This window comes from Sardina pilchardus, chromosome 9 (genome assembly GCF_963854185.1).
Source record: "Sardina pilchardus chromosome 9, fSarPil1.1, whole genome shotgun sequence".
NCBI lineage: Eukaryota > Metazoa > Chordata > Actinopteri > Clupeiformes > Clupeidae > Sardina > Sardina pilchardus.
In genome coordinates, this window is record NC_085002.1 from 17,069,631 (window position 1) to 17,130,578 (window position 60,948).

General features: G+C 40.0%; 5 protein-coding genes and 1 pseudogene across 9 annotated transcripts; all 6 read left to right on the top strand.

Annotated features, from left to right (window-relative positions):
- Positions 1 to 9,024: 9,024 nt before the first annotated feature.
- On the top strand, positions 9,025 to 11,094 carry LOC134092898 (red-sensitive opsin-1). Its single transcript, XM_062546055.1, has 6 exons — positions 9,025 to 9,127; positions 9,604 to 9,900; positions 10,085 to 10,253; positions 10,368 to 10,533; positions 10,646 to 10,885; positions 10,996 to 11,094. The coding sequence occupies exons 1-6, from the start codon at positions 9,025 to 9,027 to the stop codon at positions 11,092 to 11,094; spliced, it is 1,074 nt and encodes a 357-aa protein (XP_062402039.1).
- A 1,390-nt stretch (positions 11,095 to 12,484) lies between these two features.
- LOC134092899 (red-sensitive opsin-1-like) lies at positions 12,485 to 14,511 on the top strand. The gene is made up of 6 exons (XM_062546056.1): positions 12,485 to 12,587; positions 13,129 to 13,425; positions 13,506 to 13,674; positions 13,789 to 13,954; positions 14,063 to 14,302; positions 14,413 to 14,511. The coding sequence occupies exons 1-6, from the start codon at positions 12,485 to 12,487 to the stop codon at positions 14,509 to 14,511; spliced, it is 1,074 nt and encodes a 357-aa protein (XP_062402040.1).
- Positions 14,512 to 27,306: 12,795 nt separating this feature from the next.
- Positions 27,307 to 28,454, top strand: LOC134092176 (red-sensitive opsin-like; annotated as a pseudogene).
- A 3,931-nt stretch (positions 28,455 to 32,385) lies between these two features.
- On the top strand, positions 32,386 to 34,055 carry LOC134092901 (red-sensitive opsin-1-like). The gene is made up of 6 exons (XM_062546058.1): positions 32,386 to 32,488; positions 32,627 to 32,923; positions 33,079 to 33,247; positions 33,354 to 33,519; positions 33,625 to 33,864; positions 33,957 to 34,055. The coding sequence occupies exons 1-6, from the start codon at positions 32,386 to 32,388 to the stop codon at positions 34,053 to 34,055; spliced, it is 1,074 nt and encodes a 357-aa protein (XP_062402042.1).
- A 3,328-nt stretch (positions 34,056 to 37,383) lies between these two features.
- On the top strand, positions 37,384 to 45,800 carry gnl3l (G protein nucleolar 3 like). Its single transcript, XM_062546057.1, has 15 exons — positions 37,384 to 37,436; positions 37,524 to 37,564; positions 37,819 to 37,932; positions 38,635 to 38,751; positions 39,669 to 39,752; positions 40,518 to 40,653; positions 41,047 to 41,150; positions 41,617 to 41,761; positions 41,916 to 42,003; positions 42,086 to 42,263; positions 42,417 to 42,559; positions 44,041 to 44,177; positions 44,765 to 44,922; positions 45,278 to 45,452; positions 45,602 to 45,800. Exons 1-15 carry the CDS (start codon positions 37,424 to 37,426, stop codon positions 45,664 to 45,666), a joined length of 1,698 nt encoding a protein of 565 aa, XP_062402041.1. The 5' UTR covers positions 37,384 to 37,423; the 3' UTR covers positions 45,667 to 45,800.
- A 572-nt stretch (positions 45,801 to 46,372) lies between these two features.
- tfe3b (transcription factor binding to IGHM enhancer 3b) lies at positions 46,373 to 60,720 on the top strand. Of its 5 annotated transcripts, none has more exons than XM_062546059.1 (11): positions 46,373 to 46,504; positions 47,638 to 47,701; positions 47,831 to 47,887; positions 48,571 to 48,820; positions 51,350 to 51,574; positions 53,443 to 53,538; positions 54,552 to 54,663; positions 55,381 to 55,437; positions 57,466 to 57,541; positions 57,786 to 57,933; positions 58,892 to 60,720. In XM_062546059.1, the coding sequence occupies exons 4-11, from the start codon at positions 48,629 to 48,631 to the stop codon at positions 59,342 to 59,344; spliced, it is 1,359 nt and encodes a 452-aa protein (XP_062402043.1). In that variant the 5' UTR covers positions 46,373 to 46,504; positions 47,638 to 47,701; positions 47,831 to 47,887; positions 48,571 to 48,628; the 3' UTR covers positions 59,345 to 60,720. The 5 variants fall into 5 exon arrangements, with proteins under 5 accessions (XP_062402043.1, XP_062402045.1, XP_062402046.1 ...); XM_062546062.1 differs by lacking the exon at positions 46,373 to 46,504 and adding an exon at positions 46,599 to 46,702; XM_062546061.1 differs by lacking the exon at positions 47,831 to 47,887.
- Positions 60,721 to 60,948: the final 228 nt, after the last annotated feature.

The window sequence follows — 60,948 nt, forward strand, 5'->3', positions numbered from 1 at the left end:
CTGTGAGAGGCACCTATATCAGCCACTGAGTGGTGCCGGCAAGAGTCTTAAATGCAATGTCATGTAAATAACATATTAGTGATGCGCGGGTCGTTTTGTAACCCGTGGACCCCGCAGGTCGGGTTGGGGCAGGTAAAGAAATGATAACTTTATTTGCGGGGCGGGTAAAAATCCATGTATGTTGCTTCAATTCTCTATAGCCTAAAGGAACCGTATGTAGGATTTTGGCCAAAACGAGTAGGCTGCAACAATCACTTTCAAAATACTGTAGCGCGGTGTAGCCTATCACCTCCCCCTCCCATCTGAATCTTACTGGTAGGCTACTTGCACAAACATGCGTAACTTTGTTCGACTGTCATGAATAGGCTATTGAAATGTCCATTTAGCTTACATTAGCCTACAAGTAAGTTAGCCAAACTGATTAATCTTTCCCTGTCCAGGAGCAAATTAACAACACTGACGTCTGTCTTCAAATTCTTCTCCGTTTTCAGCCGTCTATCTATAGCAAATCCTATATACAAATCCTTGTTTTATTTCGGACGTATTTAGTAGGCCTATAATGTTTAGCCTAGATTACAAGCGCTGCTTTGTAGGTTTTTGCTTTGTGTTTCTAAATGTTTAAAATGTGTATAATCTTGTTATTAATGACCTGTGTCATAAATCACGCAGGACACATGCTGCTACTCAGGTAGTTTACTGAAACCGAAACTGAAGTGCATCACATACATGTCAGGGGTCAACCAATCAGGAATCAACATCATTAATTCAGATACTATTATCACAACCTGATTTATCGTTCATATTCATATCATAGCCTATGTTGTTGCCAGTTTACAGGGCGACGTTTCCAAGCACTTTCAGGCTGAAATAAAGACTGTTTTCATTTAAATTACAATGCCCTGTATGTCTATGTAATGGTCACGGGTGCGGGGCGGGCGGGTTGTCAAAATACCCGACCCGCGCATCACTAATAGATTTTTATGGACGTCAATGGTAAAAATGAATGAGAAACGTACATCCGGAACATAAGCTCTCGTGGAGGAGGGGCGGGACTGTCAAGCTCTATTAGGGGATATTTCAGAACTATCAACGTGGACAGCTCCCCTTCAAGGGACTCTGCACCGATTAGTATTAAGCTTTGTATATTTAGAAAACCAGTCATGTTTTTGAATGGTCGTGCATCATTCCCTCAGTTTGCCTTGAGATGGGAGAAATACGGATTTCAATGTTGGACTTCCAGCTTTCAATGATATAAAAATCATCATTTTACATCATTGAAAGCAGGAAGTCCTATTCATGGGTTTCATTGAAATCCGTATTTCTCCCATCTCAAGGCAAACTGAGGGAATAATGCATGACCATTCAAAAACATGACTGGTTTTCTAAAGATACAAAGCTTAATGCTAATCGCTGAGGTGTCCCTTTAAGAGCGTCTTATGAGCATGTTTGGGAAACAGTTGGCAATACCAGACAAACACTCATGATATATAATTAGAAAAACTTTGGCTTTGCAGCACCAGTGAACTTGGCTTGTAATTTCAGTACAGTGAAGCATTGCAAGGCATTTGGGATATTGTTCTGCTGGTGACGTAAAGCCATTTATGTAATGCTCTGATCCTTCCCTTTGTAGATCAATGGAACTTCGGTTTGTGGGGATGTGCTTGTGGTTGATCCTTGAAACACAATGCATATATGAAATTGGCAATAAGACAATCCAGTACAATATCTGAAGTAATTTGAGATTTCACTCTCTATCAGTAATTCTAGGGTCAGTCGGCTTGGTTTTGGAATTTGATTTATTTTTTTAATAAACTAATTTCTGCATCCCTCTGAACTAGCATGGCTCGTAATGTCATCAGCTCATCATTGTCCCTGGTTGGTAACTCTGGTGGGTGCTCATCTAAATGCTGTCTTTCTGCATGTCATTCTTCCTCTTCCTCTGGATGCCCTGCAGACAAGGAATGAATTTATTCTTGAAGTCAGCCACAGACCGCCGCCATATTGAAATCAAAGCGTCTCCGCCATAAGACCCACGAGTCTTCAGGTACCTTGTACGGGCATCTCGTATAATCCAACCCAGCCAAATTCAATTTGTGTATATATCTGGCCTTAGCCTCTCCAGATAATGACTCAAAGTATAAAAACGACATGTTAATTAAAAGTTTGACTAATACATTTTGATGGGTGAAAAATTAATGGGTTCCTATGGCGGAGACGCTTTGTTTCCCCCCATTTCAATATGGTGGCGGTAATCATATCTTAATATGGTAGTCAACATAGCATAGTATTGTTGTTGGTGTATTTAATTAACTTTGAGAGACACTATTTTCCATCCATTATAATAATTTTAACTTTATTGTTTACAGGATTGAAGCTGTCACAACAGATTCAGAAAGTCACAGAAAAAGGTTTACATTATCTATTAAAGGTAGGGTAGAAGATCCTGGAAAACCATTCCAGCAAAGCTGCATTTTGAAAATATACAGGTCAAAAGTCCCAACCCCTTTCTTCAGACTTCCCCCGAAGTCATGCCTCCAGAGAACATATCTTAATATGATTACCTGGAAGGGGCTAGAAAACCTCGAGTTGAGACACAGGCACAGGCTGCCTCTGAAAAATGGCACAAGGAACGAGAGGGGAGATGAGAAAGGTTTCAGAGAAGTACATCCTAAGGTCTATACTACCCCAAACCCTTCACCTCAACAGCCACAGGTTATGGACCTGCCCATGAGCCCAAAGCTAAGCAACTCAATTGACATTCATTTCCATCGCTTCGTGTGCATGATGTTGGCCTGCTCCTGCAGCCAGAATTGCCATTTCTTAATGCAACACCAGATGGCATCGTATGCATCAAAGACCACACAGGGTTGCTGGAGAAGTGCCCCTTTGGTGCAAGAAACATGACAGTAACAGAGGCAGCCTTGAGCATCAAGAACTTTTATGTGGTCAAAGATGAAGAAGACATCAAAGTGTCCAAACACCACAACTGCGTCTATCAAATTCAAGGGCAATTGCTTTTAAGCGGAAGTGCAATCAAAGCATGCACGTCGCACATCCAATAAAAAAGTTGGAGCAGGACTAAAAGGCAAAGTAATAAGTAAAAAGAAAAGTCCGCTACAACCGAAATTTTGCTCTCAATTATTTATTTCATAACCATGACATTTCGGGCCTGTAAGCCTTTCCTCTGATGTCAATTGTTTGTAAGTGGACTTCAATTTTTGTGATTTAGTTAGTTAAAGGTGGGGTAGGAGATGTTTGGAGCTCTCTTGAGAATTTATTAACAGATTGCTTGAAATACTCTTCACACCCCCATTGCAACCAATTAATTAAACGTTTTGACACAAAAATGAAGTTTTAGTGGCCTCTAGAACGAACAATCCAGGAAAAACACTATCCAATCATACTGAACGGACTGTTAACGATGATTGGATTCTGATGCATCTATCAAACTGCAATCTCCTCCCCCCCGCTCGCGAGCAAGCATTGCACGTTCCTTTACTCTGGAGGCGTGACTTCGTGGGAAGTCTGAAGAAAGGGGTTGGGTCTTTTGACCTGTATATTTTCAAAATGCTGCTTTGCTGGAATCGTTTTCCAGGATTTTCTACCCTACCTTTAATAGATAATGTAAACCTTATTCTGTGACTTTCTGAATCTGTTGTGACAGCTTCAATCCTGTAAACAATAAAGTTAAAATTATTATAATGGATGTAAAATAGTGTCTCTCAAAGTTAATTAAATACACCAACAACAATGCTATGCTATGTTGATTACCTCGTTCTCAGGGATGGACGGCCTGGTTTTATAGACCTCTGAGGTTCGCCTCTTTGAGATCCGGTATTTGGAGATTTATCCAATGGGAAAATAACATGGGGATTTTGAATGATTACACCTGTGACAAAAAAGACACCTGTTAAAGAAAGAGTTTTAGGTGTGATAATTCCAAATCCCCATGTTATTTTCCAATAGTGAAAATCTCAAGATAAGCTACTGGATCTCCTTATATGCGCAAAGATGGTAGCTTTTTTGTAGGCGAACTTCAGAGGTCTATAGTAGCATGGTCCGGGGTATGCCCCCTTGTGCGACAGAGGAAATGACATCATACCTTTGTGAGACTGGTCAGGAACGGTGGCTGTGAAAAGGCCTTTTGCGTTTCCTTACTGTGTCGTGAACCTGTTTAGTACTCCCCTCCTGGACAAATGCCATCTTGCCTTACTCCATTTTCAGGACATCAACACAGTCGGCTACAGTGTATAAATGTGAATAATTCAATTTGCTTTATTTATTCATACCTCTATATTGTGTAATCATTTCCTTATTCATTATAATGCAGTATGTAACCTAGCTTCACTTCTTAATCTTCCTCCTTGTAATATTATGATCATATTACAGTGTAGGCCTATAATAAACAACATTGTCACCACAAATCTGCATTTGGGGTTGGGCACCGAAACCGGTTTCTAATATGGTACTGGCGGCGAAACAAACAGTAGTAACGACATCGAATAACAACGTGGATTTCGGTACTTCTTTTTGAAACTTAGATCACTGCTCGTCATGCGCCATCTCTAACCACATCCAGATGCATACTGTAGATGTAAGCTTAAAGCAGAGGAGTGCACCACTAATGGACACTGTTTGACAGCTCACTTGAGCCCTTGCAAAGTAGCTTAGCCTGCTTTAAAGCAAGACTCTAGCACACACAAGCGAAAGGCTATGAACATCAACAGTATATACTTCACTCAATAACCTTGCTAATGTGCTAACTGGCATCTATTTGCGTTATCAGCAAAGTCCAATGTAATGTGAAAACTTTGTTTCATGGTGTGATCCGAACAACGACATGACATTACATTACTTCCCTGTGCATGAGGCCCATACAGCATCACAATGAATATGCGGATCGTGCTAAAAGTTTCTTTGCAAAAATATAAATACAGTATGTAGGTTACAAACATACCTCTGCATTGATATCCCTGAGCTGTAAAAGAGACGACAGAACCATCTCCGTGCTGCTATTAGATGCTCTGCCCCTGGCATGGGGTAACCATAGCTATAGTTGCTGTTAAAATGCTTAGCACTAGTGCTGGGAATCAAAACACTTCAACACCGGCACAGCATGAAGCATTTTGGAACACACAGAATGAACTTGAAAGCAGATTCCTTCGACGGTTACTTGCAAATCCATGACCTGGTAAGCCATTTTAGCATGGCAAGTTGCCCACACACTGGATAAACGTGACAGCAGAGCTTGCATTTTGAGTGCATTCATAGCAAGCTGTTTTAAAATTACATTTATTATACATACTGTACTGTAGAATTAATGAGATATTGATAGTAAGTTGAATGTAACAGTTACATTTCATGTTTAAATTTGTCTTAGTAGCCTATCAATAATAATAAAAACAGCATTTCATACTTTATTAATCATTTTATTGTAGGCTAAAAACAAATGGGCGTAACTGTTCAAGCAGCATTTTGCACCAACACCGTTTTAAAAGTATTGATATAGAGCAGGCCTAGGCCTATCAGATAAAAACCAAACGTAACCCTATTTGGGTCTGATTATTCAGAGAGCATAACATGAGGGAGGGTTTTTAAAATATATATATTTTTAAGAAAACATAAACAGTCTCTTATGAATTAAAATGGTTGTATGCTGCTGTGTATGAATTGTATAGCTTGTTAATATATCCAACATTCTGAATCAGATGAATAAAGTACAGTAGATATAGTATGTGAAAACATGAGCCTTTATTTTTACTAGTAATAACGGGAAGCAGTTTTTAAAACAAAAGTGTGAACAACCCTTGAATTTTACATCAATCATTTTACATCAATATAATGTACTCATAACAACACTGTAACAAATTACAGCAACAGGAACATATATGCCCTATAAATAGGGTGCATATAATATTAAAAATTCTTATGGAGATTATTTTAGATCAGATGGTTGCATCTTCAAAGTCACTTCAACAATGGACAGCACCTGGAAATCTGGATTATGTGAGACAAGAGTTATTGATTAAAAAATTACAAATTACAATCTGTACTTCATGTGCAGGTCATGTAATGCAGAATCTGCAGAAGGTCTGGCAACAACTGAGTGCAAAATCCTCTTCCTCTGCCTCAAACGACAGATTAGATCCAGATTAGATGCTTACAGTGAGTTTAAATCACAAAAACATATTGGTTAGAGATATACAGCATTGGGGGGAACTTCTTTTAAGCAGATGAAAATAAATATCTACTCTCTTGACAACTGTCAAGGACTTCTGTAGTGGGAATTACATGTTTGCAAAACTGTGATATGTTTATTGCACAAGTTCAATCACCATTCTAAAACCATGTACTGGCACATTCTTTAAAGTTGTATCTCAAGACTGACAATAAAAAGACACATTATAGCCTAACTTTGGAAGCAGGAATATGGGATTAAGCGTATTAACTGGGTAATATCCACATAATGTTAAGCATTACAATGTCAAGTATTTGCCAGAATATATGATACTAAATAAACTTTAATCATTTTAAGAATATAAAGATTTGGCTTCAGGGACAAAGTTGCAGCCATTTTATTACCAGTATTGATCAATGATGATTCTACCCCATTGTAACACATTGTTTGCGGTTACTCAAATAATTTTGTAACACATAGCTTAGTTACAGCAGTGCAATGTAATAACACAAAAAAATTCAAAATGATAGAAGGTTTGACATTACAATATAGCTTGACATGGTTGACAAGGACAAGGACATTGATGTTTCTCTAATAGCACATACTGTACATTTAAATTCCAAAGCATTACTTACCAATCCATTGCAGCATATTTCTGAATCAGTGCACTTATTTTCCAGTACCTAAAACAAATATGAGCTGCATGAATTAAATATGTTGTATCTCATATCTTCTATCACTGGATTTGTTACTTAAACTCTAAGGGATTAAAACCATAAAATTGTGTTAAGAAAACAAGGTACTGTTCAAAAGCTGTCCTTGTTTTCTTCACACAAATAGCACGGTCTGAATTCCATATGCATAGAGCCTTTTGAATGCATCAATTTATTGTATTTTATTTTTCTTTGTCAGAACATACCATTGTGTCCGGAGCCCCGTGCAGGGCAGTCTAAATAGCTGCAAGTCGGGTGCAAATCCGAGTTCTGCTAGTAGTGAACTTTTGCCAATCATGAATAGTTCAGAACTAGCGGAATTCCAGACATACTCCCGCAGAAAGGTCGGATGAGAGGATGAGTTGGGACCATCCTTTTACATCAACATGGGGGAGGCTTGATTCATAGACACATGCAGAAATGTAATATTTTCTATGGTTATGATTATGGTATTCAGCAGACACTTTTGTCCAAATCGATTAATGTCAGTACACATGTGTTTGATACTTTTTACATGAGTTTTTAATGCTAAATTAATGAAGGACAGAAAGTCAGCCACCCATTAATCTTCACACAGAATAAGTGATGTCTACCACCCTTTACACAGAATAAGTTTTAACTCCTAACAAAATGTTATAGAGTCAATGGTGCAACAAGGCATACAGCACAACATTTGAGTAGCTAAAGGTCTTGGAGACTGCCGGTCTTAAACGTGTAATACTAAGGTCATCACACAACACCCCAACAATAATACTACATATTCCATAGTTTGTCAAACAAAACTCAATAATGATAAAATAGTATACAGACTGTTCTCAGTGATGACCAGAATTCCATCTTCAAAATGCCGTGGAGCCATCGTCTCTTGGCGGTTGTGTCCTTTCGCACTGCATAGAAGAAATGGAGGGAAGGATAAGATGTAGAAAAAAAACACTGGAAGACTATTGTTGACCTCATCGGGGTTTTTGGATAAACCCTGCTTTCCCTAAAATGAGCAGTCCACCGGATTAAATTGAGGCCAACTGCATCTATGTCGATTCCAATTAGACTCTCGTGGGTTAAGCATTTCGGAACCTCAGTTGTCCAAATAAGCTGCTTTTAAGTTGTCTTACAATTAACTTTAAGCTTTAAACTTTAACTTCAAACAATTAGCTCTCAGTATGTGTGCTAAATATCAGAAGAATGCAACCAAGATCATGGCATTACAAAAGTAGGCCAAAGGCACTGTTTTATACAGTATATAGACTACATACAATGTTCAGGCACTGCTTTTAATAATACATAGCAAAACTTTCGTTGAGAACATGTAACCTGTTGAGCACATTGTCTGAAGACATCCTGCAAACTTGATGTGTTCAGCAGGTGTAGAGGTGAACTTCTACATGACTGTATTAATAATCAACAATTGTTTCCTCTCCTAGACAATCATCCTTATGCTACACTATTTTCCATTGATGTTCAACGAGTATAAATGAATCACACTTTCAAAAGCAGTAATTTCAATAGCCTTTTGAGGCCTCAGACACCTGCAAAGCCTACCAAGACCAGTTATCTAAATAACTGTGACAGTGTAAAATGTTAAAATGGTTCTGTGTGTTGAGTGTTCTAATCTTGTCATGTTTTCATATTGGATAGGCGACAGCAGATTGAGAAACTAAATATAAGGCCTGTAATACACACATGGCCAACAAAAGGGGTCCAAATTTCATGTGTTCAACATTTTGACTAGACTGCACATTGTAAGATTCAGTGACCACGTAAATAGATGTTTGTGTTCCTGAAGAGATGGTGGAAACTTACTCTAGCACACCAGGTCAAGAGTTAAATGAACTGTAGAGGCTACCATAGGTTAGCTCTGAAAATCCCCTACGACCTAGTGAATCCAATTTTTGTGCCCATGTCGGATGCAATGGGGATGCCTTAAGTAGCCTGAGACACTAAAAGGTTTAAACAGGTTTTAAACAGGTTAAAGAAATGTATTAATTGGCACTGCCTGCTAAACCAATTTACGGGTATAAGGGTCTGCAGGTATATAAAAGCAGCAACACATCAGACATCTGTAGGCCACTTCAGCAACACAGTCTACAGAGTGAGAGTTGCTGGACTAATAGAAAAACATTAATTGAAAATAGCATGGCAGAGCAGTGGAGCGATGGAGTCTATGCTGCGAGGAGAAGGGGAGATGAGTCCACAAGGGAAGCAATGTTCACCTACACAAATTCAAACAATACTAAAGGTAAGTGCCACACTGTTTAAACCCTAAGGGATGTCTTTATGGATAGGCCTTTTGGAACTTATTTACAGGAGAATACTGTAACACTTTGTGTCTGACAGTGAAAAATAAGGCAATAATGAAGAGTTCTGTGTGTTGATGAATTCAGAAGATTTTGACTTCTATTAACAAGCAAATGTGTCTGCCAGTGCGTTGAGTAAATTTGTCTTGTTAAAGACTTCTTAAGTCAAAGTCCTCTTAAATGTCAAGTCAAAATAATTTTTCGAGAGAACACTAAGTCTCCTCATTCTTAAAATAATACTTACTATACTTACTTCTTACTATAAGATGATCAACACTTGGTTAGATATTATTTTTTGCAGTGTAGAACATAGTGTTAAGTTAGGTTGTCTCTGACAGTGGGGAAAAAGGCAACAATGGGAAATTCTCTGTTGTAATGTACAAGAGTTCAATGTGTTTACTATCTTCCGTTTCCACAGATCCATTTGAGGGACCTAACTACCACATTGCCCCACGATGGGTCTACAACGTTTCTACATGTTGGATGATCTTTGTGGTCATTGCCTCTGTTTTCACCAACGGCCTGGTGCTGGTGGCTACAGCAAAGTTCAAGAAGCTCCGTCACCCTCTCAACTGGATTTTGGTCAATCTGGCTATTGCCGATCTTGGGGAGACAGTCTTAGCCAGCTCCATTAGTGTGATTAACCAGATATTCGGTTACTTCATCCTGGGACACCCCATGTGTGTTTTCGAGGGCTACACTGTGTCTGTCTGTGGTAAGGGGCAATGTTTGTCATTTGGACTATATCTAGTACACAACAGCAAACCTGGTCATTGCTACTCACTATTATAATGTGTGACATGTTCAGTATACAAGCTGATAAATACAGTTCCACACAGTTTTTTCAGGACGCTTTCTGTGTTGTAGACAGTCTAAATAATTATAGATTCATCCAACAGGTATTGCTGCTCTGTGGTCCCTGACTGTTATCTCTTGGGAGAGATGGGTGGTTGTGTGCAAACCCTTTGGAAATGTCAAGTTTGATGCCAAATGGGCCACTGGTGGAATTGTTTTCTCATGGGTGTGGGCAGCAGTCTGGTGCGCACCTCCCATCTTTGGGTGGAGCAGGTAGGTTTGCATTTCTGTTACTTTAAATGGGATCTTTCTTTGAGCATCATCACCATCCTGAATATTTATTGTAACAGTTATACTCATGTAACCTCGACTTTGCCTCTTTGTTAGGTATTGGCCTCATGGCCTGAAGACCTCCTGTGGACCTGATGTGTTCAGTGGAAGCGAAGACCCTGGAGTCCAGTCCTACATGATTGTCCTGATGCTCACCTGCTGTATTCTTCCCCTGCTCGTCATCATCCTCTGCTACATTGCTGTCTGGCTCGCCATCCGCGCTGTACGTTCTAATGTTGTCTGTCTGAATCTAATAGTTTTTTTCTTTCCTTTTTTTTTTTACCGAACAGTGACAGGCAGAAAATCTTTAAATGGGATCTTATCTTGTCTTACAGGTAGCTGCACAGCAGAAGGATTCTGAGTCAACACAGAAGGCCGAGAAGGAAGTGTCCAGGATGGTGGTTGTCATGATCCTTGCCTTCTGCCTCTGCTGGGGACCATACACAGTCTTTGCCTGCTTCGCTGCAGCTAACCCAGGATACGCATTCCATCCCTTAGCGGCAGCCATGCCTGCCTACATGGCCAAGAGCGCCACCATCTACAACCCCATTATCTATGTCTTCATGAACCGACAGGTGAGCTGTGTTCAACCACAATAAGCTAATTCTGTATATTTCATTGTTTTACTTTGTCTTACCCAAATCCATAATCTAAACTAAACAAATGTCCAACCTCTACCTTTCAGTTCCGTGTATGCATCATGCAGCTCTTTGGCAAGGCGGTTGATGATGGATCTGAAGTCTCCACATCCAAAACAGAAGTCTCTTCTGTGGCACCTGCATAAATTCCATAAACACATGCCATCACTTGGAAGAATTAATGAGAACTTTGAAAAGATAATCAAATGGAACTTTTTGTACAGCATATTGTATATCTATCATATTTTTGTTTATTTTAATGAAATGCTTTCTATTGAAAAGAATGGATAATGTTCAGCACTGATGTCTCAAAACTACAGTCAATTCAATGGAACAGTTTTTTGAGACATTATCTGCATGGCCTATGAAGGCCAGCAGTAAAAATTAAGCATGCAGAACAAGTGTGTGTTACTGTCATCAAATATCTACAGAAAAAGTACATAACAAATGATAACTCTATAATGAACAAACAAGTAACAGGAATTCCTGCTCCTTCACAGAGATGCGGGCCAAGGCGGCCTCCCAGCCCTAAAAACAAAATGTTTGTCTAACATTCACAAAACATCTTACAGCCTACGTACAACCACTGTGTTCTGAAAGGTTTTGTGAGTTGCTGAGCACTTGTAACTTCTAGTGGAATGATCATTAATCGTTTGTAAATAGCTATCTTGCAAGAAATGAAAATGAACAAAAAAAAATTTACCTAGATGAGAATGTCAGTGAATGATTCTGTACTTTTCTTTTGATGGAAGTAAAGTCATGCAGCAAACTAAAACAACCTTGTCTTTATTGTTTTCTGTCATCAAATATTTTTAAACAGGAAATCCTCAATGCCCTATCAGAATCAAATCTTACCATTGCTTTAGATTGTACATAACTGATTGTAAATACAGTAGGTCTCTATTTGTCAAAAGTGTCTTACAGCAATGGAATGACATCTATTAACATTTAAGCATTGTTAGATTTAACCTACGCTATACTGTATACTGTTCCATTTCAATATTTTTATCGCCGCCCACATAATTTAACTTTTGTGAACTTAAAGTCAAGAGGCCAGTAGAGTCCTCCAACTGTTCAGGCTAATATTTCAAACTAACAAAGTCTACGTAGACTTTTTTTTTTTCGCTGCAAAATTAAGTTTGAGGACATGACAGCAAAAGTAGCACAAGCAGCAGGTTACTGAAAATCCTCCCTCAGGCGAAATGAGGTAGATCGGATGCCATGGAATCCGAGCGATGTTACTCAAGATTATCTGGATGCAAAGGACAAGCTTTTGGGAAAGCCTCCGAGACTTAGAGATTAGATGGATCTGACAGGCCATGTTGCACTAGTGACCTAAAAGCTACTTAATGATAGTTACGTCATGCAAAAATATAAAAGAAGCATGTTGCACATCAGACATCTGCAGGCGACTCCAGCCACAGTCTACAGAGAGCAGTTGACAGTAGAGGTCTGCTGCAACCATTACAAGCTAAACAAATAAATTGAAGTCACCGGAGACACGCACGGAATAACAACCCATCTCAACCAGACGACATGGCAGCTCAGTGGGGCGAAGCCGTCTATGCTGCTAGACGAAAGGGAGATGACACTACAAGGGAAGCAATGTTCACCTACACAAATTCAAATAACACTAAAGGTATGTGCCACACAATATATACCTTAAGGGATGTCTTTAGATAGGCCTTTGCAATGTCTGTGCACTGCAAAAACTGATTATCTAACACAATTTAACCAAATGTTATTAATCTTATATGAAGATTTTTAAAAAATCTAGTCTGTATTATTTTCAGTAGGCTATAAAGAGACTTATAGCACTCTCTCGTGAAATCATTTGACTTAAATTAAGAAGATGTTGACTTCTATTAACAAGCAAATGTGTCTGCCAGTGCGTTGAGTAAATGTGTCTTGTTAAAGACTTCTTAAGTCAAAGTCCTCTTAAATGAAGTCAACATTATTTTTCAAGAGAACACTATAAGTCTCCTCATACTTAAAATAATACTTACTATACTTACTTCTTACTATAAGATGATCAACACTTGGTTAGATATTATTTTTTGCAGTGTAGAACATAGTGTTAAGTTACGTTGTCTCTGACAGTGGGAAAAAAGGCAACAATGGGAAATTCTCTGTTGTAATGTACAAGAGTTCAATGTGTTTACTATCTTCTGTTTCCACAGATCCATTTGAGGGACCTAACTACCACATTGCCCCACGATGGGTCTACAACGTTTCTACATGTTGGATGATCTTTGTGGTCTTTGCCTCTGTTTTCACCAACGGCCTGGTGCTGGTGGCTACAGCAAAGTTCAAGAAGCTCCGTCACCCTCTCAACTGGATTTTGGTCAATCTGGCTATTGCCGATCTTGGGGAGACAGTCTTAGCCAGCTCCATTAGTGTGATTAACCAGATATTCGGTTACTTCATCCTGGGACACCCCATGTGTGTTTTCGAGGGCTACACTGTGTCTGTCTGTGGTAAGGGGCAATGTTTGTCATTTGGACTATATGCTTTCCGTGTTGTAGACAGTCTAAATAATTATAGATTCATCCAACAGGTATTGCTGCTCTGTGGTCCCTGACTGTTATCTCTTGGGAGAGATGGGTGGTTGTGTGCAAACCCTTTGGAAATGTCAAGTTTGATGCCAAATGGGCCACTGGTGGAATTGTTTTCTCATGGGTGTGGGCAGCAGTCTGGTGCGCACCTCCCATCTTTGGGTGGAGCAGGTAGGTTTGCATTTCTGTTACTTTAAATGGGATCTTTCTTTGAGCATCATCACCATCCTGAATATTTATTGTAACAGTTATACTCATGTAACCTCGACTTTGCCTCTTTGTTAGGTATTGGCCTCATGGCCTGAAGACCTCCTGTGGACCTGATGTGTTCAGTGGAAGCGAAGACCCTGGAGTCCAGTCCTACATGATTGTCCTGATGGTCACCTGCTGTATTCTTCCCCTGCTCGTCATCATCCTCTGCTACATTGCTGTCTGGCTCGCCATCCGCGCTGTACGTTCTAATGTTGTCTGTCTGAATCTAATAGTTTTTTTCTTTCCTTTTTTTTAACAGTAACAGGCAGAATAAAATCTTTAAATGGGATCTTATCTTGTCTTACAGGTAGCTGCACAGCAGAAGGATTCTGAGTCAACACAGAAGGCCGAGAAGGAAGTGTCAAGGATGGTGGTTGTCATGATCCTTGCCTTCTGCCTCTGCTGGGGACCATACACAGTCTTTGCCTGCTTCGCTGCAGCTAACCCAGGATACGCATTCCATCCCTTAGCGGCAGCCATGCCTGCTTACATGGCCAAGAGCGCCACCATCTACAACCCTGTTATCTATGTCTTCATGAACCGACAGGTGAGCTGTGTTCAACCACAATAAGCTAATTCTGTATATTTCATTGTTTTACTTTGTCTTACCCAAATCCATAATCTAAACTAAACAAATGTCCAACCTCTACCTTTCAGTTCCGTGTATGCATCATGCAGCTCTTTGGCAAGGCGGCTGATGATGGATCTGAAGTCTCCACATCCAAAACAGAAGTCTCTTCTGTGGCACCTGCATAATTTCCCCCAACACACGCCATTGCTTGGAACTTGGAAAAGAGAATCTTATGGGACTTTTTGTACAGTGTGTATATCTAACATATTTTTGTTTAATTCAGTGAAGAGAAGAAGAGAAATTTCAAGAAGAACAGATAATATTCAGTATGTGTCAATGCCACCCTTTCAAAACGGAATACCCTTTTTGAGATGTCAGTCGTCCGCATGGCCTATCAAGGCCAATAGGGAAAATAAGCACACTGGATGTAAGTGTTTATCACCATTCTGCAAGTGTATACAGAGAATGTACACGGAACACTAAAAAGCTTACTTATAACCTTTGTGACAAGTTCTGTGAGTTGCTCTGAACTCATAACTTGTAAGGGAATGATTATACACCATTTTTAAATAGCCATCTTGCAAGAAAAAAAAATGCACAAAAAAAATAGACGTGAATTTCCACAGTTTTTTTTTTCTTTTGATGAAAATAAAACTATGCAGCAAATGAAAAACAATCACTTGTCTTGTTTTCTGTGAGTGATCTCTGAAAAGTACTCAATCAACACTCAATCACACAAAGCAGCCAGACAGGGTAGATAGGGCTATCATGGCCATCAGAAATGCATGGTCAGTGTCCAGTCCAGATTCGGGGTGGTTTGTTATCAAATGTCAGGCACATTGTTCGAAAGGGTTGTTCTTCTGTTTCTTAATCAGTCGTGGGTATGTTTTGGTCATAATATCCTTTCAACCAATAAGAGTGACATTTGTCATTCCCTTTAACAGCAAGCAGTGCAACCTCAAACAGCGCATCAGTGTTTTGCCTTGTCAGTGGCACATTTAAAGGAATCTGCTTGCATGCGAGACCGTGTAGAACACAGCGATTCCACTAAACCTTGCTTTACTGAAAACCGTTTGTGACTACATGCATTCTGCACTCCACTATTATTTGAACTCAAAGTGAAACTAATCATCACCATGTTCTCATAGGCAAAACAATTCTACAGTTATCTACTTTCACTCTTGATTGACAAGGGGTTACAATAGAAAACGTAGCCAGAAAAAAATACATTTTACCCAAATAATGCTAAATTGGCCTATGGATATTTATCCAGCAGAGAAGTTGTTTGGGACTGCTTGCTAAGGGCTGCTTACATCTCGTGACAGTGTGTCTTCAGCTGTGCTTTACATGTGTCTTTCGCTATAGACCGGGTTGTTGGTCAGGGTGTAATATGCCACACCCCTGGGCTCAAGGTTTAATAAAAGTGGAGTGCATGGCACAAAATCCGCCACTGACTGGGTGTAATAAAAGAATAAGCTTTGTGTAGCACTTTGCACCACGTTTCTGATCCCCAAAATAGAGCTCATAATCTAAAGACTACCTGAATGCTTTCATAGTGGTTTGTGTGACGCATGTGCCATTGGTCATCCGTTCCACTGGTTGGCGCTGTGTAGACACTATTGAAGTGATTATGTAGGTCCCTAAAACAATAGAACTTTCTTTGTTTTTCCATGTGCATCCCTATAGCATAACTGTGCATGCACTACTCTTGTGGGGAGCTGTCCATATGAACAGTTCTGAAGTGTCACGTCACAGTTGCGATTTGAACTTTGGACCTGCATGTAATGTTAATAGAATTGAATACGAAAAAAACAAACAAAAAACACCTGCAATGTTCCAGGAATGCAAAAACCAGAGACACAGTTATCCATATTGTAACTTGTAAAGTCAGTTTAGCATCAATATGAGTTTGAAATTGTTATTTTAAGGTTAAAGCACTACAATGTGTTGCTTTAAATGAGATGCAACAGACACTTTTGCACTCCTTCTGCGATGCACGTCAGAATATGCAATGGCATTTATGCTTAGGTCACACTACAAGCATTCCAAAAATACAGTATATGATTTAGGTTATTCACATGCATGTGTCCTTTTAAACCCTAAAAACTACCACCACCAAGTATCCATCACTATGAATGGTGATCTCATCCTACTGTATGGTATATGGTTTTCTCAGGTGCACAAAGAACAGTTATTATCCCAACGTGTTTTAAGAGGGATATTCATCATCCTTTCTAAACTGAGACCCAGAGTGCTGTCGGAGCCACACACAGGACACCCTGGTGTTGACAAAAATGAGAGCTGTTACATGTGGTGACCATGAATTGATACCCATATCGAGCAAGCATCAACCACATGTCACTCCTGTCAACTCAAAAGAAAGCAGTTTGCCCATCACCACTCCATCTTTGGGTATGACCAGAAGCACCATGGCAAAGGGTCCATGTTGATTTAGTTGGTCCTTTCCAAGGCCATATGTTCATCTTTGTGGACACCCATTCCAAAATGGCCTGAAGTGCACTTCATGACTATACAGGTGCTGAGAGGGCTATTTAGTCTCTCTTAAGTCTCAGTGAGTGATCATGGCCCCAGTTCACATCAACTGCATTTGAGACATTCATGAAGAGCAACCGAGCAAGCACATACGCTCTGCCCCATTGCATCCAGCCACTAATGGCCTTGCAGAACGTTTTGTCCAAACTTTGCTGTTGTAGATGACCTCATAATGTCTACCAGGTGGAAGGAGTTTAATTAAACGGTTGATGGCATAGGTGTGTGAAATCTGGTTGTCAGACTCTCTGCTTGCAATATCTATTTCTTGTCTTTTGTCTCCCTCTACTGGAGCTGTAATGTACATCCGCTGTTCACCTGAGTCTCCACTCCATTAGAAAGCTAGACACCACATTGGGCTCCAGAGTGTACATAAACAATGCCGCCATCATGGTGGGGGCAACAATCACTGGAGGCCAACAAAGAAACAGGTGTCTCTGACAGATGTCAAGTGTTGCTCATAGACAGTAAGGTGTTTTCCCTCGGTTATATGGGGGCTGCTTTCACATACTGTATGCCACCTAAAGGAACTCAACGGACAATGTGGTATCTAGCTTTCTAATATATGCTCCATCCTTCCTCGCCTCTGTCTGCTCTAAAAGTGCCTTCAGGACAAGTTAGATATTCTGAAATCCCTACCTCCAACTGAGGAAAAATTACTTGAACGGATTTAATGCTCTACTTGCGCGGAACTCTTGTCCCGTGAGGTACCCGACTTCTTGTCACAATCATACTTTCAAATCACGATGGCCTCACTTGCAACAACACAACAAAAAGCCAACCTAACTCTCATTACAAATAGGCAAAGTAAGTTGTCACTAAACTAGAAACATTTCCCTGAGACATTATTTTCCTTGCTCTCCCATAGTAAGCAATTCTAACAACGTATTTATCCTCGAAATGTTATGCTCATTATGCTCAAAACTCAAAAAAACAGTCATGTTACTGGGGGGATCCATAGTTGTTTTCCGAGCTTATCTCATGAACACTTTTTTTGGAGGTCAAGATTTGGGCCCTCTGAGCTTACAGTCACCATGAAGGCGGCATTAGTCTCGGTGTCCCCACAAGGTCAAAACCCTGAACCTCAAAGACTTAACTGACACCCACTGATGATAATTGATTTAATTTGTTAGTTTGGCTTTAAATCACGCCTGTCCATCTGCCAAGGACATCCTGTTGTCAAGTGGCTGTCTCTAAGGGCCATTGTTTCCTGGCTGCTGTGCTGTGAGTTGCCTGTCTTTGCCTTCTGCATTGTATTAAACTCAGATTTTTTAAATGAAGATTTTTTATTCTGATTAAGCCTCTCTGAGGACCTTGTGCCTTTGTCTGGATTTTGTGCTGCTTTTTTGCCTATGTGTTTCAGCCAAAGGAATGGCCTTTGTCATTGTTGAACTATTTCCGCCAGACGTATTTTTTTGTGCTACCATTCTGCCTGCTGCTATTAGTAAGGATTTGCCTTTTGTGTTTTCCTCTGTCTTACCTGGACTAGTTGGTCAAGAATGTGTGTGTGTGTGTGTGTGTCTCAGAACTACTACTCTAGCAGTGCTAGATTATTAGAACATCAATTTGGGGTATGAATGATAATCATACAAATAGCAGTTGCAGTTTTGAGTGAAATATGTATAACTGAATAGCATACAGCATAGCCTTTGGGGTGTAACTTTGTCAAAGTAAACAGCTTTTTGAGCCATTAACTAGGCTAAAAAACTGCTTTTACCTGAACAGCTATTTTACAAGTGATAAGATCTGCTCAGAGCGCAGCAGAAGTGCCGTTCAAGAGTCTATGTGCCATCAAAAATGATTACCTCCGCCAAGAAGGTTATGTTTTCATCAGGGTTTGTTTGGTGTTTGTTTGTTTGTTTGTTTGTTTGTCTGTCTGTTTGTCTGTTCGCAAGATAACTCAAAAAGTTATGGATGGTCATTCAGGGAAGGTCTGAAATGACCCAAGGAATATTACATTTTGGGAGTGATCCGTATCACTGTCTGGATCAAGGAGGCAGTTATCTTTTCTCTGTTTCTCTCTATAAGCATTGTAATGTGTCCATATGGGCCAGATTTTATTTTGGGGTCAAAATGAGCCGTGCAAAGCACTTAATTAACAAAGTTAAGTACCACTGGTCTCAAATTGTTTAGATGAATGCTCCATTGTTTGATTACCATTTTGGCCCATTTAAGATTTGACCCGAGGGGTGAGTTTAAATGCCTCTCTGAAACCTGTGAAAATTAGAAAATTATTAATTTGGATTATAGTCCAAATTATAGTGGGACCCCAAGGTAAACTACCTGTGAGGACACAACTGATGATGGAATAATCAATGATCAGTGTTAATAATATGTGAGTTTGCGACTCCCTAATGGCCAAAGAGGGACAACCTTAGGGGTGACTGCACTGGCCACCTCTTTAGGTGGGACATGGAGAAGGAGAATATGATGCTATGTATGGCTTCATAGCATTAAAGCAACACTAAAGAGTTTTTCGTACCTTAACATAATGTTTCCAAAATCATTTCAGTGGTTCATCAACTCGTAACACGGTGAACGGCACTTCTGCATTGACTTCACAGCCCTCTATCGGCTATAACCACACTATGTAACTTTACCAGATCTGGTAGCGTACCTGTGGTTCGATGAAATGAGACCTAAGAGACCAGAAATTTGACTTGCTTCGATGTCACAATACATCATACTGTCATAAAATCATGCAACACGTTTTACCTTGTCTGTGGACATCGTTATTTGGTCAATAAACAAATAGCGTGTGTGCAACAGAGGAAAAGGGCTTCAGTGTTGCTTTAAAGAGGAAACTGTACGAATCCAGATAATGGTTTCCTAAATGTTGATTTTATGTTGATCTTATGTGATATTAAGATTTTGTGTCACTGAGACAGACTTCAAATCTGGCTTACGGGAATTTCACTCAGCCTCTCCTGTCTGTAGTTTCCTTGTCAGGGGTGGCTGGTCGACGCTGGGCGACATAGTCCTCTGCCTTTTATAGTCATCAACATTGTATGTATGCATTATGCAAGGCCAGGATCTTTCACAGTCAAGACAGCCCATTACAAATAAAGAACATTCCTCGCCACACAGGGGTGCCAGGGGAAACTAATTGACATACAGTAAAATCACTCCAAAAAGAAAAACTGGGTTATCAATTCTAAAATCTCTGAGCTCTCTGAGGTATTCAAGATCAAATTCTTAATTGATGAAGTCATGTAGTTTCTCGTAATATTCACCATTGCTTCACCATTCTGTCCGCAAGACAGATTAAACCTATGACAAAGGCGTAATTTAATTATGGCCAATTAGGGCCAACGGAATATTCCACTTAAGGATTTGTTGACACAAAAAGGATTAACCTTAGTTTACAGGACAAACGTTGTTGTACCTGGGCTCTGTGTTGCCCTTGTTCTGCTGTTCAAGGTGTGAGATGGGGTAACCTCAGTCGAACAATTAACCTTTCTAAGTGGTTAAGTGGTGTCTGTTAAGCTTTCTTCAAATGTCTGACGTACGTGTAATGTTAATGCGTTTAAAAGGCCATGGAAAAACCATCAACAACCCTGGCAATGAAAACGGTACTTGGGAGAACACAACGAGATTAGGGTGTGACCTAGAGATACATTAGTGGGACAATTAACTGTTATTGGGGTGTTAAGCTTTTGTCAACTGACAGACTTACGTACAACATTAATGCGTTTAAGAGGCGTTAACATCCACCAACATCCCTCACAATGAGAGTTGGGAGTTTGGAGAACACAGGACAACCATAGACAAGTAAGGCTGAGTAAATTTGTTGTAGTTTGGACTTGAAGGCATCTTTAGTGAACAGAAAGATCAACTTAATATATTAGAACTTAACATTTTGGTAGAGACATCTGAAACAATCAGTGGGTGACTCATAGTGACTCTCTTTCGATACTTTGTGAAGGCACATCCTCAACATGGCAGAAGAGTGCTTTTTTCTCAGCAAGAGGACGAAGTGGCAAGTGGAGTCTGTCTCTGAACACACCATCAGCATCAACACTAGAGGTTTGGGACTATTTCATTAACATTAGCTATTTAACCATCCTTGTGTTCGTTTACTAGTTTTTGTGTTCCCTGTCAAAAATGACCGCTGCATTATAACTTGTTATAAATCCATAAAGCTCAATTCACACCAAAGATTCTCGATGTGAAGAGACCAAGCCGCCACAGAGCATTCAACATGTTTAGTCGCAGTTGCAAGGTTTTAGAATGTTGCGGCTCGTCTCGTTGCGAATCTTAGGTCTGAACCCTACTTAACACATATTTTGTCATCTAATATTGTGATAGACCTTGTACCATCCTTGTGTTCATTTACTAGTTTTTGTGTTCTCTGTCAAAAATGACCGCTGCATTATAACTTGTTATAAATCCATAGTAAAGCTCAATTCACACCAAAGATTCTCGATGTGAAGAGACCAAGCCGCCACAGAGCATTCAACATGTTTAGTCGCAGTTGCAAGGTTTTAGAATGTTGCAGCTCGTCTCGTTGCGAATCTTTGGTCTGAACCCTACTTAACACATATTTTGTCATTTAATATTGTGATAGACCTTGTACCATTCTTGTGTTCATTTACTAGTTTTTGTGTTCCCTGTCAAAAATGACCGCTGCATTACAACTTGTTATACATCCATAGTAAAGCTCAATTCACACCAAAGATTCTCAATGTGAAGAGATCAAGCCGCCGCATACATTCAACATGTTTAGTCGCAGTTGCAAGGTTTTAGAATGTTGCGGCTCGTGTCGTTGTGAACCTTTGGTCTGAACCCTACTTAACACATATTTTGTCATCTATTGTGATAGACCTTTGTATCAACCTAAGTTCTAGGCCTACTGGATATTACTAGTTTTGAAGTTCCATTCGCTATGTATTTACCCGAGCAGTCATACAGGGGGAGATACTATTGGAGAAAGGTTCCATGGGGCTGGTAAAGGAGCAAACAAAGAGGGGGAGGTTGTGTCTGTGTGTATGAATTTACTAGCACCTGAAGTCCATCTGATCATTAAAGGGATATTACACCATTTGGGGAATTACACTAATTTCCCTCCTCCCTTTCAGTTAGACAGTGTTAAGCTTTCTCCAGTTCAGGCAAAGAGCGTTGAATCGGATTAGCCCATTAGCATGACAAATTGGTTAATGACTGGATTATTATGGCACAATGAGATTATAGTTCCATGTCAAATCAGGCGTACTAATCCAGTCACTAACCAATTTGTCTGCTGGAGCTCAACCTTTTTTGCTGAAAGTTAGCCCACAAGGACTATTTTCAGGTGCTGCTTGACATCATTTTACTGCTGCACCCATGGTGTTCCTTGATTATTACGCTGGAATGAGAGTTCCATCTCAAATCAGCCTAGAAAATCGCCACGTTTCTTTTTCTGTTGGTCTTACTACACTTTCTAACTCGAGAGGAGACAAGTTTTAAATAGAAAAATGACTGGAAATCGTAGTCACTTTTCAACTTGAGGCTAGTCGGAGAGATGCTAATGGGCTAATCCGATTCAATGAGCTATGCTGGAGCTAAAAAATGGTATCGCCAGACTCAGGGAACGGCTGGATGAACTGGAGAAAGGTAAACATATTTTTTTTAACTCAAGGGGAGGTGGAAAATGAGTGTAATTCCCCAAATGGTGGAATGTCCCTTTAAAGATCCTTTATTAGGCTACAGGTAAATGCCTAGACTCAATTCTATAGGCTATACTGACCATTTCCCCACCCATTAATTTCTAATGGCTGGTCAGTTTTGACTGGGAATACACATGGGTGTTCTAAAGTTAAACAAAACATCCACATTTTTATGAAAATTATAAAAAATGAGTTTAGTGTGTTCAAATGTCCTTTGTTAAGTCAAAGAGCGTCATGATAGTCAGAGTAAATTAACAATATTTTAGAGAGAAAAAAAATTGTGAATTGGTCAAACACAAGGGTTAAGTTGTTACTATTCAACTATTTTGTCAGCAACTTTACTACTTACAACTTTACTACTTATATACTATACTTATATACTATCCAATCTTTTCTGATCTAATTGTCTAATATCATTCTAGTTATAATTTATAGATATAATTTCTCAGCAAATACAGAGTATTTTTGTAATCTCATTGTTAATCTATTTAGCCAACTAGGCTATATTTACTGTAGGCCTATCTGCATAATAAATGACATTTAAACATTCAAATTCAAATAGATTAGCCTACTTACCAGTCCAGTGCTCGATAGTTCGGAATCAGTGCATTTTCCACCTGAAACAAACATTAATTGCATGAAAGGCATTAAAACCATAAACATAAATTGTAGGTATAGGCAAAACCTGTTCTTCTTGTCTTCAGATACATTGCATCTGAATTCCTTAACGCAACGCTGACGCATAACATTTTGAACGCATCAATTGAATGTACTTTTACCATTTTTCTGTGTCTCAACATAACCTGCGGTGCCTTGTGGAGGGCAATTTGAGGTTTCCAAAATCATTCATTTCATCAACCCGTAACAGGGTGATCGGCACTTCGGCACTTCTCGCCGCCCTCTAGTGGCTATATCGCACTAGGCCTGCTGTAAGCGGATAGTTTGATGGATTGACACATATGAAAGTACAAATGTGTCTTGCTTCGATGAAGTAGGCCTAATACATCATAGGCTAGAAGTCAAAAAAAGAGAGAGATTTTTTTTTCTCAGACCAAGGCACTCCTTTGTTATTTTTTTTTAATTATTATTATTAAACTAAGGACATGTCCCATGTACTGATTTAAAATTGGCCTTCTTCAAGGCACATCATAGGCTACTTTCATTAAATCGTGCAACATAGGCTACTACCTTGTCTGTGGTCATTGTTATTTGCAGGATAAACAAATAGTGTACGCGTGCAACAGAGGAAATACGTTGGTATTTCAGTAGGGTATATTTGATACAACCAAATATCAACACTAACCTGCTATTTTCAGAGGGCATAAACAAGATCTCAGCACTTCAAAAAAACAGTGTTACTACCTTCGTGATGACTATCATTAATTCACATCACAGGCTATGAGGTAGCCAAGGCTGCAGACAAATAGTTCTACACTAACTGCAAACGTCTGCAAATACTGATGTTCCTAAATAATGCTAATAATTTCTCACCGGACAGTGCGAGACTTTACGCTGCTAGTCTAAATCAGGGCTGCTAGTCAATAACGTTCATGTTCACAGTGTAGCCTAATACGAAATTCATTCGAATTAATGCGAATTATTTTATGTTGACTTCTGCTGACAATATTTCCTTATCCACGGATGTGTAAGGAGATAGCTATTGCTTTCGTGAACCATATAAGCGCCTATCATAAAAAGCCAAGACAACCAGAACTTCATCTGATATGAAATAATGTCCCACGTATTATTAGTATTATTTCTTTCAGCACAAATGTTAATACTTTGGCCTGTAGAGCACTGCCTGATGAGCCCAAACACATGCAAAACATATGGATACGGTTCTTAAGTTATTTCAATACAAAACTCAGTCGGTATAGGCCTACTTATTTCACATAGGTTGGTCTAATTATCACACTTGTCAAATGTCACCCTTAACCTACATATCGCTGTTTGCCGACTTTGATTCTCCAGATTGATGTGATTAATGTATCCATAACGAAATAGATAGATAGATAGATACTTTATTGATCCCCAAGAGAGAAAAAAAAAACATCAGTAGGCTATACTGTAAGTTATAATATTCATGAATCGTTTTGCATTGACCTTCTATGAGATATTATCAGTGGCGCTCGCTCACACGCACATTTCAACACTTGGTATATTAGCAGCCGCCTGCGTAAAGCTGTGCGCCGCACGGTTTATTAATCAGAATATTTTCGTGCGTGTACACAGATTGTAAGGTTTGGGCGCACGGAATATTTTTGGATGGAATCTACGCTGAGTTTCATAAATGAGGCCCTGACGAACTGTTTTTAATGACCTGCACCAGCGAGAATCCAACCCGCGCGCCCGAACCGACAAAATAGCCTATGCGTAAAACATCGACCCAAATCCGACGTACAAATTGCTCCATTTTTAGCGATAGCCTACCGTGAATGCATCCATATCATAGTAACGTCTCCTTATTTTACAAGAACAAATATTTATGTAGGCCCAATGAAAACAAATAAGAGCGCAATTTAATTTATGGGACATTATATAATGCAGCCAGTGTAGCCTCGTCTAAACACAGGCTAGGCTTAATTAAACTGACTAACTCTAAACAACAAAATAAGCTATTCTTCATCTCCTGTCTCTCTCTCTCGCTCTCTCTCTCTTACACACACACACACACACACACACACACACACACACACACACACACACACACACACACACACACACACACACACACACACACACACACACACACAAATAGCCTACGGTGCATTAGGCTACTTAACAGTTCTTACAGTCAACTTAAACAAAGCAGAGTAATATTTCCCGATATTAGATTATCCTTGCTCTTCTTGCTGACCATCAAAAATGACTGATGCTATCTGAACAAGAGGCAAGACCTGTCTAGAAAACACCCATAAAAATCGCAAAAAAGAGGACCGGTCTGATTGAATGAAGAAATCAGGATCTACTGACAGAAATGCTGTGTTCGCTTACATCACCAGTTTTATGAAATAAACATCTCATTTAAGCTGTCGTCTGGACAATTACGTTACATTTTAATTGGTTGTGTGGACAATCTGTGACCATGCTACCCACTGGTGTAGCATGGTACAGAGAGAGGAAGATAAAGTGTAAATCTCACTTATGTCTATCAGCCACAATTCTTCACACAGACAGGCTAAATATAACTCAAGCTATTTTGACGGGACCCATCGCAATCTGCAATATTACGTGGACATTGCAGGCTACTGTAGCCGCCCGATCGCGGGACTTTGCCCTATGAACTTTCAAATCAAATCGGACTGTTGCTGTAATAGAAAAATAAACTGTTCACTTTAAACCGTAAATAAATCGGCAAGCATTAAGACCACATCAATGTGCCTCTGCTCACCGAAATTGAACGCACCTTGAGGTTATAGATTAATACGTTTTTGCCAAATAATTTTCTTTTAGAAGTAGGCCTAGCCTAGGCTAAACATTCCAGACGGAGAACTTTGAAGACGTGACAGGCAGAAAGTAGCCGACACGCATAGAAGTCTGTGCCAACATCGTCTGTGGTTACATCAATGTTAACTTCCAACAAAATGATGTGTCGGTCGTGAAACAAGGTAGGCCTATGCAGCATAATCGTTAGCTAAGATTTTGGAGACGGACAGTCTTTAGGCCTATCTTTTACATTATGATCACCACACAGTAACAATAATAGCCTACTACACATGACAAAGTTAATTGTAAAGTTTACCAATCATAAAATCAACTTTGGTTAAAGATACAGATTGTTCTCACCGATGGTCAGGAACGCTGTGGAGCAATCGTCTGTTAGGCTATCTTATTGCACTTCAAATGGGAAAAAGGGCAAGGGTAGGTTTAATCAACACATTACCATACACTGAGATTGACTGTCCCCATGAAGGTTTTACATAAACCCCTCTTTCCCTAAAATGAACTATCAATCCACCGGGATTAAGCATGAGGCCGACCGCATCCTTGTCGATATCAATTAGTCTCTGCATTTCGGAACCCCGGTTGCCCAAATAAGCTGCTTTGGTCAATTAACTTCTGAAAACTTTAAACATGTCTTCCTGTACTATAGCCAACAACATTAGAAGAACAGAACACCAAAGATCATGGCATTAGAAAACTAGGCCAAGGGTAGGCCTACTGTTGGCCTACATCTTATGAAATGTATGCTTTTAATGTCGTAACAAATTGACACATAAAACCCTGTTTTGAGTAGACCTGACAATTATGTTCAGTCAGTGAATTTATACATGTCTTTATAATCACCAGCTGCTTTCTCTCCCAGACTTAACACCTTACAACCACAGTCATTTCAATGTAACATCAATCAGCCTCAATCAGCTGCAGCCGGTCCAATATGAAAACATGGTCAAATTAGAACATTCAAAACATAGAACCAGCTGTAGAACCAGCTGTAGAACTAACGTAGGTCAGCTCTGAAAATCCTGCAAAATCTGCAACCTGGTGAATATTTTTTTTTTATCTATATCAGATGCCATGGTAACGCCTTAAGCGGCCTGAGAGACTATTGCGATTAAACGGGTTCCAGAAATGTATTTTTTGGCCATCCCAGTAACCTTGTAGGTCAGGCCAAAACCATTTACGGGCATAAAGGCTACATGTGTATAAGTAAAAGCAGTAGCCTACACACACATCAGACATCTGTAGGCCACTGCAGCAACACAGTCTACAGAGAGAGGCCTGCTGGACTAATAGAGACATATAAATTGAAGTCACCAGAAACAAGCACTGAAAAATGGTTATATGGATGGCATGGCAGAGCAGTGGGCCGAAGTCTTTCCCGCGAGGAGAAGGGGAGATGAATTCACAAGGGACTCAGTGTTCACCTACACACATTCAAATAATAGAGGAATGCCACTCCTGATGACATTGAGGTTGTGCGCTATATGAGCATGTCATGTCACGACCAAACGTTTGGTTATGGCAGATCTGAGTGGCTCTGGGCAGATCCAATAGTTTTCAACATCAACAGAGTATCTGCATTCAAGGAAGTTCACGCTTGGCAATGGAAAGTGGCCAAATTCTCTGGCCACAGCCTGGATGTTGGTCAATCTGGCTATTTTGTATGGTAGGAGCAGGCTTCACTCAGTCTCTTGGTTTGTCTTTGAGAGTGCTAGACCAAACTTATATGTTTACTAAGAAAAGGAAAAAAGGTCGCACTTTGCATATAAACGTGTTTTTTATTGTTGCACAGACGCGTTTCGGCTTAGCGCCTTCCTCAGTGTGCTCAATCTGGCTATTGCCAATCTTGGGGAGACAGTCTTAGCCAGCCTAGCACCATCAGTGTGATTAACCAGATGTTCGGCTACGTCATCCTGGGATACCCTATGTGTGATTGTGAGTGACAAACCTTGCCTACCTGCGGTTTGTCATTTGCTGTTTATGTATGAATATGCTCATGCTCTTTGTTTTTCCGTTTTTGTTAGATATTGGCCTCATGGCCGGAAGACCTGTGGACCTGATGTGTTCAGACGACCCTGGGGTCAAGTCCTACATGATTGTCCTGATGGTCACCTGCTGCTTCCTTCACTTGGGTATCATCATCCTCTGCTACATTGCTGTCTGGCTCGCCATCCGTGCTGTACATTCTAATGTTGTCTGTCTGAAACTGATATGGTTCAACCTTTTAAACCAAGAGTAACTTTTAACTGGAATGGGATCTTTTTCTCTTGCTACAGGTATCCCAGCAGCATAAGGTAGTCAACACAGAAGGCTGAGAAGGAAGTGTCCAGGATGGTGGTTGTCATGATTGTTGCCTACTGCGTCTGCTGGGGACCACACAGTCTTTGCCTGCTTCGCTGCAGCTAACCGGATGCGCATTCCATCCTTTGGGTGCAGCCATGCCTGCTTCCATGGACAAGAGTGCCACCATGAACTTCTTCATGAACTGAAGTGATTTCTATATTTCAAAGTTTTACTTTGTCTAGCCCAAATCTAAAATCTAAACTAAACCAATTGTCAACTTATACCTTTCAGTTCTGTGTATACATCATGCAGCTCTTTGGTGAGGTTGATATTTTCATATGATGATATGAAGTCTCCACATCCAAAACAGAAGTCTTCTTCTGTGGCACCTGCATAAATTTCCCAACACATGCCATCGCTGGGAACAAATTGATAAGAACTTGGAAAACAGATTGAAATGGGGCTTTTTGTACAGTATGTATTGTGTGTCTATGTTTATTTTTATGAAATGCTTTCTGTTAAAGGAGAATTCCGGTGTGATATTGACTTAAAGTGTGTTGAAACATGATACCTAGAAAGTTTTCCATTTGCCGCCATCTTGAATTTAGTCACGTGACTGATTCGTGACTAGTTCACGTGTTCACGTCTTGAATTTAGTCATGTGACGAGCCGGTGCCGAACTATTAGTGCATTCGATTAACCATCCGAGGACGAGATCCGAGGACGTTGCCTAGTGACACGCACAAACATGCCCCCTTTCCTCAGAAGGCGACCTCGTCTGCTCGTCGAACTCAGAGCAGACCGAGGGAAGTTTCCGAGACAGATTCCAAGATGGCTGCGCCCAGATTCATTTGTAAATATTAACGTTTTGTATTGTGTTTGGACCGCTTTGTTGGTTCAAATGACGATTTCAATCACTACAATGCCTTACTGCGTCTGTATCACTGCCTATGGGAATGGAAATCGGCCTTGTTGTGAGTGCAATATTGAATGAAGACTTGTTTAACTGGTGTTGGTAAATGTAGCTAGCGTTGCTAACAGAACCTAAACATGCCTGGAACCGCAAAACGTGACGTCTATGTTCGGACGTGCGAAAGATAACAAAACGGTTGACAGTGACAGCGCAGACGTGACATCACACCCGAGATCCGAGACAGCTCTGAGAGCATAAACGAACGCACTTTTTAGCTGTGACGTGAAATAGTCACAAATCAGTCACATGACTAAATTGCCGGCGAAAGGAAAACTTTCGGAAGTGACTGCCTGAATAAACAGTCATGTAAGTAAACCACCAGTGCTTTTTCAAAGTTCTTGATGTCTCGTTTTATATGTCAGGGCCCTCAGAAGTCTACCAATAAAGTGTGGAGCTACTTTGAGCCTCATAAATGGTGTAAAACAGTGATTTATTTGCATGGCTAACCCGATGCCGAGGCACTCCCATTGAAAACCTGTTGCTAGTATCGGCTAACGAGTGGCAGATTTCTGAGTGCAGGGGTTAGGTCGAGATCAGCTCTGAGACAAACGCTCACACTTGGTATCATGTTTCAACACACTTTAAGTCAATATCACACCGGAATTCTCCTTTAAGAAGAATGGATAATGTTTAGTGTATGTAAATGCACCACCCTTTCAAAACCACAGTCATTGCAACCCTTTTTGAGATGTCAGTTATCAAGGCCAGCAGTGAAGAGAAAAACACACAGGACATAAGTGTGTATTACTGTCAACTAATAAACAGAAAAAGTACACAACCTATATGGGTAACACTTTGCGGTAAGGGTACATGAATCATCATGAATTCATACATGAATTCATTCATGATGTATGCATTACTTAATGGCTTAATATCTCATGAATCATCAGGAATTAATTTGATTTCACCATATGTCATTCATGACCTCATGCATGAACAACTCATCAACTAAAGCATTAAGTATGGTGGCTACATCATTATGAACTATGGTTTATTAAGCATGATCATGATGATTTATTTTTCTGTACATGAATCATAATGAATTCATGCATGTAAGCCTTCCTGAATTATTAGGAGATTAACTAAGCATTAGTTACTATGACTGTTGGGCTTAAATTGTACAAACTCTCTAAACACACTTTCTTAAACTCTTTCTCTAAACACACGTCATTATTCACCACTTTAGTTGAGGGGCCACAAAACATGATGAACTCATGAGTAACTAATACTTAGTTAATCCCCTGATATTTCAAGAAGGCTTACATGCATGAATTCATGATAAATTATGTACAGAAAAAAATCATCATGATCATGCTTAATAAACCATAGTTCATAATGATTTAGCCACCATACTTAATGCTTTAGTTAATGTGTTGTTCATGCATGAGGTCATGAATGATATATGGTGAACTAATGTTAATTCCTGATGATTCATGATATATTAAAGGGATAATCCGGAGTGAAATGCACTTTAGATCAATTTTTCGGACTATTGGGAGTACATACGTTGAGTTGACACCAAAATCATGTCATTCGGATGTATTTTGAGAAAGTTCGAGTTCACCGTTTTTAGCCAAAACTCGTTAGCCTGGAAGTGACCGGGGCAGGTCCTTTCGCCACTACAAAACGCTATTTTTATACCTCTTCTACTGTTCCAAACAACGCTACACTTACGTGGTAGTGAGTAGAGGGTCCCTAAAGCCAAACCGAAGTATCCTCACGTCTTTATGTGGTCGGATAGAGAGTCCAGAATGAATTTAATCGAGTCCGTACCTTCCGGAAATGTCGCTGCGGCAGCTGCGCAACGTTTCAACAACACTTTACTAACATTTCCGGAAAGGTACTGACTCGATTAAATTCATTCTGGACTCTCTAAAAATTGATCTAAAGTGCATTTCACTCCGGATTATCCCTTTAAGGCACAAATTATGAATGAATTCATGTATTAATTCATGATGATTCATGTACCCTTACCGTAAAGTGGTACCCATAAAGGTATACGGGACATAAATGTATATAAATGTATAAGTGACATGAACAAGCACCAAGTAACAGGAATTCAGGCTCCTTCACAGAGATGCGGGCCAAGACGGCCTCACAGGTCTTAAAAGAAAATGTTCGTCTAACATTCACTAAACATCTTACTTATAGCCTACGTCCAACCTTTGCATTCTTAAAGGTTTTTTTAGTTGCTGTGCATTTGTAAGTTCTAGAGGAATGTTCATAAGTAATTTAATAGCCATCTTGCAAGAAATAAAAATGCACAAAAAACTGCCAACTAAATAAGAATTCATACTGTGAGAGATTCTGTAATTTCTTTTTTTGGAAGTAAAGTAATACAGAAAATTAAAACAACGTACTGTCTTGTTTTTGTCGTCAAATATTTGTAGACAGGGTATCCTCAACCCCTTATCGGAATCACAACTTACCATTGTGTCAGATTGTACACAACTGATTGTAAACTATAGGCCTCTAGACCTATTTTACATTTAACATGGTTATAACAAAGTCCAAACTCCTGAACTGTTACAAATTTTGGAAGGACTAAATGGCACACTGTAAGAGACAGAAACAGTTTAATGGTGTAACATTTTCATAATTCTATTCCATGTGATTTTAACTTTTGTGAGCCTAAGGTCAAGAGACCAGTAGAGTCTTCCAACTGTTCAGGTCAGTACTTCAAGCTAATAAAGTCTGGATAAATCGTATAGGAGCGTGTTGGACTTTCATGATCACAAGCACCATCATTTTTGTATCTCTCTATTAAATTAAGATTGAGGAAACACCAGCAAAACTAGCACAAGCAGCAGTAGGTTACTGAAAATCCTCCCACAGGCTAAATGAGGTAGATCGGATGTCATGAAATCCAAGCGAAGTTTTTCAAGATTATCTGGATGCAAAGGAAAAGCTTTCAGAAAAGCCTCAAAGATTTAGAGATTACAACGGTCTGACAGTAGGCCATGTTGGACCAGTGACCTCAAAGCTACTTAATGATAGTGACGTCACACAAAATATAAAAGCAGCATGTTGCACATCAGACATCTGTTGGCACCCGAGGCAACACAGTCCACTGAGAGCAGCGGACAGTAGAGGTCTGCTGGATTATTAAAAGCCAAACGAATAAATTGAAGTCACCAGGGACAAGCCCGTATCAACCAGACGACATGGCGGAGCAATGGGGCGACGCAGTCTATGCTGCTAGACGAAGGGGAGATGAGTCTACAAGGGAATCTATGTTCACCTATACAAATTCAAATAACACTAGAGGTAAGTGCCACACAAGGAATGTCTTTATATAAGCCCTTTCTGCAACGTCTATGCAACTACATAATGTTGAATGGAAAAAGACAAAAATGGAGAGTTCTGTTTTGCTGTAATAGTGCTTACTATCTTCTATTTCCACAGATCCATTTGAGGGACCTAACTACCACATTGCCCCACGATGGGTCTACAACGTTTCTTCATGTTGGATGATCTTTGTGGTCTTTGCCTCTGTTTTCACCAACGGCCTGGTGCTGGTGGCTACAGCAAAGTTCAAGAAGCTCCGTCACCCTCTCAACTGGATTTTGGTCAATCTGGCTATTGCCGATCTTGGGGAGACAGTCTTAGCCAGCACCATCAGTGTGATTAACCAGATATTCGGTTACTTCATCCTGGGACACCCCATGTGTGTTTTCGAGGGCTACACTGTGTCTACCTGCGGTAAGGGACATTGTCATTTGGATTATATGTGATGTACAACAGTAAACCTGGTCATTGCTAATCACTGTGTGGCATGTTCAGTATTCAGTTCCAGATATTTTTTCAGTATGTTTTCAGTTTTAGGCAGTCTGAATAATTATTGATTAATCCAACAGGTATTGCTGCTCTGTGGTCCCTGACTATCATTTCTTGGGAGAGATGGGTGGTTGTGTGCAAACCCTTTGGAAATGTCAAGTTTGATGCCAAATGGGCCACTGGTGGAATTGTTTTCTCATGGGTGTGGTCAGCAATCTGGTGCGCACCTCCCATCTTTGGGTGGAGCAGGTAGGTTTGCATTTCTGTTACTTTAAATGGGATCTTTCTTTGAGCTCATCACCATCCTGAATATTTACTGTAACATCTAATCATGTAATCTTTGCTTTTTTGTTAGGTATTGGCCTCATGGCCTGAAGACCTCCTGTGGACCTGATGTGTTCAGTGGAAGCGACGACCCTGGGGTCAAGTCCTACATGATTGTCCTGATGGTCACCTGCTGCTTCCTTCCCCTGGCTATCATCATCCTCTGCTACATTGCTGTCTGGCTCGCCATCCGTGCTGTACGTTCTAATGTTGTCTGTCTGGAACTGATATGGTTTAACCTTTTAAACAAAGACTGACTTGGGATACTGACTTGAAATGGGATCATTTTCTCTCGCTAACAGGTAGCCCAGCAGCAGAAGGATTCTGAGTCAACACAGAAGGCTGAGAAGGAAGTGTCCAGGATGGTGGTCGTCATGATCCTTGCTTACTGCGTCTGCTGGGGACCATACACAGTCTTTGCCTGCTTCGCTGCAGCTAACCCAGGATACGCATTCCATCCTTTAGCGGCTGCCATGCCTGCCTACTTTGCCAAGAGCGCCACCATCTATAACCCCGTTATCTATGTCTTCATGAACCGACAGGTGAGCTAATCTTGAGGCACACAGTTCAACATAACAGCCTTATGCATAACTCCACATGTACACTAAACTAACTGAAAACCTTTGCCTTTCAGTTCCGTGTATGCATCCTGCAGCTCTTTGGCAAGAAAGTTGATGATGGATCTGAAGTCTCCACATCCAAAACAGAAGTCTCTTCTGTGGCACCTGCATAAATTCCTAAACACATGCTATCGCTTGGAACAAATTCATGAGAACTTGGAACAGAGAATCAAATGGGACTTTTTGTACAGTATGTATTATGTGTATATCTAACATATTTTTATTCAATGCACTGACATGCTTTCCATTAAGAAGAATGGATAATGTTAAGTGTGTGTAAACGCATCACCCTCTAAAAACTACAATTCAATGGGAACCCCTTGCGACTTGAATCCTCTACAAGCCCTGCAAACAAAAATAAGCATACAGGACATAATGGGAGTTTTTGCTCCTGCACAGAGATGAAGGCCTCATAGCTTTTAAACGAAAATGCTTGTTTAACATTTACTAAAATGCTTAATTACAACCTTTGTGAGGGAAAATGTTTTTGCGAGTTGCTCTCAATGTATAGAGGAATGATCACAAATGATTTTTAAATAGCCATCTTGCAAGAAAAAAATGTACAAAAAAAATCTGTTACATAGATGTGAATTTCTACAGTACTTAAATGGTTGTATTTTTCTTTTGATGAAAATAAAACTATGCAGCAAATTAAAAACAGTCACTTGTTTTCTGTGAGTTATTTTTCTGGCAAATATTGTGTCTGTACAAGTAACTGAACAGGGAATGTTGTACAAGCTGGGAGGTTCAGATCTCTACATCCCAAAATGTGTCATCGCATTTGCGTCACTTTTAGCTAGGAGACTTATCAAGCGGCAATGGAAGTCTGCTAATCCCCCATTTCCTTTGCTGGGTTAAAGAAGTCCTTGCTCCCTATAAAGGCTAAGATACTCCAGAGGTACAATCCTCTAATAGATTCCATAACACCCGGAGTCAGCACTAGGCCTTTATTAGAGTAGCTTTGCCAAAACATGGAAGAGCTTCATTTATAGAGACACACATCAAGGAACACCCAAGAGTGAGTCTCAAACAACAGAAAGCATCATTGGACTTAAACATTTGTGGGTTACATAAATTGTGCCTTTTGTGTTTCAGTACTGAGCACACACACTCACAGTGTCAGGATAGGTCTCAGGATGAGTTTATTCTGCTGTACTGGGGACTGCACAGACACCAAGGCTGCCTCAGGGAAACTAGAGAGCCTCCATTCGAAGGAGCACAGTGGCAGGCATCTGAGTTTACCCTCCTATTTTAATGATGATATTGAGTCTGTATTCATATTTCTGTGAGACACTGACGCTATCAAGCAAAGTAGTCGTCAAGGACACCATGAGAGCTGCACAGAGAGACAGTCTGTGTTAATGCAAGGCAAGGTTGAGTTAAAGGAGATGTTGGATACTGGGCCAATGGCAACCACACTTAGTGCAGATTTTAGTGTGATATGACTATTGAAATGTATGAATTCCGTTTGATTGCAGAGGGACAGGTGGATCCGCTGATTGTCTGTACAAATGTCTTAAAGTTTAAGTCAAATAACGCTTTCTGGCGGATTGTTTGAGACTCCCTATTGGGCGTTCCTTGATGTATGTCTCTATAAATGAAGCTCTCCATGTTTTGGTTAAGCTACTCTGATGAAGGCCTAGTGCCAAAACATCAGCACATTAGTCAAATAAAAGTGTGTTTTTTCTAGCAGCAGTGTTGCGCTTTTTCCTGTACTCCTTAAAGAATGGTATTTATTACCTCTGAACTTGTGTAAGCAACCTTCAGGTCGGCTAGGCATTGGTAATTCATCCCCGGACCCCAATTGTTGAATAAAACATCTTGTGTGTGTAAGAGGGTATGAGTTGGTAGGGGGCCCTGGCTTGTCTTAGACCATGTCTTAGACACAGGCAAGGGGCCCTTAAAGCCAAAAAGGTTAGGAAACACTAGCCTAGTCTTCAATGATTAAGCCTACTTACATTATTACTTAACTTCACTTTGTTCCCCGAGAAACTTTTGCTGGAGCAACTCACCCACAGCACGTATTTGCACTAGCCTATGTCTATAACACAACTATCATGTTGGGAGAAACAAACTAGTCTGGCAACTGAAACGCTAGCAATCAAACATTATTGCTATTCACATAGACAGTAAAAGATAGCATAGATCAGGGATGGGCAACTGGCGGCCCTCCTCACTCAGTGCGGCCCGCGGATGATAATTTTTGTGATTAAAAATGCGTGTTTTTTTTACCACATGCACCGTCATTGTAATTATACTGTTCGCCGATAGATAGCGCCTCCTAAGCAAACCATCTAGGGTCCACGGACCTTTAACATCGCTGAGGAAAAACAGTGCACACATGGAAGAAAAGTAGAAAACTCATTTAGAAAACCGTAGGCTACCTTTCAGTCAAAATCGGAAGCAGTGTCTGTTCATAGAATGGCAAGGCAAACCCATGTCAAGTTTTGCTAAAAACTATATCAGCCATGAAAGATTTAAACTTAAGTCGCCACTACACTACAACACCTTGCGAAAAGTTATCAGAAGTAGCCTGCCGACCTCAAATCAAAAGTAGGCTAGCCTGCACTAACAATAGCGACTAATTGCCAGAACTACACAGGTATCCGTCTTTTGCTGTTTCGCTTGAGCTTGCCAAAGCAAAGAAGCTATATCAGATGGCGAAATTGTTTGGGTGCGTAGTGGAGGTAAAAACTTCGAAACGGTATATTTGTCCCGACGCACGGTGACGCGCATAATTGTTGACATTCTGATAATGTCGAGGGGGGAAGCTGAGACAAATCATGCAATCGACTGCAAGTCGGCCTACTGTAGCTTACGTTTTGGCGTTGGATGAGAGTAGGCTACAGATGTGATGGATGTTACATGTTACATCTGTACTCTCATTATGGACGCTAGGAAATGTCTATACATTCTTAAAAATTGAGTGGGAGCATAAATGCATTGAATATGAGGCTTGTTGCACTTCATGATGGGTCATTGTTTTTCAGCTCTGTGCCATCATTGAATGGTGATTTATGTGAGCCCTTTGCACTGAAAATAATACTTATCACTGGCTGTAAAATATTTGTATTTGTTGTTAGGGAGTCTATGTTAAAAATGCATTTGATCATGAAAATGGACATATGTCGTTCTTATTCAGAATTATTTTGCAGCATCAGATGTGCGGAAGTGCGCGGCCACATTTGGCCCTCTGATGGTGATGGTAAAAAAATGTGGCCCTCTTAGTCATGAAAGTTGCCCATCCCTGGCATAGATAGACGAAAAAGCTATTCTTCTTCTTCTTCTTCTCCTTCTTCTTCTTCTTCTGTTTCTTCTTCTTCTTCTTCTTCTTCTTTTTCTTCTTTTTCTTCTTCTTCTGCTGCTGCTGTCATGTCATTTTATTTTGATAACAAAACCAGACGCCAGCTGGTCATGTCGTCACATCCGTTGCAGAGCATACCCGGTGTCAGGCTGCGCTTTAGTGTCAACACGTGCAGTTATGTCCAAAGCTAGTAAGTATGTTTTCATGTGGTCTCTAGGTTCCTATAAGAGTAATTCACACAATATTTGTAAGTTTACAAATATTTTTTGTCTTTCAGAACAAAAAAGAGCGAAAAGGCTTGGTTTCAGTGGTAAAAAGGTAACTAGCGTGGAGTGTCTTCCCTGCAGTAGCATCACAAATGATATGGGTTAGCCTACTATTAGTTCGCTGGTGGCAGCGTAGGAGCTGTAGGCTACATGTTACTGAATGCGATACTAGCAGAATGCAATATTTGTTATTTAATTGTGAACTGTAATGATGTGGCCTATGTCTGTTTAGCGAGCTGTCGAGTGTTGGTATGGCAATTTAGGCTACTGTCTCACATAGCAATTCGTTGTAACGTTATTTGACAGAGCAAGGATGGAGGGCAAACCAGCAACCAGGGAGGCAGGAAGGATCCGGGTGTCCCTAACGTTAGACACTTCAAAGAAAATGCGCAGAGACAAGCTGAACTTAGACAAAAAAGGGTGAGAACGAATGGCTGATTTTAATTGCAAATCAATAATGTTGTGTACTTGCTGGCTGTTGGCATTACACCGTCTTGAAATTATGAATTGGTGCGTTTGTGTAGTTTTTTTTAAAAGGAAGACGTTTATGAAGTTGTTGTTTAACTCCAAAGGCACACGGTCCGATATTAACCTCAGCACCTTTACTGTAGGCCGATGTATGTGTGCAATTTAGCAGTTGTCATTAGTCTCTCACAGCCTGTGACAGACTGCAGACACAACTGCAGCAGCAAATGTATTTTCAAAATGGTTAAGTAATCTTTAAAAACTGCATTCAGATGTCCAGATGTGACATTGTCCACATACTGTATTGTTTTGCTTGTACTGCTTGGTGGCAATCTTGTAAACAAAGGTTTTAAGTGCAGTTGTTTCAATTCCAAAAAATTACAGGTCCATGCCGGATTAGCGCTTGTATTTGCGTGTCTGTGTTTTACCAACTTTAATGGCCTCTTGGCCAAACCCCAAAGCAAATCCCAAATGAAAGGTCGTAAAAATGTGTATTCTCAAGCTACTGCTTGTTTCTTGAAACATCAGCATCTCTCAGGATACGGTCATGACTACTTCATGCACTAAATTGACTGTTGGCTTGGAAATAATGCTTTGTATGTATGAAATGATTTCCAATTTGTTCTTTATGTCCATTTTACCTTTTGGGACCATCAGCTCGAGGAACTCCAAGAGAAGCAGAAACTGTCCAGGGAGAAGGAGCACATGAAAAGGAGGAGTTTGGACACTTTCCAGAGAGATGTCCAGCAACGACAACAGGCTTTTGAACAGAGGGTAATGATATCAGGACTGTTCACATTTATGTCAGCATTGAGGGATAGGAGCGCTCATTTTTTATTTTTTTTTCCAGAATACATCTTAAAAGTGACTGTTTCCATGCACACTATATTCCGACTAAGGACCATATTCTGGTTATGGCAATATTCAGAGTAAGATGTAGCAAAAATGGAATATTCCCCTTAACATATTAATCAGCATGTTCTAATTAAACCAGTGACAAGCAGTAGAAGTCGTATCATGACATCTTAACAGTCTTTGTCCTTGAATTTCATTCATGACTGCAAAATAGGTGAATTTGGAGTTTTTGACTGGTCAGGCATATGTATTACAGCACTTTTAGCCACTTACACCTCTGTGTACAAGGTTTGTGTACAACACAAGGTTTTTTTTTACTGGTATCGTCAAAGACGTGACATCGGTAAGAGAAAACCTGGCAGCTTGTGTAAACGTAGCCTGAGTAATCAGAGTTGAAGGGCCTTGGTCAGACAGGTAACCAAGGACCCAATCTGGTCACTATGAATAACATCCAGAGTTCAATTGAGAGGATGAGAGAAGCATAAAGAAAAACGTCATCTTTCAACGTCATCTCTCCTACGGTTGCATGATTCTGTTTGAGGTTCTGCAATTAATCTGCTGTGCTGCTACCTGTGGTAGCAACAGAGTTGTCTAATGCAAGGTATTGAAGTCGTGTTGATACAAGTCATTGCCATTAGTGTAAATATTTAGTTTAGTTTATTGGTTTTGTTTGACAGGGACCATGCATAGAATAACTTCTATACCAGGGTTGGCTAAATAGCTAATTTGCACCTGTAGTCCCTAACATACAAATATAATGTATGTTAGTTCATACTGACTTATGTTTACCTTAAATGTGTGATTAGTAATTACTGCCTATCCATCTTTGTGTCCAGGAAGTGGAAATGCAGAATTTGGAAAAGCATGTTAATTTCGAGAATGAAAGTTCAAGGAAGGCATATTACAGGGAATTCAAAAAGGTAAGATTACATACACACAATCTGCAGATGCCAAGATTATCAGGAAGTATCTGTTAACAATCTGTTAATTACAATTTAAGGTTAAGGTTAGGTCTTGGGTTTGGTCATCAACAATATTACATACTGAACTAAAATCTTAAATCTGGGCAGACTAGACAAGTGAAGTTTTACTGAAAAATGTCCTGATATGTATTCTTAACCTCTGTGTGTCAAGAAATGAGATGCTAAAAAAAATTATGTATTCTCTTAATTAACAGCCAAAAATCATTTCCTCACAACAAAGATAAATAATAATATACAAAATCTGTGTTTTTGTATATCTTTCATAGACAGGTGTCTATAGCACCATGAATTAGACCTTTAGGTGGGAAGGTAGGGGGGGAAGCCTATTTTGTTGCATCTGCATCAACAAGAACTGTGAAAATAACAACACATACAGCTGAGGCCAACATTTTCAGCCTCCTTGTGAAATCAGAAAATTACCATTACCAAAAATGTGCCTAGTTTATTTGATTACAAAAGAGCAAAGACAGCATGCCCACAAAGTTTGATGATAATTTTTTGATTTGTGTCAAGAAAAGGAAGAATTTACATGCTCAAAATGATTAGCCCCCAGACCATATTAATATTTGATTTTTAAAATTTTATCAGGGATGAACATTTTATGGAGAATTTTAGAGTAATGTTCCAAAATGTCAGGGGGGCTAATAATTTTGGCCTTAACTGTATAATTCGCTTTGTGATTTTGTGTCTCTCTTTGTTAAGGTTGTTGAAGCCGCTGATGTGATTCTGGAAGTCCTGGATGCCCGTGATCCTTTGGGCTGTCGCTGTCCCCAGGTGGAACAGGCGGTTGTCCAAAGTGGCATTAACAAGAAGATTGTTCTTGTTCTCAACAAAATTGGTAGGTTGGAAAGACTTGTACCCATGCCAAGTTGCCATGTTGTGTTATTTGTCCAGATTAATTTGTATATTCACCTGTCTTCATTGTACACATTGATTTGTACATCTCCTACTTGATTCCCTTTCTTATCTTGGCAAGTGCTGTCGACCACTCTTACCTAAGCGGAGAACAAAATAAGGAAACACTGGTGAATTCCAGAAGTCAATGGTTACTAAAATATAATAGGAAATTGTGGATGTGTTGTCAATGTTTCTGAAGGCGGTAGCCATATTTGTTCTTTGTTTGTTTATTGTGTTTGCTTTGTCATTTTAAGGGTGTAGCTTTTGATTCAGAATGTTCCGTTTTGCAAGTAGGCTTACAAAAACTCCCTTTTTTTTTCTTTTTTTTTAAAAGATCTTGTATCTAAGGATATCATTGAGAAATGGATCAAGTACCTTCGCCATGAATTTCCAACTGTGGCATTCAAAGCTTCTACCCAACAGCAGAGCAGAAACCTGGTATGATTTTAGTCCCTGGACGTTTGTGACCCTTCCTCATGCTCTGTTAGCAAAGCAGTTGTACTGTGCATTTACCATTTCATTTGTTTGTGTATGTTGTAGGGCTGTGCAATTAATCGATTAATCGTGATTATGACTTCCAACAATTATGAAAATAACATAATCAAAATATAATGATTATTTTGTTACATTCAGTTTCAGAACAATGCTCTCCTTTTTCTCTTGAGTTGTCGTGTGCATTATCTTTTTACATGTATTTTTTCCTGTTGGATTATATTTAAAATTCAATAAAAAATTGTACACTTTGAATATGGAAGATAGTTCCAAAATCACTGAGTAATCACACTTAATAGTGATCTCAATATTGAACAAAATAATTGTGTTAATGATTTTTAGCATAATCGAGCAGTCCTAGTATGTTGATAGCATGTATCAATTGCTCAAAATGGTAACGCTTGTTTTTCAGAAACGCAGCAATGTACCAGTCACAAAAGCCACAGCTGACCTACTGGGCAGTAGTGCATGTGTGGGTGCGGAATGCTTGATGAAACTCCTGGGAAACTACTGTCGGAACCAGGACATCAAGACAGCCATCACTGTTGGGGTTGTAGGTGAGTGTTCAGCCATAGTGAAATTGCATCGCGTCGTTAAGAATTCATGAGCTTGCACTGTAGTCAGACTTTTGTCTGTCAATAAAGGATCAAGTAAATAAATACATTTGATTTATCTTGTATCTGAGTGATTTTCCCCCCCCAAATTCGAAAGGTTTTCCGAATGTTGGTAAGAGTAGCTTGATCAACAGTCTGAAGAGAGCCCGGGCCTGTAGTGTGGGAGCTACCCCAGGAGTGACAAAGTAAGTGTAAAGTGTAGTGCAGACACAAAGTCCTCACATGCTGTGACATGCCACCAATCTTACTACCTTTTGTGGTATTCAGATGCCTTCAGGAAGTGCACTTAGACAAACACATCAAGCTTCTAGATTGCCCTGGAATTGTTATGGCAACCTCCACCAGTGATGCGGCCATGATTCTTCGGAACTGTGTGAAGATTGAACAACTGGTAGACCCTTTACCAGCCATTGAAGCAATCTTGAGGCGCTGCAACAAGACACAGGCATGTTGCTTTCTTTATGCATTTTAGTTTGCTTTCTGTTTCTATGTGAAAACGATGTGCTTAGTTGATTTCACTGATATGCAGACACTTTTCCCCATGTTCCACAACTGTGAAACATTATTATTGAAGTCTGCTTGTTTTTGTTCCTCTTAGATTATGGAACATTATGGGGTTCCAGATTTCCATACTTCTCTGGAGTTCCTGGCCTTGCTAGCACGGCGGCAGGGGAAGCTGCGAAAAGGGGGACTTCCAGACAGTGACAAGGCTGCCAAGAGTGTCCTCATGGACTGGACAGGGTGGGTGTCGGTGTCATGTTTGGAGTCTCAGCAGATATTAGCATTAGGAAGTTTGACTGTGCTGCCATCTAGTGGCCATAGGGTGTGTGGGCGTGTGTGTGTGTGTGCGTGTGTGTGCGTGTGTATAAGTATATATTTAAAGAATTGTGGAATTCTAACCTAAACAGAAAACGAAATCTGACTTGAAACTTAGGGCATTGTTAAACTTGCACACAGAGCACACTCTGCCACTTTGAAGCCGTTTGAAAATTCTGAGTGGTGCTTGAATTTCTGTTTGTATATTCAGAGTATCACACTCTAAGAACGTGCAGCGTTGGGACAGAGCAGCAGAGCTTGACATTACTCTAACCGAAATGCTGACCGTGGGAGGAAATAGGATAGGTGCAGACTTGTTAACAAATGATAGACCATTAATGATAATTAAATAAAATCGTTTCATAGTATTTATCGTCCTCACTATTGTCAACTTCAAGTAAATCCACATTTCCGCTAGAGATGGGCGATATTCACTTAAAACTGTCACAGTATTTCATAATCTTGTTTGACGATAATGATATAAATGGCGATATGAAAGAAGTCATGTCATCTTACAGGCTTGAGAATTGTGCAACCACAATCAAGTAAAATTTGATCCTGACCCCCAATTAACTTTTTTTCCCCTCATCTACAGCTTGAACCAAAGATTGTAGAGCAGAGCAAGATAGATTTGAACTACACATTCAGCCGTCTTTGTTCTCGTTCTAGATTCTACATCCTCCTTGCAGCACATAAACATGCCATCACTTATATCATTGATGTCATAGTATTTGTTTCAAGTATACACAGAAGTGATGTTAAATTCGTTGTGCTGTAGGTAGGGGATTTCACACAATGGCCCATCTACAACCAAGCCTATTTGCCAACAAAACCAAAATCACTAACAAATCACAAATCACTAACAAAAAACATCACCAACACAACTGCCTTTAAGAGCATTTGTCTGGGGATTACAAGCATATCAATATATGATAAACTCCTATCATGGGGAGGAATTTGGTGAATGGATAACAATACGATATGGCCCCTCCCTCATTGCAATCAACCAGTTTTGTTAATGTCAATTTTTATCCATGACAGAGTGGCTGTCCACTCGTGATCTCTTAGGTTCCTTGGTAAAGGTTGTTTGCCCAAACATTGCCCTTAAATAAATATATAAAGAGAATAGAGTGTGTGCCTACTCTGTCTTCAATCTGATAATCTTCTGATCAGCTCCTCTACTTAGGTGTGTTCCCCCCTCGCTATTTTATGAATTTTGATCCATGAGAAACTAATTTATAACGAGATAGAATGCAGAGCGCTTTTCTATTTTCAGAGTGCCAGATTGAATTTACAAACGTACCGTTAATAACAGATCATTTATATGTTAGCATTCTGTTTCTAAAGTTCAAGGTTATTGTGATCAGTAATAATTTTTTAATATATTTGCCTATTTACTATTCCAGAGGCCGCATCAGCTATTTCACTCATCCTCCAGAAACGCACACAATGCCTACCCATGTCAGTGCTGAGATCGTGGCAGAGATGGGCAAGGCCTTTGACTGGGATGAACTAGAGAAAGGAAATGAAGAGGCACTTGCAGGTACCATTACTTTTGCAGCTTTTGTGATTATGTACTCCCCTCTAGTTTACTTTGAAGATCACAGTGCAACCCATGTACTGTTGAGTCGATATTTAAGTTGCTGTTAAGTTGCTGTAAGTTACTGTTGTCAATGTCAATGTCAATTTATTTGTATAGCACTTTAAAAAACAACAACAGTTGACCAAAGTGCTGTAAAACAAACGATCAGACAAACAGGAATCATACATAAGACAAGAGAGGCTAGACGGAGCGGCGTAGTCGCCAGTGTGCCCATGACACCAAGACAAACAAACAAATTTAATTTAATAACAAGACGCTACATAAAACAAATCATGCCGGATGGAGCGGCATAATCACCAGCGTACCCATGACACTAAGATATACAAAGACAGACACCCACAAACACAAACAAAAATTAACAAATAATTAAATAACATAGATTAACAAAAACACCCAATATGTCCCAAAAGGCAACGTTGCCACAAGATAATGTCGGCAGGCAGAGATTTTATTGTGGCTCCTATTTGGTTGTTTTAATGCCAAAACTGAAGCTCAGATATCATGCTTTGTGACCTTCTCTATTATAGCAATGGACTCCACTGAGGTTGAAATGGGATTCTGCATGGCAACATCAGGTATGACACAAGGTGCTCAGCTGGACATGCCAGTTGAAGATGACGAAGGTTTGGAAGATGACGAGTCTATTGTCAAAGCGGAGTCAATGGAGGATGATCAGGATCCGGAGGTATTGTGACATAAATGTTTTTGTGGTTTGGAGTTCCCACTGTCTGTTGTAAACCTAAGTTGGAACTTTGAATGAGGAAGTTGTCAGATAGGAGGAACATTTGTTTTTTCTCTCCAATGAAGTGTACAATACCTCAACAGAAATAGATCTGTAACCAGGGTGCTGCACATTCATAAGCAGAGCGTTTGAATTCCTGAATACCTCATTACAAATTTAGCCGTTTTGTGGTTTGTTTGGTCAATTCTAGTTTTGCCCAATCCATAACATTGAACCACTTTCTCGAATAATCAGTTGAACAACATGACTGATGCTTTGGTAATCTCTTTTTTCTCCTTCCCTCAATTTTCTTCAAAAGTTTGGACCGATGACGGTTGAAATCAAAAGGTCCCAGGGTAAGAATGGGAGTGTTTTGGAGGGTGCAGCCCCTAAAGCTGTTGACCTGAGAGACATCCTTGATGTGGATCCTCTCCAACAAGGCCAGGCTCTGTTGGCTGCTGGCAAAAAAAGGAAGAAACAGCAAAAGAGAGCAGGTACTGCTCTAAATATGTCCTATGCTTGCAGCATTATGTTGCGTCATCTTTTAATGGTTCATGTCTACAACTGTACTATTTATAAAACCTTGAGGAACTCTGTAGATCCCATGTGTGTATTCTAACTAGCCTACTTTTGTCCTCTGCAGACAAAATTGCTGTGAAGCTCTCGGACACACTAACGTCAGCTATGAACACTTTTTGGGACAGTTGATACAATGACCAGCAAAGGAGTTGGAGTTGGCTGTTTTGCTTTTATTTTCTGTATAAATGTAAAATGGTAAAATGATGTACGTGGTGTACAGCTATCAAGAGAAATAAATATCATACATTTCTCAGTAAGAATTACTTTTGGTATTCTTGTATCCATTTATGAAATAATTCACTGGGTTAATTTAAGCACTTTCCTAAACATTGCTGTTATCTCTGGCTTGTTTTGACTGCTGGAAAGGCTGGTTCTATTCCTAGAAACTTTATAATGTCTGTCAATAGTTTAGAATAGCTAAAGGGGATATGGGTGCTAACAATTGACACTGTAATGTTTAGGTATGGTATTTGTTATTGTGGGTAGGGGAGATTTCCCATTGAGCTCTGTATTATGTGACTAGTATTTTAAAGAGCTTTATAAATTAGTCCATCCGTTAGGAAGCTTGCAAGAATGACAGTAGGTAGGTACCTAGGAAAGTTGGAGGTTACAAGGCCTTTTGGAAGTTACATTTAGCCTACATTACATTTACCGTCAAACAGTGATTTCACTATCATGCATATTACAAGAAATATAAACAAAAGTTTAAAGGAGAAAGTCAACCCATTATAATATAAACGTGCATTGGTCGAATGTCTCTACCCCCTACCTGTGTCAGATTTCAGCAAGTTTGTATCCAGTGTGTGACGTAAATCTCTCCATCCATTTGGCGTGAGAAGCAGCTTCAGTGGGAGCTTGCTGAAACTAGACAGATGTCTATGGCTGAAACTAATGTCAATAACAGCTAGCTGATTTGCTACGAGCTGCACTGGAATAACGCTACTGATTACGCACTTACAATGAACTGGTGAGCATTCTTACATGAACATAATTATGGCATCCAAGACAAACTCATGAGTTACAAAATAAGGAAGTTACGCTACGGTTGTGGACAGGACATCAGAAAATACATGTTAGGCGAGAAGGCTAACTCGTCTTCCATGACGTCTGAATATACATGTGTAACTTGGCTAACCCCGACATAGCTAGTTTGCAAACTAATTGGGTAAGCCGTATCGAGTTTGAATGTTTTAGTTTGCAACAAGGTACTGTGTCGTAATGACTACACTTCTAAGACTATCGTGGTGGACAGCAATATTTATTTGACAGAGTAACGCGGCATAGTAATGCATGGTGTTAAGTTAACGTTAACTCATTATTATGGCTACGATGTCAACTTGGGTGTCGTTAGCTGGCTAATTTAGCCCACAATTTAGCACTGAAAGCAATATTGCATTGTTTACTTATTCCTTCTGTACTGTCCTAACAATATACAGTGTTCAATGCCATTATACATCAAAGTAATCATTATCGGTTACCTGCTAACTTAATGTTGTGAAAGTTTGAGGCTAACTTAACCCTTTGGTTAGCGAGAGTTGATGTACTACAACACTCGTGTACTGTTGCTGAAGATTACCCAGAGGATAATAACGAAGCTAATTTGTTTTAATAATCAAATTGGGTTGTACCTGTTACGTTACAGACCGGTTACAACAGGAGTTGTGATATAGTGAACTATCTATGTGCTCGCTGTTAGCTTCTAAATTTAGCGAGCTATGCTAGGTTGCTTTTAGCTAGCTAGCCAACGTTATCTGTCACAATGGCTTACTTCCGTCATGCATCGATGACTGTTTGATTTGACTGAAATATCGATTTTTTACTTAATCAACTAACAACATCCAACTTATTTGATCATTATTGTCTTGTTTGATGTTACGAATATTAGCAGCTAGCCGTTTTGGATGAACATTAGCTATCTTGTTGGCCAACCGGTGATTGGTTTGACGTTAGCATTAATACGTGTAATGTGTGGATACTACATTGTGAAGACAGCAATGTAAATAAACGGGATGCTGATCATTGCTTGTTCAGAAATTACAATAACACTTGTTCACTTTTCTTTTGTGTTTGTTGATATCCATCATCCATCAACTTTAACAGACTTGCTACCTGTGGCCAGCATTGAAAACGTCAGAGGTTATCAACATCATCGACTGTTTTGTAGGTGAGTTGACTGTAAGAGTAACAACGAGCGTGTCTCTGACCTAGAGGTGTAGCTGTTTGAACCTTTACCATGTTGGATGGGTTGGTTTAGTTGGACTAAAGTTGATGTGTTTGTTTCGGATTATGTCAGGTGAATGATTAGTCTGATGGTGTGATATCTGGCTGGCTGTAGATATCTAATGGACGGGTGAGTTGTAATTATATATAATTGGAGCAGAGGCAGGAAAGCCTGAAAAAGGCAAGCATGGAATTGTAGGTTATCAAGTTTTGGAATGGGCCCAATAATTCAGACTGTTGTTAGCAGTTCTTCCTAACTTCAAAGAGCCATCTTCTTCGATGTGAAGACAAATTTGCATGTACGTAAAGGGTACCAACCTGACAGCTTTATTTATGTATTTACTTATTTTCTCATAAGCAGTTTGTAGGATTGGTCCTACAGTTAATGTGGTGGGATCAAACAAATATTGTATGATTAGACAGCTCGAGAATCCCAAGAGTAGGTGCATGTTATTGTTTTTTCTTCTCTTGGAGCACTGAGTGTATACAGTGGTTGTGGTTCTGAGAAAATCTTGGGCCCACAAATGTTTTAGACACAGTTATTCCTTTCATCCATGATTTTATAACAAGCATTCACACTATTCATAAAAAAACACAGTCCCGTTAGCAGGGCTCAAAATTAGCACCAGCCACCAGCCAAATGCTGGTAAATTTTGAAGTTGGCTGAAAAATATGTATTTCCTATTGAATGGCTGGTGGATTTCACCAGTTTATCTGTCTCTGGCTTGTAGATATTCACATTTCAAAAAGTAATTTTGACCCCTGCCCGTTAGCCTCTGATTTGTTTACCTTTTGCTACATTTACATTTTCAGCTTGACCTCTGACCCCATCACGCTGTAAATCTTTCGGTCTTCAACAACCGCCGGAGCCATGTCGTCCCGCGTCCTGCTGCGGCAGCAGCTGATGAGGGAGCAGGCACAGGAGCAGGAGAGGCGAGAGGCCCAGCAGCAGGCCTCAGTGGCCCAGCTCCGGGCCTCTGACTCCTCCCCTGCTATCTCTGTCACGGTGCCCCCCTCCGCTGCTCGCCCGCCTCCCGCACAAGTACCTGTGGAGGTGCTCAAGGTACGTGTCCTTTAACATCTGGATCCCTTTAAGTAAAAGTAAACTAAATAACTTTACTGCAATTAATACAATTAAAATATGGAGAAGATTGTGTAAAATAATGAAAGTTAAAGATGAGGATTGGATTTGCTTGAGAGAAATACAAAAGGACCCACATTTCATTCCAAATAAAGTGGACAATGCCTTTAAGATCTGGCAAAGTAAGGGTATTATAAGATATTATCACTTGTATGACGATCTAGGGTTTGTCTCCTTTGACATAATAGCTAGTAAATATCACCTCCCAAGAAGTCATTTTTATAGATATTTACAAGTGAGAAGTTACTTAAACGAGAATACTGAAATAAAAACTTTGAAAGAGTTCCATCCTCTGGTGGGGCAAATGGTCAAATATATTCAAAGTGAAAGTATAAAGAACGTAACTAGACAAATCTATCAAATATTCCTACTAAATGAAGAAAACGTAATAAAGAGTATCAAAGAGAGATGGGAGGATGAGTTAAAAATGTCCCTATCTGAAAAAGAATGGGAGCAGAGTTTTAGAGATATGGGGACTTACACAAGATCTTCATTCTGGCGGGAATATGCATGGAAGATGAATGTCAGATATTTTAGAACACCATCAACTTTAAAATATACTCAGACAGGCACTAAATGTTGGAGAGAATGTGGGGCAAATAATGCAGATTACGCACATGTGTTCTATGCATGTGAGAAAATACAAGCTTATTGGAAGAATGTCCTACTTATAACAAAACAAATATTGAAAAAAGTGGGTGCTATAAAGGAACACAACATACTGCTAGGCTTTCGGCCCCAAACATTGGAAAAAGAACATTTATACATCTTCTGGGTCTTGAGAATAACAGCTCTTAAGCAAATAACCAAAAATTGGAAAAAACTTGAACCACCTAGGATAGGTAAATGGTTGGAGAGTGTAGCAGAAATGTACGAAATGGAGAAGGTAACCCATAATATAGTCAATAAGGATAATGTTTTTGAGAAAAGATGGGAACTTTATCAGATAAGTAGAGTAGAACTTGGAGAAATATATTGAATGAAGGAAAGGGATTGGGGAGGGAAAGAGGGGGGGATGGGGGGGGGGGGGGTAAATGATCTGATATAGTTGCTGATATAGAAGTAACAAAGCCAGTATTTTGGTATTTTGTTTATTGTTTGAGTGTGAGTGTGAGTGTGAGTGTGAGTGAGAGTGAGAGTGAGAGTGAGAGTGAGAGTGAGAGTGAGAGTGAGAGTGAGAGTGAGAGTGAGACTATGAGAGTGAGTGAGTGAGTGAAAGTTTTTTATTTTTGTTTCATTTATATATATTTTTTTTTTTCTCTTTTTTTCACACTTGTACACATACACGAAGGTTGTATTTGTCACTTTTTCCTTTTTGTAATTGTTATTATTATTTGTCTTTTTTTTTAAAACTATAATTATCATTATGATTATAATTACTCATTATTATTATTTGGACATGTATGTTTCCTTTGACAAAATAAAAAAGTATAAAAAAAAAAAAAAAAAAAGGTACGTGTCTACACCGCACTTAACACTTTTTGCCTTTTAAAACTACTTATTATATATTGTAGTTTGAATTACAGAGGATAGGAGGAGTTGCATAAGAGTGTCTGTTGTTGATTATTTGGGCTTTCCTTCCTGTTATGTTTGTGCCATGCAAACAGCCCTTTTCCTTGTATCTTTTACATATGGTGCCTTCATGTGCTATGGTACTTATGGTAAATACTAAAAGCCGAGGTCAAAAATGCACATGAACACCATCTCATGTGGTATTTTCCACTGGGCAACTCTTGTTTACTACTAAACATGTTTTGCTACTGTTAGCAGATATTTTTTGTAGCCTATACAATGTTGTGTCATTGACAATTGTAATATAATGCTTTAACACTCAGTGTACATTTTTAAAAAGCTGTTATGGTTTGGAGTTACCTACCCAGAGCAATATGCTAGCTAGTGATGAGCGACAGGCAATTTACTCATTTCCTATCAGTACGGCAACAAAGCACTTGAACACAACACACTGGTAACTACCAGTTCACAAATGGAAAATATAATCTTTTCCATAGCACGTGAAAGCAGCAATAGACTACTGATTAAAGTCATGTGATGGTGGGGTGTTATCAGATACAGTCTCCACATTTGCACACATGTTTTTATGGGGAGGATTAAGATAAACTTAATTGTCCTTGGAGAGAAATTAATCTTGGCTGTTCTAGTGCCACTCATAGCTGCTTACAATTCAACACACCAATGCAACACAACAAGACACATAAGAAAGCAAACCAAATAGATAAACAGACAGCAAGAAAAAACATGAAAATGAATACAGGATAGAATTACTAATAAATAAGATAAAATACCAAAAGACATATATTTTTTATATACCTCTTTACTCCTCTTTACCAAGGGTGCTGAATATATATCGTACACACAGAGCTTGTGAATGTCTATGTCTGTGACTAAAATGCAATGTTCTGTTGTGTGTTGTGTTTTTATGAAACTATATAGGTGCAGACTCACTTGGAAAATCCAACAAAATACCACATCCAGCAGGCTCAGCGGCAGCAGGTCAAGCAGTACCTCTCTACCACTCTTGGGAATAAAGTAGCAACTCAGACTCTCGGGGTGTCGCCTGTCCTCCAGTCCAGCTCGGCCCCCGAGATGGCCCCATCTGCCAGCAGTGCCCCCAACAGCCCGATGGCACTTCTGAATCTGGGGTCCCACAAGGAGGAGGTACACTATACTCTATACCAGGGGTATTCAATTAAAATTCAAAGAGGTCCAGTTACTAAAATGTCTTCCCGGCAAAGGTCCGAATCTTAAATTGTCACTGAAAATAGTGTAGGCTACCCTGAAGTTAATAAAATCAATAACGCATGTACATTTCTAGGCCTATTTAATTTATTGTTACATTTCAAGTGTTTTCAAAGTAATATGCTTGTAACATACCGAAAAGTCTTAACTTGAATGGTACTTGAATGCAAAACAATACTGTAGTTGTCTTTACTAGGCCTACATTTCAAGAAAGACAGACAACAGACACTGAATAGAATAAATATAAAGTGCAAAATAACTTTGAGCAGCCTGAACCTATTTCAAGCAGCCTAGGCCTAATGTAAAACATTCCGAATCTTTTGAATAAAATAAAAGTGGATCTTTAAGAAAAGAAAAAAAGACCTTTGCATACTGCGTTCTAGTATCCTCTGCTAATAGTTAAGATGTTATTGAATCTTGTTGTTGAAGCTGACAATGGGATCTGTAAAGTTTCTGCAGCCGCATTAAGCACTCATTCACAGCTGCTGTCCCATCGCTAAATGCTCTCTTGTGTTGCATCAAAATCCACGCAATCTTTAACGAACACTAATTTGCCTGTACGTGCATGCGTGATCACACGAGTAGACCTGTCATAGTGTGCTTTCAATTTGATAATTATTATCCTACCTCCGCCAAGGAAAGTAATGTTTTCATCGGGGTTTGCGTTTGTTTGTCTGTTTGTTAGCTCTCGGAGTGCTTTTCAAGTTTTACTTGCCCTCACTGCGGACTTCTGCGTGTACCTTTCCTCTAACGACCCATGTTTGATCTCAGTGACGCACGCTAACGTCGCCACAGTTTCACAGCGCATATTCACAGCAGCACGAACGTATTGGTCCGTCCGTCCATTCATCTTTAAAAGTTCGGTTTTCACCATCATTTTTGAGCAAGCCATTTTCTCTCATCTCCTCTCTCTCCCGCTAGGCCTATTCTCTGTTGCTGAAAGGTAAACAATCGAGTTGATTGGCTTGGCTACGGACGATGCTCTTTGATAATATTAGGCCGACAATTTCAACGGGTCCGGACAGCACCGTCACTGGGTCCGGACCCAGACCGCGGTCCGCCATTTGGTGATGCCTGCTCTATACACTATACATTTACTTGATAGAGAGTGATGGGCAAAGCAAAGGTTGATCTTGATGCATTGTCATTTTATGTTATAGTACATTACAGTACATAGATAAATAGATAATAAATAGATAAATGCATTGCAGTCTGAAGTGTCCACATTTCAAAGAAGGTTGATACCGTAACATTAATTGATGCTGCAACGTAAGGTAACAGGACCTGTTTTAGTCTTCATAAAAGTGGTTCAGTCTTCATAAAAGGTACATGGCATCCATATGTAATGATTGAAACAGCAATACAAACAGAGGCATCAGAGCATCCTCTGGTAGCATTGGATTTGCAGGGTTGCTTTTTTCACCTCTGCTATAGTCAGACCTGTGTGTATCGTCTACCTCTCTTGCTTTTTGTCACAATAAGCTGGCAAATATCACACAGAGAGCTTAATGATATCTGTACAGGGGGGAAGCAGGAGCTTTGTAAAAGCAGCACAGTGTATGCAAGCACCATCTTGATTGGGGAAGCACAGTAATTATTACTTATAATGGTTGTGATATGTTTCACTCTATAAAAGACTGCTGCTGACATTCAGACAATACATTTTTAATTTGTATTTAGTGTTTGGTGCTTGCTTGTAGCAAAGAGCCCAGGCTTGTATGTAATACATACATTTACATAGTGATTACAAAGTGACACACTAAGCCCTCCTCTCTCTCTCTCCCCAGATTGATGACGTCATTGACGACATCATCAGCCTTGAGTCCAGTTTCAATGATGACATCATGTCATTGATTGACTCTGGCCTTCAGCTTCCTAATACGGTACGCTTGCCTCCTCTCTTGTTAACATGTTGATTTGTTTTACTAATTCATTGTTTAATGTGACCAGTACCAAATGGGGTAAGATTTCTCTTTCCTTGCACGATTTACCAATTAACCAGGAGAATTAACATTCCTGAACCTCAACTGATGTTATTTCTTTTGGTTGTCTAGTATTTTCCCTCTAACAATGTTCATAGACTCTCTCTCTCTCTCTCTCTCTCTCTCTCTCTCTCTCTCTCTCTCTCTCTCTCTCTCTCTCTCTCTCTCTCACACACTCGCACACACACACTCTCTCTCTCTCTCTCTCTCTCTCTCTGTCTCTGTCACTCACCCCCTCTCTTGCTTGCATGCTGATGCACACATACTCACACATTTGACACGTCACTAATAGCAGTAAGTCTAAGCAGGGTGTGGTGTCCGCCACAGATATGGTGTAGTGGGAATGACCAAAGAACCACACTGGGTAATGGTAGCACCATGCTGGCCAGTTCGTCGCTCATTAGAGTAACCTGAGGTAGTCTTTACGGTCTATTTGAGGTTTTTTTTCCTTTTTAACGGAGGCATCTGACAGAGAGGTTGCACTAGTGGTTTGTCTGAAGATGAGGATTTTGGTTGTGTTGCCAGAGCATGAAAAGAAAAGGAAGAATTTTCAGGTAAAGGGCGATGATGAGTTTTCGTGCTTTGACTGAAATCCAGCAACAGAAGTCATATTTTCTGATAGTGGTAAAAACTTTGTCATATCATTCATTGGAAGAGAGTTTCCCATGGTTTGATGTTGAGACTTAAACTGACATTAATTTGTTTTGAAAAACAAAAACAAAAAATTAAATGCCTGTTTAATAGCTCCATTTGGTCGTAGTAATCTTTACACTGACTCCTCTTTTTTGCTTCATCCATGTTTTAAATGAGCATGTTTTGTTGTTCCCATAGTTATTTTTCTCTGAAACTTACAGTAAGCACATGACCATTGTTTGACCAGCAATGTGAAAGGGTGGTCTTGTGAATTTTCACAGCTACCAGGGAATCTCCTGGATGTCTACAGCAGTCCTGGCATGGCTACTCCCACCATTACAGTTAGCAACTCCTGTCCAGCAGACCTCCCCAATATCAAAACAGAAATAACAGGTATGGTTGGCATACTCTTGACTTCAGCACAGTGAGAACTAGAATGGCACGCAGTAGAATGCAAACCTCGGCAAAGCACTGTAAAACAAGCAAGATTTTTGTAAGTAAGCAGCCTTACCATCACTCTGATGAATCAGAACCTAGTGGGCACAAAGTTATGCTGACATTGGGACTTGGTGGAACTATGTTTTATTATGATTTAGTGGACTCAACAGTAAAGTAAGATATTCCAATTCTTTTTTTGTTTTCTTTTTCCTTTCTTATCATTGAAAAGTAATGTTTGGTCTTTGTTTCTGACACTTCCTGGTACGTGTATGCTAAATGAGAAGTGAAAGCAATTGCTCGGTCTGTCATTCGTTAGAATAGAAGTGTTAAAGTAAAGGCGTTCTGTGAGTCTCCAAAATGTAATGGGTTCATCCTCGACCAGGTGCATACACATATCCTGCAAATTGAATAAAAATTGGGCCAGTCGTTTTTGCATAATCCTGCTAACAAATACATCAACCAACCAAACAGTCTGCAAATAGCATAGTTATAGCATAGATATAAGCCTCCTTCGCAGAGAATATGCGAATGGTGCAAATATGAAGCATCATGATCCTAGGCACACACAGATCCTGTGGAAGACCGAAGATTGTAGTTAAATTGACACCTTAAAGGATGACACTGGTGTTAATAATGTTAATCGTATATTTTTGTGCTATGAATTTGTTTCAGAGGTGGAAGCTAAGGTTCTCATGAAGGAGAGGCAGAAGAAAGACAACCACAACCTCAGTGAGTGGGTCATTTCTCTTTATTGGACTGAAGGTGTGTGTGTGTGTGTGTGTGTGTGTGTGTGTGTGTGTGTGTGTGTGTGTGTGTGTGTGTGTGTGTGTGTGTGTGTGTGTGTGTGTGTGTGTGTGTGTGTGTGTGTGTGTGTGTGTGTGTGTGTGTGTGTGTGTGTGTGTGTGTGTGAGAGAGTTACTGTACGCACACACCGCTGGCGACTTGAGCTTTCAAGAAGCTCTGGACGCCCTGTCAAGGATGCCGTGGGAAGCATTTACCACACATTATTAATTCACAAAAGAAAATTGATGTCCTTAAAGGAATTATCCGGAGTGAATTGCACTTTAGATCAATTTACAGACGATTGGGAGTACATACGTGGAGTTGACATCAAATCATGTCTTTCGGATGTGTTTTGAGAAAGTTCGATTTTACCGTTTTTAGCCAAAACTCGTTAGCCTGGAAATGACCAGGGCATATCAATTAAACTCTATTTTTAAACTTTTTCTACAGTTCCAAACAACATTACACTTACGAGATAGTGAGTAGAGGGTCCCTAAAGCCAAACCGAAGTGTCCCGAGGTCTTCATGTGGTTGGATAGAGAGTCCAGAATGAATTTTATCGAGCCAGTACCTTTCCGAAAATGTTGCTGCTGTAGTCAGCAATCGACTCCTACGGACTTTCCCCTAAAGATGGCAGCTGCAGCAGCAACATTTCCGGCATGGGTTCATAAACTTATGAGCACAACTGTATATCATAAAGGTGGCGTAGGCCAGATGTTTTTGATCATATTCACTGAAACCAACAATATGCTCCAAAAGAACAACATTAATCAGCCGGTTTTAGAAAAAAATTAAACTGTGCTTCTAATACCACCTAGAGCCTGTTATTTGTTTTGCAAAAATCCACCATTCCAGGTTTCTCTGGTCCAATAAGGGCAGGGCTGTATGATCATGGGCAGATATGTCCCTAACAAACACAAACAAATGGGGGAGAAGCATGAGAGTTATACACATTCACAATGTTGTCCCCTCAATCTGCCAGACTTACCAACTGCAGCTTTAAGTCTAAGCCCTGAACCCTCAAAGAACCCACAAAGACTTTGAGAGTTTGAGCGGCTTTAAAGTTTCAACATGTTAACTGGAATAACTGGAGTGTGACACCACATCACTTGTGACATATTGTTAAATTGACAACACAAAATGTGTAGCCTCCCTTTGGATGTGTTTCACCGCATTATGATTTGGTATTAATTCTCTTGGGTAGTGCATAAATTCTGACTTATGGAAACGGGGCACGGAAAGAGTGAGAGTGAGCCCTCATGTACCTCATAGTTTCACAGTGGGACAGCTCTAAGCCCTCACAGACTTTGATGGGAATGCAAATCAAAGTTTGTGAGGGGGGACATGGTGATTCAGCCACTCTGTTTGCAGAAAATTTAACTGGGGAACATAGGACCTTGGGAACAAAGGACCCTGGGAACATAGGGTCCTTGGAACATAGATAGACAGGCACGCACAAGATACAGCTTCAATCAAAGGAGTTGCAGCTTTATTTAGTGACCAACAATTTACTAACTTAACCTCAGTTGTCATCCCATCTAACTTTTATTAGTTTTGCATATACATTTTCTCTCTCCCCCTGCACTAACAATGCACCAAGTATAAAAAAAGGAGCCTTTTGTTATTGAGGTAGCCACCACTCTTATGACAAGACACTATGCAATTCTGTTGACTCTTCTTTCTACGCTATTGTGCATGCAGGACTGGCCAATTACCTCCTTTGTTCATCATTGGTGGTAGGCTTCGAAACGTGTTCAGAACATTTGAAAAATACTGCGATAAAACTTTTGGTCACTATAAAGTGTCATGCCATTACTTCTTTAGGGAGAGAATGTGTACATGTGTGCACACTATGAATATTTCACACTGAGCTTTGTATTTTGTTTGTTATGTGTATGGCCTCCATTTGTAGTATTGATTTGTGGTAATGGTCCAGCTTGTCTCTTATTGAGCCTCTTATTGTTCATTTTGCAGTTGAGAGGAGGAGAAGGTTTAACATCAATGACCGCATCAAGGAGCTGGGCTCACTCATACCCAAATCCAGTGACCCGTGAGTGTCTGACCTTTTTTTGTTCATAAACTACACTTTGGTAAATTATGTATTTCTTTACTGCAAATGTATTTGATTTCACACAACTTAATACTAATACTTTCACACTCACCATGTAACATCGAAATGAATTTGAGCAAAAGCTAGTTCTGCAAAAAACACATGGCTCAGGACTCTTAATTCCAGTATGGTGTTCATGTGAGCATATATCTGATGCTATATCCGTGTTCCTCTGGGTCGCTAGGGAGATGCGCTGGAACAAAGGCACCATCCTGAAGGCCTCGGTGGAGTACATCCGCAAGTTGCAGAAGGAGCAGCAGCGAGCTAAAGAGGTGGAGATGAGGCAGAAGAAGCTGGAGCACGCTAACCAGTCCCTTCAGATGCGCATACAGGTCAGCTCCAGACACTCACACACACGTACACCTGCAGGAGTGGTCACCAGAGTTTGCTTCTTGGTGTTTTGAGCACCCAACGTTGTCTTCAAGGCAGCGCTGCCTGGAAGGCGCTAAGGGTTAGGCATGGGTTAAGGTTAAAGAGGAACTATGCAGGATTGGCGATTTCATCTTCGGTTTCGTTTTTCGTTTTCGCTCGTTTTATGCTTGCATATTTCTCTGCAGAGCTTCCCCGACAGCTTTAGCGTGTATATTTATACATATATAGGCTATATATAAATATATAAATTGCAAGCGTGGTTCTTCTTGTTCCTTACGCGTCTCAGACTTCCAGATGTAAACAAGGAGCGATCGTCTCCTGCAGAAACTGCAAGGTTGCAATAGCGGATAGGGACACTGGGGGCGGGAGGAAATCTTACTGTTTTCGATGAAACTAGTCAGTCAAGCAAAACAACGATTTCTGAGCGATTTTATGACTATGAAAAAGTTGCATAGGGTCTCTTTAAGGTTAATGTTAGGGTTAGGGGTAGGGATAGGATTAAGTGCCTTTAAGTCAACAGTGGCAGCGATGCCTGGAAGACGACGTTGAGGGCTCAAAACACCATGGAGCCCAGAGTTTAGGAGGTACACAACGGGTTACAAAAGGCCGGTGAAATGGTACAATATGTGATGTTTACTACAATGAAATTCTTTTTGGAATGACTGAAATATTGTGGGACATTGTTATCTAAATGGTCAAAGATGAATAAATGAGGTGCAGTATACAAGCATACGATTAGTGTTTCCAGAACCTTTCTATAACAGCTATAATGGCACAACCATATATTACATTATAATCATAACCTATAATCATAACCTACAGATGAACCAAATTGTTAGTTCTGTAAAGTGTCTCCAATCAAATCCCTCTTCCACTGTGATTGCTTTTGTTTGCCGTAATCGGGACCGTGCTCCTCAGGCGCTGGAGATGCAGGCTCGCCTCCACGGCATCTCCGGTGCCGCTGCACTGGGCCCAGACGCTGCTCTCCAGGCCCAGCAGCAGCAGCAGCAGCAGCAGCAAGGAGTCAACCCCCAGGCCTCCCGTGCGGACCTCCACTCCCAGACGCTCCTGAGCCTGGACGTGGGCTCCATAGCGCAGGCCTCCTCGTCCTTCCTCTCCCCGCCACCGTCCGGCTCCCCGGTGGGGGTCACCATCAGCAGCCCCCTGGACCTCGGCGCTCTGAGCTTCGCCGAATTGGACGACCCCGCTGCCACCTCCCTGTACCCCGACGTAGGGCTGGGGGACATCCTGATGGACGAGGACTGTGGCCTGGCACTGGGCCAGTCCACGGCCGAGCCGCTGTTCTCCGTCTCGCCCGGCGCCTCCAAGAACAGCAGCAGAAGCAGCTTCAGCATGGAGGAGGACTTGTGACAGAAGCTTGAAGCAATTAGCTGACACAAAGACTGTGTGCGTGTGTGTGCGTGTGTATGCGTGCGTGTTCGTGCGTGTGTGTGCGTGTGCGTGCGTGTGTGTGTGTGTGTGCGTGTGAGTGTGTTTGTATGCGTTGAGGGACAGGGTGTATATGTACTGTGGTGCTTATTATGTCCATGTTTAACAGAAATTGCATGTTTTTTTGTTTTTGTTTTTTTTATGCGGTGAGATTACCCTTTCAGAACCTCGCCACAGCTTACGTTTTCCTAATGGCTTAGTCATACATCACTCTCAATCAGTTAGTATGATAAAACAAGGCATACCTCACAGGCTACACAGAATAGATAGTCAGTGATCAGTCATTCCCTGGAATGAACGATTTTAATCAGTAATCATGCAAAATATAGCTAATATAATAACAACAAACAGTAGCACAAATATGGCTTGCCAGTGTGGAAGTTGTAATACTATGATAGGTGTTTCATTTATTTGTATTTGAGCATTCAAAACAGAGAAGGGAAGACAACCATTGAATCATTGGTTATGTATTTTCATATGAACACTTATAAATTATGGATGGGTGATTCACTAAAAGTTTAGGGAAGGGTTTGTGGGTTGTGCAGATATTGACATCAGGGTGCAATACAAGTGATCTATCTACTCAACATGAATTTTTGTTTTCTTAAACCAAAGGGATATTTTAGATAATGCAGTACATTAATAGGGGAACTATAATGTTGGTGTCTATTTTTTAAGATGTATTTTTTTTTCCTGCTTGTATATGTATTGCACCTTATCTCTTTGCGTCTGTTCTTTGAAATACCTCTCAGCTGTCCGTAGCACTTTAAGCTGGTCTCCACCTCTAAATGTTTTTTTTTTCCAGCCTCCTAACCATTTGTTTGTTTAGTCTCAGTGCACACATTGAACATTTCTCAGAACTATATTTTAGCACCATTCTTGACTTTGAGAAGAGTTTAGTTTGCAATATTGCCTGAGTGATTTGTGTGCAGTGGAAGATTTTTTTTTCTTTTTTTTTTTTCTGTACCGCTCTTGCATGCTCGCTGTAAGGGTGATAGGTGTGTGTACTCCTTGGCTTCACTCATGCATATACTAATAATGGCATGGTGATATTAATTAAGAGTACTGCTTCAGCATATTCTATTGTTTCACACAGTATTTTAGTGTATTGTTGTTTCACTTGGTAACTTAATTGTATTGTTGTCTTTGGGAAGCTTTAATCAATCACTGCTCAGTCACTAACATTTACATACTAGATATGTTCAATAATCCAGTTGTACAGAATGATGACATTGCGTCCGTATTCAATTCAAGAGATTTTAACAATGGACTTCAAGCCAAAATAAATCATGAATGAATGATTTTGTGTTGTCATTTGAATAGAGTGCCTTTAGTGCAAACCAAGACCAGAGATAACCCATGGTGAAATTGCAAAAAGGGTGCAACAAAATATGTTGTTGATGTCAAAATAGTAGCAGGGTTTTAAAGTGTACATGTAGAACATACTGTTTTTTTCTTTTAAATCAGAACACATGTAAGTAATAGGTGTTATTGTCCATCGTCATGAAATCATTATCCACTCTGCA

What these genes read in the sequence shown, in the direction of transcription:
- LOC134092899 (XM_062546056.1), top strand. Translation starts at nt 12,485, where the DNA reads ATGGCAGCTCAGTGGGGCGAAGCCGTCTATGCTGCTAGACGAAAGGGA. An exon ending in AAATTCAAATAACACTAAAG is followed by an intron (nt 12,588 to 13,128) that starts GTATGTGCCACA and finishes CTGTTTCCACAG; the next exon opens with ATCCATTTGAGGGACCTAAC. An exon ending in CCCATCTTTGGGTGGAGCAG is followed by an intron (nt 13,675 to 13,788) that starts GTAGGTTTGCAT and finishes CCTCTTTGTTAG; the next exon opens with GTATTGGCCTCATGGCCTGA.
- LOC134092898 (XM_062546055.1), top strand. Translation starts at nt 9,025, where the DNA reads ATGGCAGAGCAGTGGAGCGATGGAGTCTATGCTGCGAGGAGAAGGGGA. An exon ending in CCCATCTTTGGGTGGAGCAG is followed by an intron (nt 10,254 to 10,367) that starts GTAGGTTTGCAT and finishes CCTCTTTGTTAG; the next exon opens with GTATTGGCCTCATGGCCTGA. An exon ending in ATGTCTTCATGAACCGACAG is followed by an intron (nt 10,886 to 10,995) that starts GTGAGCTGTGTT and finishes TCTACCTTTCAG; the next exon opens with TTCCGTGTATGCATCATGCA.
- LOC134092901 (XM_062546058.1), top strand. Translation starts at nt 32,386, where the DNA reads ATGGCGGAGCAATGGGGCGACGCAGTCTATGCTGCTAGACGAAGGGGA. An exon ending in CTACACTGTGTCTACCTGCG is followed by an intron (nt 32,924 to 33,078) that starts GTAAGGGACATT and finishes TTAATCCAACAG; the next exon opens with GTATTGCTGCTCTGTGGTCC. An exon ending in ATGTCTTCATGAACCGACAG is followed by an intron (nt 33,865 to 33,956) that starts GTGAGCTAATCT and finishes TTTGCCTTTCAG; the next exon opens with TTCCGTGTATGCATCCTGCA.
- gnl3l (XM_062546057.1), top strand. An exon ending in TTGGTTTCAGTGGTAAAAAG is followed by an intron (nt 37,565 to 37,818) that starts GTAACTAGCGTG and finishes GTTATTTGACAG; the next exon opens with AGCAAGGATGGAGGGCAAAC. An exon ending in GCTACCCCAGGAGTGACAAA is followed by an intron (nt 42,004 to 42,085) that starts GTAAGTGTAAAG and finishes TGTGGTATTCAG; the next exon opens with ATGCCTTCAGGAAGTGCACT.
- tfe3b (XM_062546059.1), top strand. Translation starts at nt 48,629, where the DNA reads ATGTCGTCCCGCGTCCTGCTGCGGCAGCAGCTGATGAGGGAGCAGGCA. An exon ending in GAAAGACAACCACAACCTCA is followed by an intron (nt 55,438 to 57,465) that starts GTGAGTGGGTCA and finishes TTCATTTTGCAG; the next exon opens with TTGAGAGGAGGAGAAGGTTT. An exon ending in ATACCCAAATCCAGTGACCC is followed by an intron (nt 57,542 to 57,785) that starts GTGAGTGTCTGA and finishes CTGGGTCGCTAG; the next exon opens with GGAGATGCGCTGGAACAAAG.